The 72,089-nt window shown below is 35.5% G+C and overlaps 4 protein-coding genes across 6 annotated transcripts; 1 reads left to right on the forward strand and 3 right to left on the reverse strand.

The window, feature by feature from the left end:
- Nucleotides 1–5,647: 5,647 nt before the first annotated feature.
- On the forward strand, nucleotides 5,648–37,895 carry LOC114173632 (importin-9). 3 transcript variants are annotated; one of them, XR_003602532.1, is made up of 33 exons: nucleotides 5,651–5,905; nucleotides 6,609–6,670; nucleotides 7,266–7,358; nucleotides 10,103–10,274; nucleotides 10,602–10,717; nucleotides 11,167–11,253; nucleotides 11,352–11,468; nucleotides 11,582–11,645; nucleotides 11,729–11,871; nucleotides 12,515–12,562; nucleotides 12,651–12,719; nucleotides 14,961–15,036; nucleotides 23,718–23,848; nucleotides 29,121–29,180; nucleotides 29,312–29,381; nucleotides 29,492–29,556; nucleotides 29,638–29,699; nucleotides 29,765–29,888; nucleotides 29,966–30,023; nucleotides 30,347–30,459; nucleotides 31,796–31,873; nucleotides 31,958–32,020; nucleotides 32,109–32,204; nucleotides 32,305–32,414; nucleotides 33,499–33,688; nucleotides 33,873–33,987; nucleotides 34,371–34,483; nucleotides 34,579–34,656; nucleotides 36,821–36,886; nucleotides 36,966–37,094; nucleotides 37,217–37,273; nucleotides 37,360–37,446; nucleotides 37,537–37,895. XR_003602532.1 is itself a non-coding variant. In XM_028058123.1 (33 exons), the coding sequence occupies exons 1-33, from the start codon at nucleotides 5,794–5,796 to the stop codon at nucleotides 37,585–37,587; spliced, it is 3,069 nt and encodes a 1,022-aa protein (XP_027913924.1). In that variant the 5' UTR covers nucleotides 5,655–5,793; the 3' UTR covers nucleotides 37,588–37,895. The 3 variants fall into 3 exon arrangements, 1 of the variants encoding a protein (XP_027913924.1); XM_028058123.1 differs by having other exon boundaries at nucleotides 5,655–5,905; nucleotides 37,366–37,446; XR_003602533.1 differs by lacking the exons at nucleotides 37,217–37,273; nucleotides 37,360–37,446; nucleotides 37,537–37,895 and adding an exon at nucleotides 35,820–35,903 and having other exon boundaries at nucleotides 5,648–5,905; nucleotides 36,966–36,983.
- Nucleotides 37,896–50,361: 12,466 nt separating this feature from the next.
- Nucleotides 50,362–50,754, reverse strand: LOC114174480. The gene has a single exon (XM_028059320.1). It carries the CDS (start codon nucleotides 50,752–50,754, stop codon nucleotides 50,362–50,364), a length of 393 nt encoding a protein of 130 aa, XP_027915121.1.
- Nucleotides 50,755–51,075: 321 nt separating this feature from the next.
- LOC114174481 (uncharacterized mitochondrial protein AtMg00860-like) lies at nucleotides 51,076–51,979 on the reverse strand. The gene is made up of 3 exons (XM_028059321.1): nucleotides 51,856–51,979; nucleotides 51,683–51,744; nucleotides 51,076–51,552 (listed from the first exon to the last, which is right to left on the reverse strand). The coding sequence occupies exons 1-3, from the start codon at nucleotides 51,977–51,979 to the stop codon at nucleotides 51,076–51,078; spliced, it is 663 nt and encodes a 220-aa protein (XP_027915122.1).
- A 56-nt stretch (nucleotides 51,980–52,035) lies between these two features.
- LOC114174482 lies at nucleotides 52,036–52,596 on the reverse strand. Its single transcript, XM_028059322.1, has one exon. It carries the CDS (start codon nucleotides 52,594–52,596, stop codon nucleotides 52,036–52,038), a length of 561 nt encoding a protein of 186 aa, XP_027915123.1.
- Nucleotides 52,597–72,089: the final 19,493 nt, after the last annotated feature.

Here is a 72,089-nt window from a genome sequence, read left to right on the forward strand (position 1 = left end):
TGCTATTTATCTTGCTAAAAATCCTATTCTTCATTTTAGATGCAAGCACATTGAATTGAAGTATCATTTTATCATAAACCTGATAAATGATGGAGACTTGTCTTTATTGAAGATTCCAGGTGGAGAGAATCTAATTGATATTTTGACCAAGACTGTCACAACAAATAAGTTGAGGCTTTGTATTACCTCAACTGACCTTCAAAAAAATTGATCATGAAGGCACAGCACTAGGTGGTAATGTAAATAAAACTTCCAATGAGAGAATTATTAGTATTATGGTACTTGATTTAGTCTCACGTCACTTAGTATTGTGATATGTGATTCTCTATTTTGCTATATAAGCAACCCTGTGTAAAGCTTGAGATACACACATAAATAAAAATACTTCCTAGTATAGTCGTGGACATAGACATACACATTGTACACTGAAGCATGTTAAATTCTTGTGTTGTTTATTTTTTTCTCCTTTATTTTTTTCTTTATTGTCATGTTCATAACACTACATCATCAAATAAGCATCACACTAGTTAACAAATTTTTTTAACAAGAACCAAATTGAAAAATTTTAAATTTTTAAGACTCAATAAATCATACAATTTTATTAAAGACTTAATTGAAATTTTTCAAATTTATTAAAAACTCTTCATTAAATTTTATTATTATTATTATTATTATTATTATTATTATAAGGTTATTAATATTTTATTACTATCATAACTTTTTATTATCTCTATTATTATTATTATTATTATTATTATTATTATTATTATTATTATTTCTTCGTTATGATATAGGTTGAAAACTTATTTTACATTTACGGTATCATTTTCTTATGTAAATTGGTATTTACCATATCTTATTTTTAAGAAAGCTAAATCTCGCCTACCAAACCCTGAATTTGATGTATATTCCACCTACCTATATAAGGGTGGTAAAATGCCATCTGGATAAATTTGACATGTCAGTGAAAATTTACTTTTAACAGTACAAATTATGTTAATTCCCATGTCATAAAAGGAGTGGAAAACTATTTATCAATATATTATTATTAAACTATTAATGTAATTTATTGAATGTTAAAAATTAGATAAAAAGAGAAGCAGATGAAATACATCAAAAAACATAAAAAACACTAAAGAAGAAAAACAGATGAAATCCGCTTACCCATCAGCTTCAGTAAGGATGACATTCATTTTGGTTTTCTTACCAGCTTTCTCTAGCTCCCTCTTTGTTCCAACACCAGTAAACATTCCAATGACATCTACAGAAAAAGGAAAAAGAAAGAAAGAAAAATTAACAAAAAGTTATACGAAAAAAGAAAGAAAAATAACAAAAATATACTTACTAACTAAGTAATCTGTGTCAAAACCAACAATTATGATTGTTGAAAAAGGGGTGTATGAAGTTGTAGTTTTTGGAACTAAGGTACTTTCAACCATATTGACCTTGGTTCCAAATTGGAAGTTGATCTTATAGGCGTTATTTGTAGTTCTATAAGAACCACCATTACATGAAACACTAAAAGATTGAATGGTGTAAACCTTATCCTCTTTGATTTCAGACTGGAATTTGTATATCAATGTGCGTCTAATAGATGCATGGATTAGGACACCCTGCAAAAACAGTTTCATGAATGAAAAAATAAAAGCATATTTAAACTTATGGGTAAAAATAAAAAATTTAGGAAAAGTAAAAAAATAAAAGGCGTTTATAGTTTTAGGAAGGTACCTCTTTGTCTTGAAGAACAATTTCCATGGAAAATGGAGTTTTTCCTTTTGTGTAATCTTCAACAAACCATAACCTTACAACTCTTGCAACGATATTCCAACTTTCCTTCTCAGGGTTGAGTTCTTGTAAGGAGTGAATGTGTTTTTGGATAACAAACCTGGTTTAAGGGATGAGGGAAATTAGAGTATAGTAAGGAATGAAGAAAGGTCTGCAGACATGTATTTGTACAAAACAAAAACACATAATAAAAAAATATTGGAAGATCATAAATAAAAAACAACACTATACACATGCTCTGGTTTTCATTTCACAAATTTAGAAACAATCGGGAAAAGCAGAAGCAGATTTTGACATGAGTAAAGATATTTACTAAAACAATACGCAGACTGTGGTTTAGGTTAACCAAATGGAGTAAAAATTGGGAAAAGTGACTGACAAAAATAAGAAGACCACAAAAAAAAGTTGTTTTTCACATGGCTCAATGTTGTGCAAGAAAAGGAAATATGGCAGAGAGTAGTACAAAAAGACAACATAAAGTCACTTTAAATGTTGGAAAAGGTTGACAAATAAACGAAAATAGGAAATAAAGATCTGATTTAAAATAAAGATGTAGTTTGAACATTTGAAAATTTAAAACACAAAGAAGAAAAAGGAAAGAAGTAAAGTAATGCAAACAGTAACATAAATGTTGTAACGTAGATGAAAAAGGAAAGAACTGACTTGATGTATGCATATCAAAAGACATAAGAATTAAGTAAACATGAAATGTTGAGGATTCCTGAAAGTTGAGGTACAATCAGATCAAATTTCAGCAAACATTAAGAATAAAAGGTCAAATTACATCCTGCTAATATTAAGAAGCAACTTTCTCAGGTAATAGAAACCAATAAAACATGCAATAGGCCACAAAAAATAATTTTCAAACAGTAGTATGGAAGACCTTTGAATCAACAATACAAAAAAAAAATCAATACAACATATTAAAGGGATTCCATTATATCAATATTCTTGACTTACATTTAAAAGTTGGTTACCATTACCAACTACTCCTTGGTCTCTGCTTACCTCAATGCCATATTCATAACTAATCAACAACAAATTTGCTTATGACTTAAGATGACAACAGTTTCTGCATTTAAATAAAATTATACCTGAAATCTTGGCGTCTCTTGAAAGTTAAGGTGAATGGAAAGTAAGAGAAAATATAAAAATAACATAAGAATGAAATAAACCTCAAATGTTGGGGTTTGAATTAAGTAAACCTGAAATGTTGGGGTTTCTTGAAAGTTGAGGTACAATCAGATCAAATTTCAGCAAACATTAAGAATAAAAGGCCAAATTACATCCTTCTAATATTAAGAAGAAACTTTCTTGGGTAATAGAAACCAATAAAACATGCAATAGGCCACAAAAAAATAATTTTCAAACGGTAGTATGAAAGATCTTTGAATCAACAATACAAAAAAAAATCAATACAACATATTAAAGAGATTCCATTATATCAATATTCTTGACTTACATTTAAAAGTTGGTTACCATTACCAACCACTCCTTGGTCTCTGCTTACCTCAATACCATATTCATAACTAATCAACAACAAATTTGCTTATGACTTAAGATGGCAACAATTTCTGCATTTAAACAAAATTATACCTGAAATCTTGGCGTCTCTTGAAAGTTAAGGTGAATGGAAAGTAAGAGAAAATATAAAAATAACATAAGAATGAAATAAACCTCAAATGTTGGGGTTTGAATTAAGTAAACCTGAAATGTTGGGTTTCTTGAAAGTTGAGGTACAATCAGATCAAATTTCAACAAACATTAAGAATAAAAGGTCAAATTACATCTTGCCAATATTAAGAAGCAACTTTCTCGGGTAATAGAAACCAATAAAACATGCAATAGGCCACAAAAATATAATTTTCAAACGGTAGTATGGAAGATCTTTGAATCAACAATACAAAAAAAAAATCAATACAACATATTAAAGGGATTCCATTATATCAATATTCTTGACTTACATTTAAAAGTTGGTTACCATTACCAACTATTCCTTGGTCTCTGCTTACCTCAATGCCATATTCATAACTAATCAACAACAAATTTGCTTATGACTTAAGATGGCAACAATTTCTGCATTTAAACAAAATTATACTTGAAATCTTGGCGTCTCTTGAAAGTTAAGGTGAATAGAAAGTAAGAGAAAATATAAAAATAACATAAGAATGAAATAAACCTCAAATGTTGAGGTTTGAATTAAGTAAACCTGAGGGACAATAAGATCAAGCTTCAACAGACATTAAGAATAAAAGCTCAAATTACATACGGGATGGAGAAAATTGAATTAATCAGAAATCGGAAAATCAATAACAATGAAAGACATGTTTAATCAAAACATATGAATTAAACAATACAACATATTAAAGGGATTACATTATAAATTTAATTATAATGGAGAAAAGAAATTTGATCAGAAACTGGAATCTGTAGTGCTCGTCAGGATGAAGTTATCTTCTTAGAGTTAGTGAAGGAATAACCCCAAAAACAATCTACATAAACAAAAAAAAAAACAAAAACATGAGTTAGATTTCTAAAAAATAAAATGTAAACGAAGTTGGAATCAATGAAATTAAGAAAAAATTAATTAGGGTTTCAAAATGAGAAGTGAAGAGATGAAAATAGAACGTATGATTAGAAGAACATATCAGATTGAAATGGTAGGGTTTGAGGCGGCAAAGAAGTGGAGAGGGTTTGATTCAGCAGAGACGTCGAGAGGGTTTGAAGCGGTACAAAACCATAAAAACAATCTACACAAACAAAACAAACATAAACATGAGTAAGAAATAACAAATTAGGGTTTCAAAATGAAAAGTGAAGAGATCAAAGGTATTAGCCAAGAGCGATGGAGAGCGTTTGAGGCGGCGTCAGAGAGATGGCGGCACAGAAGCACGAAAACAATCCACACAAACAAAACAAACCAAAAAATGAGTTAGAAGCCAAAAAAATTAATGTTAATGAAGTTGGAATCACTGAGAGTAAGAAAAAAAAAGGGTTTGAGGAGAGCGTTTGAAGCGGCGTCAGAGAGGTGGCTAGGGTTTGAGGAGGCAGAAAGGGGGAGAGTGCGATTCGAATGGAGAGGGTTTCATGCGACACAAAAGTGGAGATGGTTTGAGTCGAGAGAATCATGGAGATGGTTTGACGCGACAGAAATGTCGAATGCGTTTGAGAAGGAAGAGAGGTGGAGAGCGTTTGTGGAGGAAGAGCGAGAGAGAGCATCTGAGGCGGCGGTAGAGAGGTGGCTAGGGTTTGAAGAGGCAGAGAAGTGGAGAGTGTGTAAAACATGGTAGGGTTCGAGAGAGGGAAAGTGAAGAGAGGTGGAGAGCGTTAGAGGTGGAAGAGAGGTGGATCGCGTTTGTGGAGGAAGAGCGAAAGAGAGCGACTGAGGCGGCATCAGAGAGATGGCTAAGGTTTGAGGAGGCAGAGAAGTGGAGAGTGCGTAAGAGGGCCTGAGAGGAAAAGTGAAGAGAGAGGGAAAGTGAAGAGAGAGGAAAAATGTGAGTGTGGTGGAAAGTGAGAAAGAGGACCTGAAAATTGATACGATGACACGTGTCCAAATTATCTTAAGAGGTAAAAAAATTTTGAATTTTGAAATTGTTGAAATTCTAAGAAAATGACACGGGTAACTTTTTGCTTTTTGTGATTCTTTGAATTGTATTATAAATAGATTTAATATTTTATATTATTTTCACTTATTAAGAGAATATAATACATAGACAAAAATAATAGTTAATATACAAAAAATTTAAGTCATAAATTTTCACCTTAAATTAAGAGCTAACTAGAGATGAAATGGAGGAACAGAGATGCATAAAACAGCAACTAACAAAATTTCATTTCTGCCACTGCTCAATAGTCTTCTTTACTAATACTTGAAAACGCCTCTCCTCTCCCTATATATATATACCCATCCTTCTTCAGCAGAGCGGGAAAAAGCAGCCCAGTGAAGTGGCAAGCAGCGCAAACCACTAACGTCGCCGTTCCATCGTGCTTTAGGGTTTTCCGTTGATGGATCAAGATCAACAATGGCTACTCAATTGTTTGTCTGCCACACTCGACCCCAACCCAGAGGTTCGATGTTTCGCCGAGGCATCCCTCGATCAGGCCTCTCGCCAACCAGGTTTTGTTCATCATTTCAATTTTCATCGCCTGCAACCTAATTGAATGTGGATTTTGCTCTGTGGTGTGAAAACCTTATTGAGTGTCTGTGTTGGACTGTTTTTATTTTATTTTCTTTTCGAAGACAAGAGCGATTGTGGTGGGTGGTTTGTTAGATGTTGTGCTTGCTGCTTATGTGGTGTGGTGGTAGCGTGGGAGTAATTGTTTTTTAGTTGAGGACTTGAGGGGATAATGAGTTTGGCAAATTGAGTTTTTTTGACAATGCTGTTGTTTTTTGTTTTTAGTGTGTGACTAAAATGATGAGAGGAGGAGTGGTTTATGGTATTTAGGGGGTGGAGGCATCTGCATAAGCATGTAACAAGGAAATGAAGATGTTCACTGGGGTGGTAGCTTGTTGAGCGTGAACTTATGACAGCGATGTTATGCCATCAATCTAGTGTTGGCTTGAAAGTTGTCATTCGTAAATGGAAGTTGTATTTTCATACTTAAATGTGACTTATATACTTCATTGATTTTAGTGAAACATGTTTTCTGTTTGGCTTTATCTAGTTTTGTAATGTGTATATATTCCTTTAGCTTGGCCATGGAGATCAAGAACATAACTTGGGGTGCTCATTCACTACTGTTTTTATTTGACAAAAATTCTCAATACTGCTCAATCATGATTTTTCTATGTTAATTTCGAATGTTAAATTGCCCTGAAGGTTTTGGCAGTGCATTATCAAAAGTTACTGCAAACAAGGAGCTCGCGGTGGGACTGCGTCAAATATCCTATATCATAATGATCACATGTTCTGCATTTTTATTCAGAGCCAAAATGTTTCCTTTTATCTTTCATTATTTTTCTTAAAGAAGTTAGTATTTTGTGACATTTGCTGTTGTATGCAGTGCTAGAGTTGAATTTTTCCTTGTCATCAAATTATATAATCTTTCGAGTAATCTGAAGAGGACTCTTGCGCTGTGTTTCTTCCATCCTATAGATATTTTTTGGGACATTTGGTTAAAGAAAATGTTTTCAGTTTTCTATTTGTTTCCTGATATAAAATATTTGTATATGAAATAGTGACAACAATGTTTTATCATTTTCGTGTTTCGTGTTCAAACTTTTTTGAAAACAGGAGACAAAGTGTAGTTATTGACATTTTTTTGTTAGTAAAAGTAAAAATAGAAAAGTTTTCTCTTACTAAGTGCCCCCTTTTTCCTTTAGGATAAAACACGTTTTATGCTTTCTTATCTGTTCCTTTTTTCCATTCACATTTGAAAAACTATAGTAGGATTACAACTCCAATATTTGTACCAGTAAATTATTTATCTTCCTTCTTCCGTTTATTGGGAACTTGGATAACTTAACCTTGTTGTACTTAGCTGCTGTCCTTATTAAGCAGTTAGTTAAAAAGCATTGGCAGGAGGGTGAGGACACTTTTGAACCCCCTGTTATCTCTACTGATGAAAAGGTAAATATGCATTTATTTCTATAGAGTATTATTGTTAAGTGGATTTCTAAAAGGCATTTTTGAAAAATATTCTGAGCTTGTTTTTAGTTGAGATTTAAATATATAGAAATTGATGACATCTTTGAACCCAATATAATGGGCCAGTAGTGTGGCAGTTAGGCCATGGTCCTGAAATATGAAAGGTGTATTCCATAAAAGGTACAAGAGGGATATGTGAAGAAGAAGCAGGAGGAGAGGTTGTTATGCCATGTGGAAGTGTGAGTGAGGTCCTGAAGTAGGTCTGCAAAGCTGGAGGTGGTTATAAGCTACAGACTAGAAAGCTTGGATTGGGCTTGAGCAGGATATAGCATTTCATAGCTACTCTGCATTTTCCTTTCTATTTTCTACAATCCATACTTTCTTTGTTTATTGTTTATTGAACAGTCTAACTCAATCATTTTTTATTGTTTTAATAAAATTTAATTATTGTACACCAGTGCCAGAAGGCTTCTCACTCTCTAATGGTTATGCAGTCTTACCCTTGCATGTTGCAAATAGGCTGTTTGCAGATTCAAACACACGACTAGTTTGGTCAAGGCACAATTCACCATTGTTCTAGGACTAGTCCATAGTCGTCAATTGCATGTGGTCATGGGGTAGCAGAGCAGAGCTTGCTGCTCCTAAGACGCATAGAGCCTTCCTGTCTCAGTAGTTGTGGCACCATTCAGGGTCAGGTTGTATTAGAAAAACAGAGTAGAAGAAGAAACTGCTTTCATTATATTGAGAGAGCACAAAGACTTACATTTCTATAGTAAGACTCAACTATTTACAACAATACAAGGATAAAAAATAAACTTGCAGTTATAACAACTGTAACTAGCTTACAGTTGTACCCATGGTTATCATTTAGTTCATATGAAAAAATATTTAGTAAACAAATAGCAATACCAATTGAATAGTTCAACCCTATGATTAAGCAAACTAGTAAAACAATAATTCCACTATACTACAATAGTTAAGTTTAATGGTGCATAACTACTATATAAGTTCAAACTATACCAAATAATAAGTTCATACAATTACAAAACATAAGTTGTTAAAGTGATAAAAATTAGAGGTCATTGGAGGAAATGCGTTAAGTTTTGTAGTGGTATTCATTTGAAGGTGTCACATATTTTTCGGCGAGTTTAGACCTGTCTTCTAGAGAAATTTTTTGATGGTATGGGTTATGCCAGCTTTTATAAGTTTGGACTTTTATGATAAGGTTTCTTTTTCCTATGTATAGGGCTTCTTAGCTTGTGTATAGCTTTATAGCTGGCCTGTTTTTTGTTCATGGGTTTTGGTTGGGTCCCCCCATGAGTTCTTTGTATCTTTCTTTTTGTTTTTAATGAAATTTTCATGTGATGGCATATGATAGATGTTCCTGAGGATGTCAGCTTAGTTGAGATGCCAAGGATCATAGTGATGTCTCACATGAGTTTTCATAAAAAAAAAGTGATAACAATTAAATAGCTAAAAAGTTTCTATTTCAGTACTCTAATGATATCATCTCCACTACCATTATCATCATCTTTATCACCATCCCACTTCCAGACATTTTAAAATTTTAGGAACTAAACATGTTATAGATACAAACACAAAATTTTAGAAGTAAAATGGACAGAAACCAAGTCCAACTTGTGGCATTGGAAACGAAATAACAGATCCAACCCATGTCCAACTTGAAGTATCGAAAGTGGTATCAGAGCCTTATTAGTCTTAGTGATTGACTTAGATGAGTATGACATATAGTACGTGGAGAATTCTAAGTTTGTGGATTTCTTTTATTGAAAGTCTTTTGTTTCAAGAAAGTGTGCCCCATTGTGGTGAATGGTAATACAAAGAAAGGCCAACATTGAGTTACTCTTGAAAAGATGCTTTTTCTCAAGAGGGAGGCATATCAATGTGAAAGGGAGATACACTTGAGGGGAAGATTGTTAGGAATTCAAGTTAGTTGAAAGTTCCACATCAGATAGAACCAAGTTACATGATCAATATATAATTAAAAGACCAACAAACCTTTTTGCTTTAATGTTTTTGGTCGAATGTGCTATCTTGGTCTCCTATATGGGTTTATTCACGACACAACAATGCCAACTCCCTTTGGTATCTCCCCTCGAAGAACCTGCAAAGAGCTTACCTTCTTTTAGGGATCTAGATTGCTGCTGTCTTAGCATTTTGCTCATGAATTGCTCAATGGTGTTTATTTATAGAAAATATATTTTTAAATAATAATGTAGAAGATTAAGATAATTGGACAATTTTTTAAAACATGAAAAGCAACAAAAAACAAATTTTTATTAAAGAGTAGTATAAATAAGCTCTAAAAACTATCATAAAAACATCTGTTGTCAAAGCTGTCCACCTGCTGCTTTGTCTTCCTTCCATTGAGCTTCAGGTCTGATGGATTTCTCTTTTATTGGATAAGGATGGAGGGTAATAGCTAGGTTTCTATGCCTTTTGACTGTCCTTTTGACTTATTTACAATGGGTTCAAAGTCTTGCTCGTGGATCTTATATATGGCACTCCAAATAATATTAGTTTTCTGAACCGGAATTTCTGGAATGTTAAATGATAGGTTTATACATCACTGATTAGCCTTTTGTAGTTCCCTGCCAATCTTAATTGTTTTTTTTTTTTTTTTTTATGTAATAGGTCATTTAATTAAATTAAACTGGTTACTTGGTTACATTTTTGATGCTAACTAATGTATGGTACATTGCCAGGAAATCATCCGAAGAATGCTTCTATTGGCATTGGATGACCCTCATAGAAAAATTTGTACGGCCATTGGTATGGCTGTTGCATCTATTGCAGTGCATGACTGGCCGGAGTTATGGCCAGATTTGTTACCATTTCTTCTAAATTTGATCAATAACCAAGCCAACTTGAATGGAGGTAAGCAATTTTTTTTTTGAGTTGATGTTTTTTGGGATTTTGTATGTGTAAATGATTGGGAAAAAGCCTTCGCTGTACCAAGCTCTCCATTTTGTATAGTAGAGACCAAACGTTTATGGTATGAGCAGTTTATATCCCTGAATTGTAAATGGTTTGCTTGCTGATTTTCTTTCATGCTGGCTACTAGTTGATTCATTTACTTTCTCTATTAGGTTTTCTGGAAATAATTTTATGATCAATAATTGTACCATATTTGGGTTACAATGTTTATGGAATTTCAATATGTTAATTAGATTTATTATTTGTCTTTTAATAATTTTATTCTAGTGCATGGCGCCATGAGATGCTTGACTCTTCTCTGTTCGGACTTGGATGATCAAATGGTTCCAACATTAATACCTTCTCTGTTCCCGAGTTTGCTGACAATTGTATCATCTCCCCAGGTTGTATTTTGTATATCTTTCTGAACTAAATTGGCTATGCAAAAAGTCTGGAAAGAAGTTATTCATTATCAAAAGTTTACGTTATATCTTTACACTACATTATCTCCATTATGGCGTTGTCTTAACTTTCAACATCAAAAAGGAAGAGGGCATATTATAGGAATTAAGAAGTCCTTTCCTTTTACCTATATTTTGCATATTAGTTGTCAATTTTTATTTGTAAAAATATTTTTCCATTTTGTTAGTGGATGTTTTTGAGGTAAAATTGAAGTACTTTCCTTTTGTTAATTTTTTGATAACTCATTTAAATACTTTTCCAAATCTTTGAATTCTTCAATTTAAAAAATGAAGAAAATGAAGGAAAATACTACTTCTTTTGTTTATATGGTGTACTGATGTCTCTTTTGTCTCACCAAAAACATATTTCTTATTTTCTTGTTGCCATTCAGAAATATGACAAATACATTCGATCAAAGGCCCTTTCTATAATCTATTCTTGTACATCTATGCTGGGGACAATGAGTGGTGTCTACAAGGTATTTTGTCACTTATGTGACTGTGAACTCATTGAGTGGATTATTGGGTTAGTATGTTTTACTTTTAAATTATTAACAGATAAATATATTCTGTTTAGGCAGAAACAAGTTCTCTGATAGCTCCTTTGCTTAAACCATGGATGGGCCAATTCTCTTCTATTCTAGAAATTCCAGTTCAATCTGAAAATCCCGATGATTGGAGTATCAGAATGGAGGTTAATCTATCTATATGTGTTTATATGTGTCATGTGTGTATGTATAGTATACAAGCACACATACATGCATATCTTTCCTATATAGTAACATGATGTTGCATTTTTCTGTCAAGGTTTTGAAGTGCTTGAATCAGTTCATTCAAAATTTTTCAAGTCTCTTTAAAAGTGAATTTGAGGGTATGTTTTTCCCCAAGTTGAGTTTCTAGGCATTTGTTTTTAGTTCTTTGACTTATTTGTTTACGAAAGGCTTTTCACTGTAGTTATACTAGGACCTCTGTGGAATACATTTGTCTCTTCTTTGAGAGTTTATGAGAAAGCTGCTATTGAAGGAACTGAAGATTCATATGATGGAAGATATGATTCTGATGGTTCGGAGAAAAGTCTTGATTCATTTGTTATCCAGGTGATGATAGCAGCCAGCAGTTTCTCATGTTGATTATTTTATATTGCATAAAGTGACAATATTCTGCTTAATATATTTTTATGTCAAAGGTAACTGACTGACTTTTGACGGTCTCCTTTAGCTTGTTATTTGGCAAGGAGAATCCCTATATTAAACTGGTCAAACCTGAATCCAAGGGAGATACAGCAGCCACGGCAATGAAAATAAGCCTTTTTTCATTAATTAGTATTGTGCTTCATCAGTTTATTCATGAAAAGGAACCTCTTTGTTGGATTTATACCTTTTATGAGTGTTTTATAGCTGTTTTTGCTGAATTGTAAGGAAAATGTTGAAAGTTATAATTATAGACTTCTAAGTAATCAGCTGGCTGCGGTTTGCATTGTTAGTCAGTTACAACCATCATTATGGTTGTATTCTTTTAGAGTAGTTAATTGCAGCTGTCACTGTGAGGTTGTGATAACTGATCTAGTCAACTGGAAGACCTTCTGTAGTCTCTATATAGCTCATAACTTGTATACCTCAGAATAATAAAATTTCTTTTCCCATAGTTTGTTTTCAAAATACATGGTGTTTTTCTTTCATTTCCATGATGTTTTATAATAACTTATGAATTACCATTTTTCATCTATTTTTTTATTTGCAGCTCTTTGAACTCATGCTGACCATTGTGGGTAATACAAGACTGAAAAAGGTTTGGTTCAGAGTATTCTTGCTATATTTTTTTGCTGATTGTGTTCTATTGTACCATTTGCTTTGATCAGTGGTTTTCACTTCTATAGGTGGTTGGGGCTAATATCAGAGAATTGGTGTACTATACTATTGCTTTTCTTCAGATGACAGAACAGCAGGTATACCATTTTTTAATCTTCTCGTTGCTCTTGTTCATATTTTCCATCATTTTGCTTAGTAGCCTCTGACTGGCTTTTTGCAGATTCGGTTTCTACTTTCTTGTGCTATTTTAAATGCTGTGGTTGTCATTTGAATAGAAAACTGTAGCTTCCTTGAGATGAATGCAGATGGATCTTTCTTGACCCATTATTTATTTTAATTTTGTTATTTCACCATAAAATGAATGCCAACCTCTTACTGCTTCGTATATCACTTTACAGCACATGTGCATGTTTTATGTTAGATAGAGAGGAAGCAAATGGTGTATTGGAGTCTTCTCATGGATTGCATCCTGCATATGGATGGTAACGGGCTAGATGAGTGCTGTTTGACTATACTGGCCCTCGTCCCTATCGTCTCTTAAAGTAAAAGGCCATACTTATCCCACCTCTTAATGAACCTACAAAACAAGTTAATTTTGAATTAGCATGTTGGTTTTAGGTTAAGCTAATCCTTTGAGTCAACAAGTCAATCCAAAGTCAATGTCAACAAGTCAACCCAAAGTCAAGGTCAACAAGTGAACTTAAAAATAGTCAACCAAGCCAACTTAATGGAATTTTAAACTAAGGAAAATAAAAGCAAAGGAAGGGATCAAGGAACTCTCTTTCTTCTAAGCATGTGACAATCAGACTGCTCTTCACATTAGTTCCAATCCTGTCTTTCATGAGAGGACCAAACACATTGAAATTGATTGTCATTTCATTTGAGAAAAAAAATCCTATCTTGGGACATCAAGACCGAGTTTATCAACTCGAGTGATTAGTTAGAAGATTTTTTCACTAAGTCTCTTCGAGGACCTAGAATTGACTATCTTCGTAACAAGTTTGGTACATACGTTTTTATGCACCAACTTTAGGAGGAGTGTTAGATGATGTAGTATTTTGCTTAGTAGTTGGGCTCAACCCATTCTGTATTTCTGGGCTTGGCCCAATATCATTATAAATAAACTATCATTTGTGTATTACACAAGGGAGATTAATCGCTAAACCTCTTTTTCATATTATTCAACACTCTTCAATGCCAAATAACAATTAGTAAACTATAATTTGCATAATTTTTAAAATAGAGTGCTAAATAAACTAAGGGTGTCTTAGTAATTTAAAATGAGAATGGGTATAAACACAACGACAAAGGTGGGGCAAATTCATACACATCGTTGTTCTTGTATCTAGTTTAAAAAGTTGCGTGTTACTCATAATACGCAACCCATGCCTTCTCAATTTGGGTTTTCCTCGTCAGTATTGGCACTAGTTCAGACAATACTCCTGAGCACAATTTTATTTGCCAACCTAATCTTGCTTGGTGTTGCAGCAATGGATTTTGAACTTTTGCATCTTTTGCAAATATTATCACTACTCTTTACTCACTTGAACCCATTTTACCAAGTCATCGAGTGATTCACTAGTTAATCTCCTCTAGCTTAAGCTATCTACCGGAGGCTCATGCATGTTGTATATTATGGAAGTGATATGACAACCTGTGATTGAAATTTCGAGATATTTATGACATAATGATTGAAATCTTCTTCGTTTACTTCATTCTTTTCTTAATTTTTAAAATATTTTGCAGTGTTGCTGGTGGTTCATGCTTTGGGTTTTTCATCGGTGTGACCCATTCTAATTGTGTATTTATATTTTGTTCTTGAAATGCTTTGTTTTGTTAAAATTTTTTGTAAATTTTTGAAGGTTTGTGTCAGAATGGCAAACATTTTTTTATTCGACATTACAAGTCTAAAAAGCAAATAACAATATTGTTTGATATTAGCCTTTTTTTTATCAGCAAATACCTTAATTCCATAATATGAGAAAAGGATTACTTAGTGGATGAGGTTTCCATCACTGTGGACCTGCAAAGTATCATATATATGCAGCCATAACTCAATTGTTAGAGGCCGTTTGCATGATTAGAACTAGTGTCAATCAGGTCCCAATGTAGCAACCATGATATTTACTCTAAGGATTTTTTTTTTTTTATTCTACCTAAAATATGACAGCTGTAAAATATCGGCTAATGTTATATGCTGTCAATTGTTTTTATTGTGGTTTGGTCTAGAAGATGTATTTGGCTGTATTTTGTAATAGTGCAAACAGGACAATATATAGCTATGGCTTCAATGTTCTATCTGTCTTTTTCTTTATAACTTCCTGCAATTGAATTCTTTTACTACTTTTTTACCAAAGAATAGTGCATTCTATTTTTAGGTTCATACATGGTCTGCGGATGCTAACCAGTTCATTGCTGATGAAGAGGATGCCACTTATAGCTGCCGCATCTCTGGTCAGTATCTCCCTTGAAGAAACTAAAACTAAGCTGAAAGAGAAGGGATTACGTACACTGAAAATGATTTTGCATTACTAATGTTGAAGTGCTAGGACAGGAATTTATATAGACTAAGTATCTTGTACAGGAGCTATGCTGAGTAGACTGCAGCTCAGTGTAACTAACTAGCAGAATAGCTTGCACAGCAAGTTGTGCTGACTAGACTACACTTCATCTAACTAACTGACAGCGCAGAGTGTTGATGACTACTGTTAGTTACAACAAATTCTAAAGTGATTGCAACTGTGAACCTTATAGTTCACGCCTTGTGACTTTATTTCCTAGTTTAACTTTGTGGCTGCTAATTTATTTTACATTGGCTGCTAGTTTCCTATTTTGAATTACTTTCCTTCATCTTACTTATTTTGGTGCTTGTTATGATAATGATTTTAACTCTTGTCCTTATAATTAAACTTTTAAATTTTTATGCGTTTTATCATTCAAGGATACTAACGATCCAATTCCCACCCTTGCTATTGTATGGTTTTCTCAAATATTAGGTATTTCTCAAACAATAAATAAATATAAAAGGTTGGAAAACCAATTTAGGAAACATAATGACAACACTTAATGTAATCAGATGCCTATGATTCAATACATAATCAAATCCTTATTATTCAAGGATATAATCAGATCCCTATGATTCAAGGATATAATCAAATCCTTATTATTTAGAGATATAGTCAAAACCTTATTATTCAAGGCTATAATTCGATCCCTATGGGGATATTTTTGTCATATACTTTAACTATAATATGCCAACTATGAAATAATAAAATATGATTGTTGACACTCCCCTCAAAGTTGGTGGATGCATATCCCATTCCTGGTTTGGAAACTGTTAGATATAGTTTGATATTATTAAGATATTGTTAGATATTGATAACCACAATATCAAACAATATCTTCTATTTAATCTTTTTATTTTCAGTTACTCTTTTTACTTGTACCTCTCTCTATTATAAATAGATTACCCTATGTGTGGTTTATACACAAGGGAGATTAATCTCAATCTCTATCTTCTTTATTCTCAACATGGTATCAGAGCCGATGGTTAAAACCGGCTTAGACGATTGCAGGTCCCTGTATCGAAAGTCTTCCTGGAAAGAGTTCCAGGTAAGCGTGTCCTGTTAAGATGAACGGCGGTCCACTGCATCTGTTGCTCACACAGGTACATCTTTTGTTGGTCTGACTCAATCTTCTTCTCCTGGTCCTTGGGTTTTTGATTCAGGAGCCACTGATCATATTACTGGTAACAAATCTTTGTTCTCTTCTTTATCCTCTACTAATCCTTTACCTTCTGTTACACTCGCTGATGGTTCTAGAGTCTCATCTCATGGTGTTGGTACTGTTAAACTTTTTCCTTCTTTAACCATTGATAATGTTCTTTATGTCCCTGGGTCTCCTTTTAACTTGTTGTCCATCAGTCGCCTAACTCGTTCTCTTGATTGTGTTGTTTCTTTTACCAACAATTCTGTCTGTTTACAGGATCGGAGTTCGAAACAGGTGATTGGCACAGGATATGAGTCTCATGGTCTTTATCATCTTCGTCCCTCTACACACATTGGTGCAGTTATGGAGTCTCCCTCTCTTATTCATGCTCAGTTTGGTCATCCAAGCCTTGCCAAGTTACAACAGCTTGTCCCTGTCTTGTCCAAGTTGTCTCGTTTGGATTGTGAGTCGTGTCAATTAGGCAAGCATACTCGTACTTCTTTTCCTCGTAGTGTCACACGTGATGCTTCGTCCCCTTTTGCCTTGGTTCACTCTGACATTTGGGGTCCTAGCCGCGTTAAGTCTACTTTAGGTTTTCAATACTTTGTTACTTTCATTGATGATTACTCCAGATGCACTTGGTTATTTCTAATGAAACATCGTTCGGAATTATTTCATATCTTTCAATCTTTTTTTAATGAAATTAAAACTCAGTTCGGTGTTTCTATTAGAGTTTTGCGTAGTGATAATGGTCGTGAATATCTTTCTCATTCTTTCAAACAATTTATGGCTTCTCACGGCATTCTGCATCAAACTTCTTGTGCTTATACCCCTCAACAAAATGGTGTAGCTGAACGTAAAAATAGACATCTTATGGAAACCACTCGCACTCTTTTAATTCATGGCGAGGTTCCTGAACATTTCTGGGGTGATGCCATTCTTACTGCCTGTTATCTCATTAATCGTATGCCTTCTTCGGTTTTAAAGAATAACATACCTCACTCCATTTTATTCCCTCATGAACCTCTTCATCCCTTACCTTTAAGAGTTTTCGGGTCTACATGTTTTGTTCATAATTTTAGTCCTGGTCTTGACAAACTTTCTCCTAGATCACATAAGTGTGTTTTCTTAGGGTTTACAAGATCACAAAGAGGATACAAATGTTTTTCTCCTTTTCTTAACCGTTATTTTGTGTCTGCAGATGTCACCTTTAATGAGTTCTCCCTTTATTTTAAGAGTCAATCTTCACCTCTGACTCCATCCAATCCTGACAACTCTTCTAATACCTTTAACGTTCCTATTGTTTGTGACCCTCTTACTGTGTCTTCTTCACCCTCGGTTCCTGCTCCACAGTCACCTGCTCCTCCACCACCTCTTCAGGTTTATACTCGCCGTAATCGATCACAACCACCACCATGTGACTCCACTCCAGTGCCAACTACTCTGTCTCCTCCGGCTCTGACACCTGAGTCTGACCTTCCCATTGCCCTCCGAAAAGGTATGCGTTCTACCCGTAATCCCTCTCCCCATTATATTGCTTTGAGTTATCATCGCTTGTCATTACCTTTTTTATACATGTCTTTCCTCTCTTTCTTCTGTGACCATTCCAAAAACTGTCCGTGACGCTTTAGCCCATCCTGGTTGGCGTCAGGCCATGGCAGATGAATTAAGTGCTCTTCATAATAGTGGAACTTGGGAACTGGTCCCGTTGCCGTCTGGGAAATCTGTTGTTGGTTGCAGGTGGGTGTTTGCTATCAAAGTTGGACCTGATGGTACTATTGATCGCCTCAAAGCTCGTCTTGTAGCCAAAGGTTATACTCAAATTTTGGGTTGGATTATGGAGATACTTTTTCCCCCGTGGCAAAGATGGCTTCTGTTCGTTTATTTATCGCCATGGCCGCTCTTAAACAATGGCCTCTTTATCAACTGGATGTTAAGAATGCTTTCCTCAATGGTGATTTGCAAGAGGAAATTTATATGGAGCAACCTCCTGGGTTTGTTGCTCAGGGGGAGTCTTCTGGGATGGTATGTCGTCTTCCTAAATCACTATATGACCTAAAACAATCTCCTAGGGCCTGGTTTGGAAAGTTTAGCAATGTTGTTCAACAATTTGGTATGACTCAGTGTGAAACAGATCATTCTGTTTTTTATCAACACTTGAGTGTTGGATGTGTTTACTTGATAGTATATGTTGATGACATCGTTCTTACAGGGAGTAACAACCATGGCATCTCTCAGTTGAAACAACATATCTGTCACCATTTTCAGACCAAAGATCTTGGCAAACTCAGATATTTCTTGGGTATTGAGGTGGCACAGTCCAATGATGGTATTGTTATATCTCAAAGAAAGTATGCCATGGATATTCTGGAGGAAACTGGATTGATGAGTTCAAAGTCTGTTGATACACCCATGGATCCCAATACTAAACTTCTACCAAATCAGGGGGAGCCTATATCTGATCCTGAGCAATATAGACGATTGGTTGGGAAATTGAATTATCTTACCGTTACTCGTCCTGACATTTCCTTTGCAGTCAGTGTGGTAAGCCAATTTCTTAATTCTCCATGTGAAGATCATTGGAATGCAGTCATTCGCATCTTGAAGTATATTAAAAAATCTTCTGGAAAAGGATTGTTATATGGTTCTAATAACCATACAAGAGTTGTTTGCTATTCAGATGCTGATTGGGCAGGATCTCCTTCTGATAGAAGATCTACATCTGGGTATTGTGTCTCCATTGGTGGTAACTTGATCTCGTGGAAAAGTAAGAAACAGAGTGTTGTAGCAAGATCTAGTGCAGAAGCAGAATATAGAGCTATGGCCTCAGCTGCCTGTGAACTTGTTTGGCTCAAGCAATTGCTTCAAGAGTTACAATTTGGAGATATTACTCAAATGACACTTGTATGTGACAATCAGGCTGCCCTTCATATTAGCTCTAATCCTGTCTTTCATGAGAGGACTAAACACATTGAGATTGATTGTCATTTCGTTCGGGAAAAGGTTATGTCTGGAGACATCAAGACTGAGTTTGTTAACTCAAGTGATCAGTTAGCAGATATTTTTACGAAGTCTTTACGGGGGCCTAGAATTGATTATATTTGTAACAAGCTTGTCACATACGATTTGTATGCTCCAGCTTGAGGGGGAGTGTTAGATATAGTTTGATATTATTAAGATATTGTTAGATGTTGATAACCACAATATCAAACAATATCTTCTATTTAATCTTTTTATTTTCAGTTACTCTTTTTACTTGTACCTCTCTCTATTATAAATAGATTACCCTATGTGTGGTTTATACACAAGGGAGATTAATCTCAATCCCTATCTTCTTTATTCTCAACAGAAACAATCCTTTCAAAGCTTTTGCTATTTAGCCCGTTTGTTGATAGGACAAATGGGTTGAAAGTTGAGCTAATTGATTAGATGCAATAGAGTCTTAAGATTGAATTGGGGAAGGTGTTCAAGTTTTGGTTTGAGAATTTTGATGTGAGGTGTAGGGCATGTTTAAGGTTGTTGCATCAGAGGTGGTTGTTTGGTAGGTGGTGGAAAATATTGGTTTTTTGATTGTTTTGGTGAAGTGGAAGGCTCGTGTGTTACCATATCCAGAGGAGTTGCCTCAAGTGGAGCATCAAATGTTGATGAAAGGATTGTCGTCTTTTCTTCCTTAAGAAAGAAAACACTATATCATCTGATATTGTTGAATGTTCTTCAATAGTGATAGTTGTTTGAGGTTGTTGAGAGGTGGTTTCCTCGGTACGTTTTATCCCATGAGATGGAATGGTCTTGGTTTTCTTAGGAGTTGGCTCAAAGGTTTTTCTATAGTAGGAACATTAGACTGAGTCTATCTAGTAGCATTGTTTGATTTGCCACTGACAAATAGTTCTGATGAAGGTGACGAAACTACAAGATTCTCCTTTTTCTTGTGGTTTGCTTCTCTTCTATTTTGAGCATTCACCAACATGTGCATTTTTTCTTCCACCAAAGCCAAACATTCAAAAGCTCTTATGTGTGGAGGCTCAAGATTGGCTAGACAATATTTTCTGATATTGTTTATGTTGAGTTGGGGAACAACAACCTTGTCTAGATATATCCCCGTATGCATCATGTTCAAATTGGTCAAGGTGAACATGGGTTGCTTCCCTGTGCATCCAACCTTCTCTTTTACCTCGTTTTTAGTAGACTTCTTAATCATGTAGAATTTTTGGTACACACCTTGATTAATGGAGCATTGGTGATCTCATCTCCCGGTCAATGTTATCAAAACTCGGTTATGGCGGTGCCATGGGGAAATTAGTGGCAGTTTTGCAACCTTCCGCCACAATAAGGAGGTTGCGAATCAGGTTTCTCGTGGTGGCCCATGGTGGTTGCATTTTCTATAATGGCTAGTGTAAGTGGAACATGTATGGTGGAAAATGCGGGGAAGCGACATGGAGAAGTAAGAAAGGCAACGATATGGAGAAGAACACGGAGAAGAAACCCTATTTATGAATGCAGCACCTTAAATGAAAGGTTGTTGTGTTATTTTTGCCTTTTGTTGGGTTAACCCAATTAATACATACCTAAAAATTGGGCCAGGCCCAATAAAAACATTCAACTTATTACTTGAACCAAACACCCGCGCCTCTCCTTCAACTCACTATCCTTTGTCTCACCTTGCTACTTTCCACCATCGCTGTTGCCACCACTGCCAACAGCCCTCATCGTTGGTCAATTAAAGCCGTTGCATATTGCATGGCTATTTTTTTTTTCAAATTATTTTTGTCAAATACTGCCTGCATTTTTAATTTTTTTTCTTCTCCACTTCTATATTTTCTGAAAAATTATACTTATTTTCAGCAATAATAATGCCTAATGATCAGTACTGATTAGGGATGACAATGGGTCGAGTCGGGTACAGATAGTGCCTACCCACAACCTGACCTACAACAGAAAAGTCCACCTGGTACCCATCCCGCTACCTGTGTGGATACCCATTTAAAAAATACCCGCGGGTATTTTAAAACCCACGGGTACCCATGTATACCCGTAAATATTTAAAAAAATATATTTTATAAATATTTAAAATTAAATTTAAATAAAATTACAGAAAAAACTGTAATATTAAGTATAAATTAAATTAAACATAAATTAAATTAAATTTTATAAAATATAAATTTAATTTAATTTTAATTAAATTTAACTTAATAAAATATAAATATAAATTTAATTTTAATTTTTTATGTGTAACGGGTACTCACAGGATGGATAGTATGATATCTGCACCCGACCCGTTTATAAATGGGTATTAAAATACCTGCTATCTGTTACCTGCGGGTAACAAATATTCACATATACTAACTATCCGTCACGGATTTTATCCACGAATACTTACGGGTATGGATATTTTTGCCATCCCTAATACTGATTAAGAACATCCCACAAAGTATACATATTTTGCATCATAATTATACTTTTGTACTCTTTTTAAAAATGCATGTAGTATATTTCTTTTGGCAACAATGTTTCCGCCATAACCCGATGTAGTTTCTGTTATAACTTTATTAAGGATTTTTGGAGTTTCTGATATTTTCCGTTATAACACTGCTCCCGGCTTCTTTATAATCCTTATCATATTGAGAAATAAAAGATGAGGCAATTAAAGGGAATACTTGCATCAAATGATATATAACATGTCTCCCATATTCCGCAATGTGATCTTTCGAAACCATGTTTTGGTAGCAGTTCCTTGTTGCACACTTGCTGCCAGATTTTGGCTCTAGGACACATCTTCCTATATTCAACATTTTGGCCAACAAGATCTTTTGAGAAATTTTCTTCATACAAGAGCTTCTTTAACACACTAGTATCAACATAAATGAACTCCCAAGCCGAATAAAAACAAATGTTTACGCTGTTCCAACCAATAGACTTAAGAAAGATACACAAGAATATTAGAACGAATTTGAGAGCGACTTCCCCTCTCTTAGGAATTCATATTTATAATAACTTGGGATACACCACATACAATGTATGAGAGGGAAAATAAGGGACATTCATCGATGAGACCAGATTTCCACCTATGAGTGTCATTGGGGGATTTTCTTTCTACTTTATCACTAGCGTTGTCTACATCACAATATCCTTGTAATCTAAAGCTTATCAATAAGTCCATTTTAAATATTGAAAATTCATTTAAGAACAATTAAGATTACTTCCCTCGGGTCAGATTGAGGAGGCCTCACTGGATATCATAGCTAAGTTTTCCTCATTTGGAGTTTCTAGCATTAATCCCCTTCTACATTCTTCACTTCTAACCATAGCCATAACTTTATTAATTCCTAGAACTTTTTCTTTTTTTCCAGGGCTCTGAACTCTCGCGTAATGAAAATACCCATAAAAAAAATCATAAACTCTATTATGCTCATTATAGTACTTTAGCATTGCTAAATCTATTGGGCATTTAGCTTTTATTAGCCTGTAATGGTCTAAGTCCATCTACATTGATTTTAGTTGATTGTCATACTTTGTTACAGTCTTGTTTCCTTGTTTTGCAGCCATAGTCTTCACCTTCACCTCATATATTTGGAAAACATCTTCAACTCTCGAGTATGTCTGCTCTATAGCATTCTAGATTTCTTTAGCAGAATTTAGAAACATGCAAGTATCACTTATCTCTAAGAACATTGAGTTCCATGATAATAGAATCCTCTTTTTTCCATTTTGTAAATTTGGCATCTTCCTTGTCCAGGGCATCACCTCAAGTGGCTAGCTTTCCTTTTAACTTTTAAAGTCTTATAAACAAGCTAAGAACATTTCAAGTAATTTTTTCCATTCAAACTGTTTGTAGTGTTAAGATTATGAAGCTCTTCATAAGTCTGTGATTTATTGTCCACTATTTCTGTTGTTTGTCAACTGAATCCGCCATTGCGGTATCACGACAAAGGTAATGAATGACAAGATAAATCATGATAACAATTAAGGCTTCCTTTATAGAGATGATTGACAACAATGAAGGTTGTTGTCTAGGATTTTGAATTATTGACAGCAATGATAGTTGTCATCTAGGATGTTTGGATGCACATTCAAAGGCAGCTTTTAAGAATTTTAAAATAGATCATTTTATTGCTACGAGTACATCACATATATATGCAAGATTGGAAAACAAATTTAGGAAATACAATAGCAACACTTAATTCTTATTATTCAGTGCTATAATCCGATTCCTATTATTCAGTGATATAATTAGATCCCTATGATTTAGGGATATCGATTATACATTTTAATTATAATGTGCTTATGGAATAATAAATATGATTGCTAAGAAATTTCAAGTCTTCAAATGAGTTTGTTTTATTCTCTCTCTCTCTCTCTCTCTCTCTCTATATATATATATATATATATATATATTTTCATAATCTTCCTAAGAAAACGCTTTTTTTTAGGTGTGCTTTTACTGGAAGAGGTTGTGAATTCTTATGACGATGAAGGAATTTGTGCTATCATAGACAGTACAAAACAATGGTTTAACGAGTCTCAAATCAGAAAAGCAGCTGGCAATGCAAGTTGGTGGAGGGTAAATACATAATGTCTATTCTTTTGTATCTAGAAACTAGCTTATGTTTGGTAAATTTGATTTGCCGGCTGACAGACTGTTTTTAAAATAATGCTGATTCTGAATCCTGTTTATTTTGTTGGCTTGCAACTCTTCCCTATTAGGTATCTTACTTGGTAAGTAAATTGCCCCATAACCTGCACTCAAATTTCTAGATTATTGAACTAGGAAAAATTATCAATCTCATTGGGAAATGTTCACTTGTACGGCTAATCTCTTTTAAGACAATTTCTTTTATACATTTTAGCACCCTTAGACACTATTAACTGCTTATTGAAAATATTTAACCCTTGGTGCTACATTTACGAATTACCGGACTACCCAAAAATATCTATCTCACATTCAAGGTGTACATGTCTCGGTGTAAGTAGTGTGTGTTGGAGACTTTACATCGATTGGACATAAGATCAATTTACATATTAGTGAATGCAAACTTTATATTAAAAATTGGTTTTGTACGATTGACTTATGCTTAAAGTCGACTTCTTAATATAATATCACAACCATCCTTATAGTCACTTATTTAATTAATAAATTATCTTCTACTATTTTGTCAATAAAAAGTCCAATGGAAGTTTTCCACTCATTCTATTCACATACAACTTAACAACCCCATCTTTAGGGGGAGCGTTTAAGAGAGGAAAATAATGAGCCTTTATATTCCTAAATTTGTCTTTTGAATCATAAAATGAAAAAAATGAAATTCAAAAGAGTAATACAATTGAAATTGAAGCAGAGAGGGAAAGAGTAAAGGTAAATCAAAATCTTGAATCTAGAGCAGTGTAGTAAGTATCGTACGATTCACGATACGAATCGTATGATACGAAACGATTCAGGTCCCTAGCGATACGAATCGTGAGTTGTATCGTTTTTACTCTCGTATCGTACTTGTATCGTACGATACGAGTTCGAATCGTGCGAATCATGATTCGATTCACGATACGAATTTACCCCAATTTGAAAACCTAGTTTTTCCCTCTACATTTTTACTCCCTAATTGAAACCCTAATTTTTTCCCCCTTTATTTTTTGCACATTGAAACTTATTAACGTTAGTGTGCTCGAAAACATGTTCTCCTCCTTGCCTCTCGTGATCACGTCATCTCTCTTTGTTGTGGTGGTTGTGTCATCTCGTGCATGCCTTTGTTCTTTTGTTCAGTGGGTTTGAACTTTTGCGTTTGTAGTATAGTGGTCACATGGTGGTAAATCTCAGAGAGGATGAGGATGAACTATGAATGATTAGAATATAATTTTTTTTGAGGTTGTTTAGGATACAAGGAGCAAACACTTATTTTTTGGATGACTATAATGCATAATTTGTTTAGTAGCATATAACTATAGTTGAAGGAATCTTATGCAGCAACCACATTGTTTTTTGAAGTCATGTTGCTGAAATTGTGAAACTTTGTGGTAGATATACATAGATACAACCACTCTATTTGATTATGGGATTGTTTTATTATTAATTTTCTCTTTATATATCTATTTATCTTATATATTTAACTATGAACTGCATTCTTTTAATGTTTTTAAAATGTTTATGAATCATACGATTCACGATACGATTCACGATTCAACTACCATGATCTAGAGGTCAAAATCTGAATTTGCTTAATGAATTCTTAGACCACATGATGATACAAAATTTGGGAAAAATCTGGTGTACACTTGAAGACAAAAGGCTATGCCAAGATTTACTCATGTTCAAGAGTTCTATCATTTATCATTACATGAGGTAAATGTGTCTAACCCTATGAATCCTGATTCTACTAATTGACGAACTTCCTTTGGTAGAACTTGTTGTGTAGGTAGACCAGAATTTAGATCTCCCAATTGCTCTTGGAAAAGGAACTAGAGCTTATACTAAACCTTACCCTTTAGGAAACTATCTATCCTTTAAAAGTTCTAATTTTCCCATAGTACCTTTCTTAAAAGCCTAAATACCACAAGTATACCTTCGTTTGTACCTGAGGCATTAATTGACAAAAAATTGAAATAAGTCTTGGATTTGGAAATGGAGGCATTGAAGAAGAACAATACTTTGAAACTAGAGTTGTCAAAACTAGTTAAAAACCGTGAGCCAACTCAACCCAACATGGGTTTGAGCCAGCTTGGGTTAAAAAAATTTGCAAATTTAAGTACGGGCGAAAAATGGACCCAGAGCCTAAGGAATTACACTTTATTTATCAAGCATTCTGATTCAAGGAGAGTAACAATTCTAATTATCTGTGTGGATAATGTCATTGTTACTGAAAATGATGAAAATAAGGAACAAAGGTTGAGTCAATGCCTTGCCAAAGAGTTTTTATTCAAGACTTTAGGGAAGTTAAAATATTTGTTGATATTTAGATCGTTCTAAGAAAGGGATCTTCATATCGCAACAAAAATACATCATTGATGTAAAATAACTTGGAAACCAACAAGTACATTTGTTGATGTAAATACAAAGTTGAGAAGTGTAGAGGATGATGTTGCTATGGGTAAAGAAATGCACCAGATTCTTGTCGGGAGAGTTATTTATCTCTCACACTCAACCAAAGGAAGCACATTTAGAAGTTGCTCTTAAAATTGTCTAGTATTTGAAAGTACCAGGAAGAGAACTTTTGTTCAAAAGACACAAGAATGCACTCTGGATGGATATACTAATGTTGATTATGTATTTTTAGTTATGGATAGGAGGTCAACTATTTGATATTGCATCTTCCTTGGTGGAAACCTAGTAGTCACTTGGAAGAGTAAACAAAAGTGTGTTAAATAAATTTGGTGCCAAAGAAGAATTTCGAGCAATGGCTCAAGAAATATGTGAACTGTTATTGTTGAATATTGGATTGGAAGACTTAAAGATAAAGTGAGATGTATCTTTGAGGTTATATCGTGACAATAAATATTCAGTCATCATAGCTCACAACTTAGTCCTACATGATAAAACTAAACACATTGAAGTGGACAAACCTTTTATCAAAGAAAAGCTTGACAGTGGCTTGAATTACACTGCATATGTGTCTCTACGTAAGGATGGCTTGCAAACATTCTCACTAAGGTGTTGAACTATATCCAGGCTGGGAATGGAGGGCACTTATTCACCAGCTTGAGGGGGAGTATTGAAATATTCTAGGAAGTTTCAGATTCTATTCCTATTGGTTTTAATTATGTATATTGGTTGTATCTTGGTTTTATTACTAGCATATTAATCTCACAATCTCAGGGGTTTGTTCCTAAGAATAGGTTGTGCTTGTTTCCTAAATCAGCTCCAAGTCCATTTGGGTTTCATTTCTATTGGCTGTACGTAATGAGACTGAATAAGAGATAAATTGTTTTGTTCTAATTATGCAATAACAATATATTATTTTAGTTGGACAATACCTTTCTTATCACCGTCAATGATAACAATGGCATCCACATATACAATAAGGTAGATAATACCTTGGGGAGAATGATGATAAAATAGAGAATGATCAACATCACTTCGCGTTATTCCAAGCTATTTGGATGATAGTTTGAAATGCCTAAACGATGCATGGGGTGATTCCTTGAGACTATACAGGGACCTTTGCTTGGAACAAAGTTTTTTTAGTGATGAATAGCTACAAAGGAGAAAAGAAGTCAATTAATGTCATTTTGGCCACAGAACAAAGTGTTATTATAATCTTGTCCATAATTTGTGTGTACCTTTTTGGAAATAGATGAGCTCTATAGCCACTAATTTTACCATTAGGTATCTTTTTAGGAGTGTACAACTATCGACACCTGATAATTGATTTGCCAATCAGAAGAGGAACCAACTCCTAAGTATCACACAAATCTCATCAATGCTTTTGCAAAATCTTTTGTTAATGTGTCATGAGATTTCTGCTTTTGAGACTTGTGGGGTTTGGTTGTGCTAAAGGATGCCACCCAAATTATGAAGGTTGTTGCCACCTTTAAGAATGGTCATTGACAAGCAGCAGTGGCTGGTGACGACATGACTGGAGACAATAAAGTGGGGTTAAACCCATTCTACCAAGTTCAAAAACTAAGCATTAGGATTCTAAAAGCTTGAATGACTTGAGCTCACTCAATTGCAATGCATATGAACAAAATGAGTACTAGATAAAAAGAAAGAAAGGACATGTTCAAACTGGTAGAACCTGCACTTATATAGGCTGAAAGTATATATACACAAAAGCAACCTTTCTCTGATATGTCAATTATTTCAAAGAGTTTTAATCAATTATTTTGTAAGTTTTAATTTCTTTTTTTTTTCATTTTGTTTCTCTTGTTCTGAGGGCTATACTATTTTTATTTTTCTTACAAGAAACAAAACAAGAAGTTTGAATTTCTGTTTTGAAAAATATTTGCAATTTTTAGTGTGGATATTCTGTCAAACCATTCGAATATGACAATTAGATAATCTAACAAACATTTTAGCAAGATGAGTTTTAAAGGTTCCTCCTTTTAGTTAATTTGACCCATATAACCTGTAATGTAAAAAATTAAGGAAAGAAGAAATACTCACTAATTTTATACTAGTTTGTCTCATAATACAGTCTACAACTGGTTCTTAATAGACCAATCAAGTTTCACTAAGCAGATTATTGCTGTATTCTTTCGGCTCCTGGCCACTTTTGGCCGACTCTGATAAAGTATTCTTTTCATATGCCACATTTGGCTGCTCTTTCCACTAGCCACTCTTGGCTCAACCCAAGTATTGTTTCATTGAGCCATTCTTGGCTCAATCCAAGTGTTCTTTCAACAAGCCATTCTTTGCTCAAGGCGAGTATTCTCTGAACAAGAAGCCAATCTTGGCTGAAGACAAATATAATTTCTTTGTGATCAAAAGATCGTGATTTCTGCACAGGATAGTTGTTGGTCAATGCATCTTTAGCTTGAATTCCCATAGATGTTTGAATGTAGTTTGTATTTGGCATGGAACTATTTGATGACAAATGGTGAAGACATTCCTTGGATCACAAACTTAAGCTTTAGGAATATTTTTAGTTAATGTCAACTTAAAGTTTGATTGTACTTATCTAATTATCATCAATCACTTATCAAACTAGTGGTAAGATCTTCATGGTGCTTTATCGTCTGTCAGATGAAGCACTTGTGCTCGGAATTTGTACAGGGTCTATGAGATGTATCTTCTTGATGTTTTAAGCTTTGGTGTATTTAGGCGCTTTATAAAAATTATACAAAAATTATACGGTGTTGGACTTTTGATATAACATTATTTTATACATGTTAATTTTTGGCAGATAAGAGAAGCTACTTTGTATGCCCTATCATCTCTTTCAGAACAACTATTTGAGACAGAGGTTTGAGATTCCTATTTCACTTGTGAATTCTGATATGTAGTATTAGATTTAAGTTTTCATTTCCAGCCTCAATAACTTGTGTTTTTATTTTGAACTTGGTTAGACTGTCATGTATCTTGTTATTGGTACAGGAAACCAGGGTTTATTCAAGTGACTTGAAGCACCTGCTTGAGCAGATTTTTGCAGTAGACTCTCTAATAGGTTGATTTCAACTCTTCCCTTGCCCTCTTTTAAGGTTCCATTCTGATTCAATGAATGCAGCTGTATCCGTGATAATGTTTTTTAATCTTATTTTTTCACTTTTGTTCCAGGTCCTCTTGAATGCCCATTTTTATATGCACGCATTTTTACTTCAGTTGCTAAATTTTCTTCTTTGGTAAATGGTCCTGTGCAAACTTTTAAGGTTCTCAATATCTCTCTCTGTTATGACTTGTAATTGATCTTTAATATTTTACAGATAAGCAGTGGCTTAGTAGAGCACTATCTCTATTTAGGAATGAAGGCAGTTACAATTGATGTGTAAGAAAACTTGTCTCAGTTTGTAATCTTTCTGTAATATACTCTTCTAACTTTGAATATAACAGGCCCCCACCTGTAAAAGTAGGTGCCTGTAGAGCCCTTTCTAACCTCCTTCCTGAAGCAACAAATGAAGTTATCCAATCGCAGTTGTTGGGTTTATTTTCATCCCTCATTGATCTTCTTAATCATGTACCCACAATATAAAAGCTTTTGTTATTTATCTTTACTATTGTTGCATGTATTAATTACCAAAATATGATTTCCAGGCATCAGAGGAAACCTTGCACATGGTACTTGATACATTACTTGCTGCAGTAAAAGCAGGTTAGGCTGTATACTGCTCAGATATTGACACAGGCGCACTCACGTGTGTATATGATTTAAAAATATCTCAGCTAGCAATTTGTTTAAATTAGGTGTAATATTGAATGTATTTCCGGATGCTAGCTTGATTATATATTCATACTTTTATTCGGTAAATATGCTGTACTCTTGTTTTTACCTGAAAGCTATTAGATTTGCTTGTGCAGAATGTGTTATAATTTATAAATCGTTGGGCTGAGAAGTTTTTCAAAATTGTTATTACTAAAATTTATCTCTTGTTTCCATTTCAACTGTATTTATTCCCTCATCATTACTTATTATAGGTCGTGAATCATCAACGGTAGTTGAAAACATGATTTCTCCTGTAATCCTTAATGTGTGGGCATCGCATGTTTCGGATCCTTTTATCAGTATTGATGCACTTGAAATTCTTGAGGTAATGATTTTATTTGTTAATATTATTATCTCCAAAGTTACTTGGTTGTTTTGCTTGGCATCTTAGATTAGTCATGACTGATGTTGTTAAACGTTACCCTGAGGTAGGTCTGTAAAACATGAGATTCTAACGTGGAATGTTCCATCGAACCAATCACAAGCAAAAGTTGATGTCAATAGTCAGTGCTGTTTTAAGAAACCAATCTTAGAATGGAGTCTGTAGTGGTCAACCCCAAAATCGCTAAAGAGGGATAGCTTAGCAGACTCAGCCATTATTCTATTTTCTTTTACAATTATTTATTTATTATTATATTATGTGTTATGCTTTATTCAACGTTATTATTATAATAGTAATAATAATACTTATTATTATTAATAATAATTATAATTAGTAAAAGGACGAAACCCCGTATTAACTAGTGATAAAGTCAAATTACAATATCTAATGGATGCAAACTTTACTTTACAAATCGGTTTTTTGGAGTTGAGTTTTACTTAAAGTCTTAATTTACCATATCATAAAATTTTGTTTAAATAATTTATTATGTCTCCCTTTTATTATTTAGATTATTTTATCTTATATATGCTTTAAATAAGAATAGGGTTTAATTTTTATGTTAGTCCTTGAAATTTTGACATATCTGTTTTTGGTCCCAAAAAAAAAAAATCAGCATAGTCCTTCGTATGTGAAAAAGAAAATATGACTTTTAGGTCCTAAATACTAAAAAATAGTTATCTTAATTTTCTTTGAAGCCCATTAGTATTTGTTTCATTCAATTTTGTCTCATTATTGCTAAAATGTTCAATGAAGTAGCAGTGTGATCACTGTTCATCCAATTAGCAGTAAAATCGTTAACAAACAGAAACATTGAAATTTTAATTTATGCATAATACAGTTTATATGAAATGCGTAGTGATGATTTAAAATGAGGCTCATTGTTGGCTTTTTAAAAGTCGAGTGATTTTTTTGAACTTTAAGAAGGTCACATTGTTGCGTTTTTAAAATTGAGGGACTTGATTGAATCTTTTATTAATAGAGAGACGAAATCGAGCATTTGCAGTTGTAAACACACGTATGAAGTTAATTGTGTGCTGGTTGTTATGTGACATGTACTGAGAGCTTTGTTGTGTGTGTATGTATGCTCGAAATACACACATATGTTCGTACTTTAACTTATGTGCTATTCTCTAAGATGTTATTTTGAAGCTATCATTCATCGAGCTCTATATATAGATTCCTTGGTTCATAACTGCTGCATAGTTTGGAAAGAGTTATTATAATGCTTGCTTATAAATAATTTCTTTTGTCATCTGATTATGTTTATTCTTTTTTCCAGACTATAAAAAGCATTCCTGGATGCATACATCCATTGGTTTCCAGAATTTTGCCGTATGTTGGACCAATTTTGAATAAAGTATGAGTATTCAAAGTTAACCAAGTGTCAATGGTTAGTGATTTTAGAATATTACCTGTTACTTACACACCTATGTTCTTGTAGCCCCAAGAGCAAACTGAAGGCTTGGTTGCTGGATCACTAGATCTGGTAACAATGTTACTGAAGGCAAGTATACTTAGAAACATGTCACCCTTGACCTTTGAGCACTTTATCTTTTGACTTTCTCATCTCAGTTCGTTGTAGCTATATACAGAATGCCCCTGCTGATGTAGTGAAAGCAATATATGATGTCTCTTTTAACGCTGTTATCAAAATAACCCTTCAAAGTGATGACCATAGTGAAATTCAGGTATATTTTAGATACACAGATCCTATTTTGTTATTTATATTTTAAACTATTTCTGATTGGAGCATAGAATTAAATATATGTATTCACTTGATATGAGCAGAATGCTACAGAGTGTTTATCTGCATTTATATCTGGGGGAAGACAAGAAATTCTTGCGTGGGGATCTGATTCTGGATCAATTATGAGAAGTTTACTTGATATAGCTTCAAGGTAGTTGGCTATTATTTTACATGTCTAAGTACATTCACTACCATTATTGCTTCAAGCTTCTTTCAATATTAGTTCAAACAATTTACAATTCATTTTGTTATTTCTTTAAGTTTTAGCTTTTAAACCTTCCTCTAGGATATGGAAAATGAGAAAACCAGCATGGGAAATGGATAACTTCTAACAGTAACTGTTGTTTCTATATTTTCTGCAAAATCAACCTGTTTATACATAGATTTATACAAAACCTCGAGTTTATTGTATTGTTACATACTATTAGATATTCCCAGTTTAGTTTATTATTTTCTGTTATTAAAAGTGGTAGATGGAACAGGCTTAGGTCCATCTTTTTGCCTTACACAAAGCACACATTAGAATGCTCAAGAAATACTTATGCAATTATATAACATCATCAAAACTCAGCTCATAAATGATTTATCAAGTCATCTAGGAAAATTCAATAGACTAAACTTTCTAATTAGACTCATCTAGCTAGATCGTCTGCTGCATTTTGTCTACCGAGAACACTTATCATTTAAAATGGCTTTAAAAAGCTGATTTTAGTGCATAATTTCATTTAAAGCTCATTTTATCCCATTTGGACGAATCCCAGATTAAAGAATGGATTTAAAGACAATTATTCTTTAAGAAAGATAAGATTAAGCAATGTATGAGTGCATAAAAACGCACTCATCACCTTCTCTTTGTATCCGGTAAGTACATCAATAAAGTCCAACAATGTAGGTTGAATACACTGTGTTTAGTCCTCTCGTTTTTGCTAGTGATCATATCTCTTAAATCAGCAACATATAACAGAAATGTGCTATATCACAATAAATAGAACATACAAATCTTGGGTAATTCTCACCGTAAAAGTTTTATGGTATCAAGTTACGTTCCAAGTCTAAACTCTAAGATATTCTCTTTAATACATCTTGTTCATTTAAACTTCCAACCTCCTTTATAGTAACAGTCACAAACATTTTATTCTTTTGTTTTATTTTAGGTTTCCTGCTTATGTCACATGTGGATGTATCTGTTAATCTCTGTTTCCAATTTGTTGTCTGATTTCATTTATTTTGAACAGATTACTAAACCCGGAACTGGAAAGCTCCGGGTCTCTCTTTGTTGGGAGTTACATTCTTCAACTTATTTTGCATTTGCCATCACATATGGCAGTACATATACGAGACTTGGTTGCTGCACTTGTCAAACGTATGCAATCTGCTCAAAATGCCGTCCTGCGAAGCTCATTGCTAATTGTTTTTGCTAGACTGGTAATATAGCCAAATTTTCAGATTGATTTATAATGATTCTATTCTCAGTTTTTTGTTGGGAATGGTTAACAGTCAAATATCTCTTTTTTGTAAAGAATCTTTGGAGGTTGAAAACAGTTAATTGAATGATTCTAATGTCTGCTTTCCCTCTGTCCACATTGATAATTTACAAAATATTATTCAGGTACACATGAGCGTTCCTAATGTTGGAGATTTTATTGATTTGATGATCTCAATTCCTGCGGATGGACATGACAATTCGTTTGCTTATGTGATTTCAGAATGGACCAAGCTGCAGGGTGAGCATCCTTCTACTATTTTGTTGTTAGGATATTTTGCTGTGTGATCTATTTGGTATTTTCCATTTTTTGAAATTATGAGTTTGTCGCAATGTAGTTTGTCCATAGAACTGAAAGATGTGTGTGTAACTGCTCTTTGGTATGGAGTTATCCTCATGTATGGATAGCTGAAAGATTTTACGTCACTAAGTACTAAAAAATTCTAATACCTAACTATTATAGTAACTTCTCCCTTCAGTGCGTGTGATTAGTCTATCTATCCTTTTTTGCAAAACTCCTGTTTATGTCACTTTTACCTCTGTGAAACATGAGAATGATCAATAAGGTATGCTTAGATATGCATAAACAAGATCAATTTTCTTCGATGTGATATATGATTGCAGGTGATATACAGGGAGCATATCAAATAAAAGTAACTACAAGTGCCCTGGCCTTGTTGCTAACCAGCAGGCACAATGAATTGGGAAAAATACATGTCCAAGGCCATCTAATTAAGGTATTACTATTATATGATACTCTTCGTTCCCTTTTGTCGTCACCTGGGGGTTGGGATTACTTTTGCTGATTTCCCAAGCTTATTGCCTCGTGAAGTCTGGTGAGGGAGTGACCACAAGATCAAAAGCTAAGTCAGCTCCGAATCAATGGGTAATATTACCACTTCCCACCAAGGTAATTCTTTTTATTATGCATAGTTGTTTGAACATGTTATGTTGACGTCAAATTATATTAATAATTGACTGGAGAGAATACTGAACCAAAGTTGTATTGATCAATATCTGAACAAAAATTGTGATCATGCTACAACTGATCTATGTATAGTTCAAAGGATTATTACTGACAGATGTCAATTATAAATGTCTAATTTTTATAACTGTTCAATAGTTATAACTGGCTTTGAGAAATAATAAACAAAATATTGTTGCAAGGTTTAGTTCAGAGGTTGAATTTCAAGCTATGGCATAAGGGGTGTGTGAATTATTATGGATGAGGATTATTCTAAATGATCTTAAGGTGACATGTGAAGAACCTATTATCCTTTATGGTGATAATAAGTGAGCTATTAGCATTTCTCACAATCCAGTTCAGCATGATAAGACCAAACACATAGAGATAGATCGACACTTCATTAAAGAGAAATTGGATAGTGGCCTTATCACTACTTTCTACGTCCCATCTAGACTTCAGTTAGCAGATTTGTTTACAAAGGGTCTTTCCACCAATTTCATGATCTCACATGCGAGCTGGGATAGAACCATAGAAAACCAAATATGAAGGAATGAACCAAGAATCAAACCAGAAAATTAACCCTCAAAATTTAGAAAGCCATAATAAGATTCAATAGAAAATTAAATTGCATTTTTGAAATGTAAAGAGTAACGAAGAATGAACCCAATAGAAGAACGTAATGGGAAACTGAATTTAACTTGCCGAAGATTCTGAATAGTTGATTAAAACAGAACTACTATAAGAAAGTAAAGTGCAAGAAAGTCAACTAATTTGCTAAAGTCTGAAAACGGACTTAAAAGCTTACAAAGTAATTGTACAAAGTCGTATGTAGTGTATAATGATATTGAAGTTGTTCTTAGTGTGTGGGTTTGTGCGAAACTCAACCTCACAAAATTAGATATTTATGGATGATCTAATAGGAGCCCAATAATGGTGGCGTAATAGTCCCAAGTAACTTGACTAGGATAGGTTCTAAATGACTCTAATATCATTTGAACAAGTGAGTTTATGTTTAACTCAATCTCACAAAACTAGCTTATAAAGTGAATATTTCAACTCAATTATATATTTTTATACAACGTTATTCCTACTTGATGTGGTACAAGGCCCATGGAAGAAAGCTGTTAACATAGAAGACAACAAAGAAAAAGAAGAGTGCTGAAAATGTATGAGGCACAGTAAAGCACCACGTAAGATGGCATTCTGGACTTCCATTTCTATTTCCAAATTCTCCATAAAATCTCTCCCATTTTCCCTTTTCCCTTTTCCCATAAAACAGAAATATTCTTGTATTCCCTTTCTCCATCCTCTAACAAACTTCCACTACCACATTCCTATCTAGCCTCTAGTGTTTGTTGGTTTGGGCCTATGGGAGTACACCTTAAGGGATCTATCAAATTCCTTGCTAAAGTTGGGGTTTTGTTCACAAGAGCATTACTTGTTGCATATATCATACTCCCAACCGTAATGGATTATCCCTCAGAAATATTGGACAAAGAACTGCTTACTAATTTGATGATGGGGTCAACCTGCAAACAATCTTTTAAACCTTTCCCAATACGCACAAAGAGTCTCTGTATCAAGTCATCTACTGCCACAAATTTGTGTTCTTATGGAAGTGGCTTTTTGAGGCTGAAGAATAGTACAATCCTTTTCTCTCACGTAGAGCAAATGAAAATGCTTTGAGCTTTATGTGTTTTTCAGGCACACCTTGAGTTGTCATAGTAGTAGTGTACACTATATTGAACTCTTTTAAGTGCTTCTGCCTAGATTTATCTAAACAGACCATTATTCAATATTATTTGGTCAACTATCCCAAAGTTTATTCAACAACCTCACTTCCCATAACGCAGCCGGGTCAACTACCCCATTGCATTTTGTTAGGTAAAGTTACAGGAATGGTTTCATATTACATTTCTTTCACTTGTATCAACGATATTTTTTAAAGCTCAAAGTGCAGTTTCTACGATGAATTGCAACAATGTTACTGTGTTAACATCCTCATTAAAATTTGCAGTTATCTTTAAAATAAGACTATGAATAAGTTGAATGTTTTGATATTGTATCATAAGCTGAGTATGTTTTCTCTTTTTTGAATATCTTGCAGATAGTGGCTTTGTTGGCGGATGCATTAACTGAAATACAAGAACAAGTTTTGGAAGCTGATGTTGTGGTATTTAATGCATATTGTTATGTACGCCAATTGTATACTATTTAGTAAAGTTGCTACCTAATATATAAACTGTGTTCAGGATAGTGACTGGGAAGAAGTTGAAGCAGATGGCATTGAAAATGATAGAGATTTTCTTTATTCGGTGTCTTCACCTTTGGGAAAAGCCACTGATGAACATCTTCAAGCAATGGCTAAAGTATTTAATGAGGTTTGGTTGAGTTACAGTTGTTCTAACCTATCTTAATTTCGGTACCATGCAATTATATCATAGTTTTATACTGAAATTTAATTTATTATTTTATTTTGCTAAACTTGTTTCAAAATTAAAAGGATCGAGATGATCAGTATGACGATAACCTTTTTAGTGTTGCCGATCCCCTCAATCAGGTCTGTGATCTGGAGTCTGTTTTCTTTATTAATGTAATGCTCTAACTTGCATGTGTTTGTTAACAATTTACAATTATGGTTGCAAGTGACAGATAAATCTGGCAAATTACCTTGTTGATTTCTTTGTTAGCTTTTCGCAATCTGACAGACAGCTCTTAGATCACATTTGCCAGGTTATCAGAGTAATATTTTTCATTTAGTTCACGTTATAGTATCGACGATTGTTGCTTAACTTCTGCTATTTACCATGGCTTGCACTGCAGAGTTTGACTCAGTCTCAACGAAATGCCATTCAAATGGTACTGAAGAGATGACAATTTAGTGTGTAATCATCGAGTGCTGTCTCAAGGATGGGTTGATAATACTATTAAGAATCCAACAAAGATATGGTTGGAAACCAATATTTTTCCAATATTCAGGTTGGGGAGGTCTGCAATTCTGAAAGGTGTTTATGTCTATTGAGTTTTTTATTGGATGTGTTATTGTATGTATTGGCGATGTTTTGTTTTTAGTTGGTTTCTGCCCATCTATAATTGACCAAATATTTTTTGTATACCAATTGTATTTTGATTATTCAAGAAAAGGAAGAAATCTCAGTTGGTAGCATAATGGTGCATAAAAATTTCAATTGTATTGGTTCTGCTTGTCACTATTCCCCGTTAGAAAACTGTTTATATTTCATGTTGGAATGTTAGAGTCTATAGTTAAGCATTGGTTGCAGTAATGATTTCTCTCTTTCCCTCCCATTGTAATGATCCCTTTCTTTTCTGGAGAATCAATACTCAAGAAGCATATAACTGTTGTTCCTTTGGGTTTGAGTGAATTTTCTCAAATGGGTATATCTGTTACCTATAAAGAAGAACACTGCTCGATTAAAAATGAACTGAACAATCGTTACCACAAATTATTAAATATTATCATTTCTAAAGTTTAAATGCGATCATAATGGATCATTTTACTTTTAGAATTTTTTTATTAATGTTGCTGTTATTTAATAATAGATCATATCACTTAGCATTGTAACTAACGTTGCTGTCATTTAATAAGTCCTATGTTATGTTTTGGTTGAGAGGTTGTATTTTAAAATGCCCGTTAGAGATAAAACGCAAGTGATTTTAGGCTTACAGAAGCGCTTTACACTAACCTGTTTGTGCAATGTCGTGCCTTCGTTAAATAAATCACTCAAAGTTCAAAAAAGAATCAACCATTGATAATTCAGGCTGCTGGTCGGAGGAATTGTTATGGCCTTAGTTGAGGTACTCTGGACCAAGTTCAGATTGCTCATTAGTCTTATTTTGACTTGTACGATCAAAACCATTTTTGGGTTAACTGGGCTCTCATTCACTACTAATTCATAATCCATCATTTATGGTATAAGATGACTTATCAATATTGTTGGTATTCATGTACAATATTGTTGGTATTCATGTAGAAACGAATTTTGGTAATCTTAGGATAATTACGTTACCAATTAAAATTAGGAGCTAAAAGATCGGTAATAATAGTTCTTATGAGTTCTATAATAAAATTTTCTATAAATATTAGTGTAACTTAAGATCATGTAAACTTCAATTTTTTTGACGTCATCTCATTATAATTTTAAACTAGCACAGCGTTATACAGAGTGTAATATGAAGTCATATAAGAGTGATCAATGTTGATTTATGAAGATGAATATCTTGGTTTAAAGAAAGTTTTTTATGATAATGGTTTATGAAAAAAAAAAAAGTGTCACTGGGGTGGTCGCTTGTTGAGCGTGAACTTATGACAGCGATGTTATGCCATCAATCTAGTGTTGGCTTGAAAGTTGTCATTCGTAAATGGAAGTTGTATTTTCATACTTAAATGTGACTTATATACTTCATTGATTTTAGTGAAACATGTTTTCTGTTTGGCTTTATCTAGTTTTGTAATGTGTATATATTCCTTTAGCTTGGCCATGGAAGTCATGAAGATAGCTTGAAAATAAACATTATATTGAACACTTGTGAAAATTCTTTTCAAGTAATGTGAATGAAATTTCTAAGTTTTTAGAGTAATAAAAAGGTTAAATGGTAAGTGAAAGACTATAGTAGTGCAAAAACTTCTTTATCACCTTGGAGACGGTTGAATGTATTGCAAAACGATTTTCTCAGTGTAATAATCGTTTAGCATTCTTGATAATTGTTTTAATATTCTTTTATTGAGATAATTGATTAGCTCTAAAATAATTGATTATCCCATTTAAACTCAATTTTCAAAATCTTTCTAGAATAATCAATTATCATAAGTAAAAATCGATTATTTTGAATGTTATATGGAATGAATTATTTTTTTAAATAGGTCAAAACATGATTTTTCTCTACACACTGAGTAGAACACCGAATTTCAATTATAGAAAGAGTTCAATTTGAAATTGCTCTATTTAAGCATTGGCTTAACCTAATTTTTGAACCCAATTTAAGTTCACTTAAGTTAAGCCCAAGTAAAGTAAAGTTAACTCAGGATAGAGCAAGCTAAAATGGCCTAAACCCATGTATAGTAGACCTAATAGCTAATTCTATTAGGTCGATCTTACTGGATTTAATCTAATTGACAATGCCTTTTAAAAAATTACCTTTAAACCTTTATTGCATACCTAGCTAATAATTTTGAGTAGATTTCAATTAATAAGACATATTTGATGATAACTGATTATGTGTGCATATTTCTCATGTGACAAGACTCTTTCCTTTGTTTTTGTTACCATTATTAACTCCATACGATACAAAGCATTAAGACTAATGCTTTAAGTAGTTTTGCTAAGTCTAGATGATACAAAGCATCATTTTCAACTAACATGTTTAGTCTTGCAAATAAAAGACATCAAACTAAAAAACTATTGTTTATCAAATGATAACAAAGAACTAAACGAATGTTGTTATTTATCGCCTGACGCTTATATAAGAAATGTCTTATAATGGAATTGAGTTATGTTTGGTTGCTCAAATAATTAAATGTGCCTATCTCTCATGTGGCAAGAATCCTTCCTTTGTTGTTGTCACCATAGTTAAGTCCATACGATACAAAGCATTAAGACTAAAGGTGCTTAAAACTGATGGAGGTGGACAACACCCCTTAAAAGAATTTAGTGATTTCTGTGAAGCTATTGGAATTGAGCACGAGATCACACCCCAAATACAACTCAACACAATGGTGTAGTTGAGAGAAGGAACAAAACAGTATTGAACAATGGTCTACCAAATTATCTATGAGGAGAGACTGCACTAACAACCTCATATGTGTTGAATAGGTTTCTTACAAAGAGACTTGAAGGTATAACACTTGAGGAGGCTTGGAGCAAGTCAAAGTCAAATGTTGCACACCTAAGAGTCTCTATCTCTCTTTGTTTCAAACATGTTCCTAAAAAGCAATGAAGAATGCTTAACGACAAAGGAGTTCAATTGGTTTCCAACAGAGGGATACAAATTACTAGATCCAAAAACCAATCAAGTGCATGTCAACATGATGTTGTAACTGATGAAACTTGTGGCTGAACGTGGAAAGACAACAATCAAGAGACACCTCAGTCAATAATTATGATGGAAGAGAAGTGTGTTGCTAGTGATATAATATCTGTAAAATAAGATGTTCATATGAAGAGATCATCATGAACAGTTCAGAGACCATCAAGGTTTAATGATTATGAACTGTTGCATGATGCATATATCATAGTAGAAGGTAATCTTCTCCATTTTGCATTAATTGCTTAAGCTGAGCTTGCTAATTTTGATGAAGCTACAACTGATGAAAATTGGTAGAGAGCAATGAAGGAACAGATAGCCTCCATAGAGAAGAATCAAACTTGGGATTTGGTTTATCCTCCTTATGGCAAGAGACCTATTACTCTAAAATAGGCTTACAAGGTGAAAGTAAATCCAAAAGGTGAGGTAGTGAGATACAAGGCCAAAGTTGTAGCCAAGGGGTTTCTATAAAAAGACAAGATTGATTTTGGAGAGGTGTTTGTGTGATGCCCCGACTACTATATTAAATAATTATTATTTGATAAAAAGATATGGAATTAATTTTTTTTTACCATAAGATTTTCCTTGAGAGAACATTAATAATAACATAACTTCGTATTCATATATATATATATATATATATATATATATATATATATATATATATATATATATATATATAGTTTACATCTCTGTAATTGTTCATGAAATATTATAAAAATATATATTTGTATATTATTAAGAGTCCTACATCAGAATAGAAGATTATCTATATTTTTAATATCTCCTAAAAATATTAATAGAAATTATCCATGAGTCAATCTTCAGAAGATCCACCAATAATATCCCGAACAACTCTCATTTAGCAGGTTCCTCTTCTGCTCTTGCAACAGGTACATATGAAAGAAAAATATGAAAGGAGTGAGGTCTTTATAAGCCTTAAATATCAATCTTAATAAACTCAACAAACAATACAGACACTAGGGACCTAGATTTGGACCTACAACCACAAAACTTGATCTTGTTTTACCATACATATGGATCCATATTCCACTTCTGACGATCCATTATGAACATCAGAAGTTACTTTGTGAAGTGATTAGGTAGCTGAGTATTTCTCATAAAATATTGGTACCATCATAATTATTTCTTTCTCGGGAATATTAGCCATTTATAGGCCCATAAAGAGATATATACTCACTACCTAACCTTGGCGATGCCGAGCAGGTATCGAATAGTCCCAAGTTTGGCCTATGAATATCCTAGTCCAGTGCGTTATTCTGAACTATCTAAATATTCACCTACTTGGTAAAACTTCCTTAGACCCTACCATGGTCCCTACCTTTCATCCCGCAGTGTACCAAACTGTGACTTCCCAATTACAAACACTTTGACACTGGTTTAATCTCAACTTATTGAAACCAGACTTAATTGACATACTCTTGAATATTTTCAAAGGTCATAAAATGTGATGACTATAAACTATACATAAAGAATATAAAATAAAATAAAATGTACATGTAATTTTCTTCTATCCAAGCTCACTGAATAAACTAATACTTATTTTACTTTACATTTATTTATTTATTAATTATAAAAGAATGATAAAATAAGAATCAAAGCGAGAACTTTAAATAAATAACAAGATAAAGATTAAAATGTTATAAATAAATATAATAATAAAAATATAAATTAATCAGAACTAGTGCATAACTGGAGATATATTAAATGAAATAAATAAAAAGGATTAGTTCATAACTAGAGATAAATTAAATAAAATAAATAAAGAGGATCAGTGCATAACTAAAGATAAATAAAATAAATAAAGTAAGCAAGACCAGTGCATAACTGGAGATTAAATAAACTAAATAAATAGGACCAGTGCACAACTAGAGATAAATAAAATAAATAAACAGGACCAATGCATAACTGGAGATAAATTAAATAAATTAAATAAAATAAATAAACAGGACTAATGCATAACTGGACATAAATAAAATAAATAAACAAGACCAGTGCAGAACTGGAGATTAAATAAAATAAATAAATAGGACTAGTGCATAATTGAAGATAAATAAAATAAAATAAATAAATAGGATCAGTACACAACTGAAGATAAATTAAATAAATATAAGATGATAGTAAATGAAAATAAGTTAAATGGAAGTAAATAAAATAATATATGATTAAAAATAAATAAGAGATTAATATAACACCCATGAGTTTATCAAGATTAATATAAAAAGAGCTTACCCTCACTCCCCCTTACCTTATTGATCGAAAGGCATACTAATAATAATTGAAGAGGACTAAGATCTCTTTGAATCTTTACTCTAAACTTTCTTTCCCTATTTTCTCTTTCCCTCTCTTCTTTCTTTTTCTCTTTCTCTCTCTCTCTCTCCTTTCTTTCTCTTTCTCCTTCTTTCTCCTTTCTTTCTCTCTCTCTCTCCTTTCTTTCTTTCTTTCCTTTCTTTCTTTCCTTTCTTTCACTTTCACGTAACTTCTTATTCCTGACTTGATTTCATCTCCAAATATATGTATTTATAAGCCACACATGTGCTTATCCTTTTGAAATCATCATCACTTTAATTAATGAAGAGATAATGTTTATCTCTTCTTATCTCATTTTTTTTACACACACCTATTTAATAATATTTAAATTAATAATTTTTTTACCTAATATTTTTTTAATATATATATACATACATATTTTATTAGTTTTTTTTCTTCTTATGGTTATTCTTAATAAGTAAAAACTACATCATGATAAAATATATTTTTAATGTTTAAACTACATCATAATAAAATACGAAACATTAGTAAAAATAGAAAATTTCATAAGTGTTTTAAATAATACAACTTATTAAAAATAGGGATGTTACAGTTTGCACTTGTTGCAAGCTTAGAGGTTGTGCGTGTAGTTGTCTCACTAGTTGTACATTCAAATTGGTCTATGCACCAACTAGATGTAAAATTAGCCTTCCTCAATGGTGTTAGTTTTGAAATGGTTGAAAAGCCAAGAAGGAGGGGGGTTGAATTGGCTAGTTAAAAATTTAGGCTATCTTTGCAAGCTAAAAACCACCTTTAATTGAATCAAATAGATCATCAAGTTAGGATGCAAACAGTACTGAACTGTACACTTTTAATCGATCAAAAACAGAGTTAATCGATTGATTTTACTAAACAAATTCTGTTATGGTATAATCAACCGATTGAAACAAGAAAACAGTCGACTGAAATACTGGGAAAATTGCAGAAATGTGAATTTGAATTTTAAACCATGAACAATGCACAAGAATGATCAAGATAGGTTCCAAATGATTATGTAAACTTGCTCAATGTTGCAAATGCTATGAAAACATGCAAGAACATGAAAAAGATGATTAAAACACAAGTTCTTTAAACTTTAAAATGAAAAAGCAAGAGAGAAAGGTTAGAGAAGAGAGGACACCACGAGATTTTTATACTGGTTCACTCAAACCTGAGCTACATCCAGTTTGTCTAGGCAACCTGAGCTTGACTTTACACTATTTCAAAAGATTTACAAAGTATCCACCCTAACACTTCCAAAATATGCAAAAACACCACAAAAGACTCTTGAATCACACAAGAATCACACCAGCACAACAAGAACTGGAAAACCACCAGGCACACACACAAAGCTTGAGAAAGATCAAACCTCAGTGGTAGCACAACCCATCCTACCACAAACCACTTTCTCCAAGCTTCAAACCAAGCCAAAAGCTCCAAGAATTGATCCAAGATCAATCTTGATTAGCTGCAACACGTATGATCACGAAGGAGAGAGTTTCCACAAGTTTCCAGAACAAATTCGTGCTCTAAAATGATCAACTTACCTCTCTTTAGAAAATCACAGCTTTTATAGTCAAACTGTTACGAAATTCAACAGGTTGATTTTACTTGACTTAAGTGAAATCAGTCGATTAAAAACTAAATCAACTGATTGAATTTGCTGCAGTTTAAGACTACTACATCTAACCTTTTAACCTGTTAAAAAGTCATTCAACATATTAAAAGAGACATTTTAACCTGTTGAGAAACCGTTCAACAGATTAAAAACACAATAAAGACCAAACTACATCTAATTAATGCTATAAGGTCTACAACATGAATTACAAACTACAAATACACTTTCTTAATGATGTAACTACATGGAAAGCATATGTTCCAGCCTTGATCAACATGGTTATTATCAAATCTCCTTTCATTCATCAATGTAGGCTTCATTTCAATGGTAATGGCTTCAAGATAGTTCAAAAGAGCTTCATTCAAGCTTCATCAAATCTTCAAGAGGCAAACCACCTTGGCTTCTCATGTCAACAAATGGTTCAGTCGAGGAAGAAGTATATATGCAACAACCACTTGGATTTTTGTAAAAGGCTAGGAGGAGAAAGTGTACAGGCTCAAGAAGGCTTTATATTGTTTGAAGCAAGCTCCAAGGTGTAACGTCCTAGCCGGAAATTACTTATTAAATAAAAAACAAAATAAATATAATAAAATAACCTCATTTATTCTCAAAAACTTTCCCAAAACGTGGGAAAATTTAAACTTAAAAACATCGCTTCATTAATAAATAAAACTACAATGTTTAGTTATTACAAAACCAAACCATCCATAAAAGTGTTACAAAAGAAAAATCCATAATAAAACTTAGTAAACAATCTCATAGTGATCCCCACTCTGTCTCTATGCATCCGCATGCTCACCTGCATCAACATCTGCTCCCATGTAACAAGTTACATGATCATCACCAAACACACACAGATAGGGTGAGCTCATTTAAATAAACCAACCAAAATATGACAATAAATATAACATCTCAAAATTATAACGTTTGTTAGAATTCCCCTTTTTCTTAGCTCCTCAACTTTAAATACTTGCATTAGACGTCTATTATTTCTATACCCTTTAGGTGAGATCAATGATTGATCTTTGCTGCACGAGTGTCTACTCGCCCCTCCGACTACAGGCCACCACCTGTTAGTCAACATGTGGGAATAACTTTGCCACGACCTCTCACCGCAGCACCAAGTGAAGTTCCCAAAAACGAACATAAGTTCGTAGTTGTTCCTAGACTACAAAAACTCTATCAGATGCACTGAAGAGGGCAATCATCCGAAACCTCACCGTACGAGCCACGATCTCGCACACTCCACTAGACTTCCTAAACCACCAGGCTACAGCCTAGAGTGGCCACGTGTTACCCTAATACAAGATGCACTCGTAATTGGGCCCCCAGCCAAAGCATCGTATCATGAACATCACCTAAAGTTGTGTAGAAATCCTCCTCACGCACCAACACTGCACCAAAACCGCCTAGCGCGCCTCTCACGTCGCTAGGCGAAATGTAACATCCCTAAGGAATATTACTTAATTAAATAAATAATACGGAAAATGAATTTAAAACATCGCAATATTATTATTCCCAAAACGTGGGAAAATTTAAATTAATATTCAATGCGACAGAAAAACCAAATGAAATTAACCATAAGTTATTACAAGTTCCAATATTCCAAATGAAATGATAAAAACATAGTAAAAATATCCCTAGCTCTAATTCCAGCCAGTCCTCACTGTGTCGCCTGAACATCCTCAGCATCACATGTATCATCATCTGCTCTCGTGTAACGAATCACACGATCATCGCCAAACACAAACAGAAAGGGTGAGCTGATAAAATTAGAAAAATAATATATACAATAACACAAGATAAGTAATACACCCATCTTAATCATTCTAATTAGTTCTTGGCCAAGACCCTAAACCCCAAGGCCTTTCAGCCTTCAAATCCCACCAATGGTTAGCCTTGGACTCAGAAATATGATGCTCACACGAACCTGCCCGCTCATGGTCCTGCCTCTACGAACCTCCCCGCTCGTAGTCCTGCCTCTACGAACCTTCCTGCTCGTAGTGCTACTCTATGAACCTCTCCGCTCGTAGTGCTGCTCTACGAACCTGCCCGCCCATAGTCCAACACATGTGATCCACCAGCCACGTACCTCCCCGCACGCAGCATCTCTCAAGTGTGAGCACGGAACATACGAACCTATCTCGCTCGTATCCCTACATGAGAGTAACTGGATATGAACCTCCCCGCTGATATCATCACATGTTAACCACCATCCATGAACCTACCCGCTTATGGCACAACATCTCCTAGTGCAAGTATAGCATTATTGCGTAAAACAATACACAAACAAGCCATTGACAGCAGCGTTAATGCCTGGCGTAGCCTAACCGCTGCCAGGCAAAATCTGCCCAGACCGTCGGGTGGTAGACCCCTTGCTACCAGGCGCCAGCCTCTCGCAGACCCACTATTGTGAGGTCTATCGCATGGCGGATCACACCTTGCCGCTAGGCACCACGCAGTGCAGGGCTCCCCCTAGAGATCCTACCGCTTGTCGTAGCTTACTCATGCCGCCAGGTGCTATATCAGTAACGCACTATACTGGTTTTAGCAACCAAATTAGTTTGACTTGTAGTCTAAAACTCCTAAAATCCAAGCATTCACTCACTAATCAAAATCATTGATTTGCGCTCTGTAACCTCCATGCGATTCACGAGTCTCACCTTAATAAGTGTAATTCCCTTTCTCAATACTTATGATTTTACCCAATACTCTATTATTGCCCAATGTCTCTGCCAATCTTAGGGGATCAACCACCAATCCAGTACCTAACTTCGATCGCATGCTACTGTACTACCGAATTAAGGTCAAACCACTTATTCACTATTTATCCCCTCAACGCTACACCCAATTTGGGGGTTACTTTACCTTTATAATCATGCGCATAGGAAAATCATCCAAATCAACATACAAAATTCAACCATTCAGATCAACCACCATATTGGCTCCTAACTATTTATCCCAATACCATTGTAAATTTAGCATTTAATATTACTTCTCCCTTATATATATTAGAATAACCACCATCCTCATTTCCTTGTTAACCCTTCTATATCCAAACTCTCATAACCCCTCCTCGTTATTGAAATCCATAATCATGGCCTTGAGATTCAATTCACTCGCACACCCCCTCACAGTCGCTACCCAAAATTCTCAACGGTGTTGTTTTCCCTGGCGGCCAATACGATTCTGTCAGGCGGCACACCAGTTCCTGGTTAAAAAACCTGGTTTTCTGCACCTACGAGGAGTTTAGTTCGCTTTAATTTGACGCACAATCCCATTAAACCAAACCACACCAATTCACATAGATTTTATAAGCACAACATAGTGCAATATCCTACCTTTTGCATCATATAATTACTGATTCAGAAACATTTATTCAGCCCTTTTTCCTTTCAAGGATCCCTCTCTACTCATGAACCAATGTTTATCCTCACATAATTCCCACACCCATTTATCATACAATTAAATCATAGAAATTTACATTATTAAGCATCGTACATGATGGATAGTAACCAATTCTAAAAGTCGCAATGACTCCTGCATCAAAACACACAAAAATAGCACAAAACACGTCGTACCGCCTAGCGATAGTTCATCGCCGCCAGGCGGTTCATCGCAGAACCCAAAAAATTGGGTCATTTCTTATGTGTTGCCTGGCGGCACCTTAATGCCCGATAGGCGGTTTTTGGGCAAAAACCCAGAATTTGCGAGAAACAATGTAATTGGGGATAGGATTCATGCAATAGGGTTCATACAAGTCACAATGCATAATACACGAATAAAACCATTATAAACAACTCCCCTTACTTGGATTCCTTGCTAAACTCGAATTGGTATGTATATCCTTCCACCAAAACCTTCCTAGCCTTTGCTTTCCACTCCAAACCACGTTCTTTCAACCTTACCACTCCTTTCAATCATTACCACTTCCCTGGAAAACCCTTGCCTAACCTTGACACGAAAATGCAACACTCTCTTTCTCCTCTAATTACCTTCTATCTCTCACTTACTACCTTAATTAAGTGTAATTAACACTAAAACAAAAATTGCTATTAAGTTTCATGTTAATGGCTAATCATGAACCATTATTTGGTTGTCTCCTATCCATTAGACTGCCCCTCTTGGCAACTAGGGTTTTTAGCCTCTTCAATCCCCTGCCAAAATAAAATTAAGCAAAAGAGAAAGTTCTAGTTTATTTCCTTACAAGATTTGAACCCACAACCCTTTAATCACAAAGCAAGTGCACAACTAATTCAACCAAATAATGTTTCGTGATAATTCCTATAATTCTAGGATTATATTATCACGTCTAGCATTCAAATATATCAACAAAATAATGCACAAATTAAAATAACACACAATTGGCATACATAGGATTTGAACCCAAGTCCTCTCACACAATCAAGTACTCTCAACCACTTGAACTAGTACTTTTCCACGTCATATCACTCCGCATTAAATGCCTTAAAGGCTCCTATTACCCGCATTTATTAAATAATTATTTACTTAACTATTTAATTTTCCCGGGTCTTACACTCCCCCTACCTTTAAAGATTTTCGTCCTCGAAAATAGGACTTACCAGGAAACAAGTGTGGGTAGGATTGCCTCATGCGATCCTCCATCTCCCAGGTCATCTCCTGAGTAGCCTCATCCCAAAGCACTTTTACAGTCCTGATCTCCTTCCCTCACAGCTTCTTCACTTGAGAGTCAAGAATCCGCACTGATCTGGTGTTCACCGTCAAGTCATCCCTAATCTGAATGTCGTCTGACTCTAATACATGAGATGGATTTGCTACGTATTTCCTCAACTGGGAAACATGAAACACATTGTGCAGATTCACCAAGTGCGGTGGCAAGGCGATCTCATAAGCTGCAGCATCAATCCTTCTCAATATTTGATAGGGCCCAATAAACCTCGGAGTTAACTTCCTTGATTTGATAGCCCTTCCAATACCCGCAGTCAGTGTAACTCTGAGGAACACATGATCCCCGACCTCAAACTCCAAAGGTTGCCTCCTCTTATCTGCATATGACTTCTGTCTACTTTGAGTAGCTCTCATTCGCTCCTGAATCGCCTTGACCTTCTCAGAAGTCTGCTGCAAAAATTCTGGACCTAATACCAGGGATTCACCATCCTGGTTCTATCATAGGGGTGTCCTGCATCATCGACACACAAGGCCTCATATGATGACATGCCTATACTGGAGTGGTAGCTGTTGTTGTACGTGAACTCTACGAATGGAAGCATCTCACTCCAACCTCTTATATGATCCAGCACGCAAGCTCATAGCATATATTCCAACGACTGGATCGTCCTCTCCGACTGCCCATTAGTGTGGGAATGATATGCAGAACTCATCCTCAACTCAGTCCCCAATGCTGCCTGTAAAGAGTGCCAAAAGCGAGATGTGAATCTCGGGTCTCTATCTGATACTATACTAGCTGGCACACCATGTAACCTAACCACTTCTCGAATATATAACTCGGCCAACTTATCCAAAGACCATTTTTGATTAATGGCGAGAAAATGGGCACACTTAGTCAACCTGTCCACTATTACCCAGATTGAATCATGCCCTCTAACAAACCTCAACAAGTGAGTCACGAAGTCCATGGCAATATTATCCCATTTCCACTGCAGGATGTCTAACGGCTCTAGTGTACCCCCTGGTCGCTAGTGTTCAATCTTGGCCTTCTGACATACCAAGCATGATGCCACGAAGTCGGCAACATCAGTTTTCATCCCATTCCACCAAAAGGATTGTTTCAGATCTTGGTACATCTTAGTCATACTTGAGTGTTTGCTAAGACGACTTTTGTGTTCCTCCTTTAGAATTTGCTTCCTCAATCTCCAGTTTCCCAGCACACAAACTCTATCTCTGAAACGCAATATACCATCTGATCCCATCCTGTAGTCCTTCCCTTTCTCAGTACCCAACCAACTCACAAATTGTTGCAGCTCAACATCATTCTTTTGTTGATCTCGGATAGTCTCTAAGATATCACTGGTCAATGTTAGAGCACTGCACTTGATAGAGTCTTCCCCCAATTGTATGCCTAGGTTCATATCCCTGAGCTTCTCGATCAATTATAGCTCCTTCACCATCATTGTTGATATATGCATCCTTTTCCGACTCAAGGCATCTACAACTACATTTGCTTTACCAAGATGGTAAAGCAACTCAAAATCATAGTCCTTGAGGTACTCCATCCATCATTGCTGTCTCATATTCAACTTCTTCTGATCAAACAAGTATTTCAGGCTTTTGTAGTCACTGAAAACCTGAAACTAGGAGCCATACAAGTAGTGTCTCCATGTCTTGAGAGCAAACACTACAGCAGCCAACTCTAAGTCATGGGTAGGGTAGTTCTTTTCATGCACCTTTAACTATCTAGATGCATAGGCTACTGGCCTCTTCTCCTGCATCAGTACACAACCCAAACCCTGATAAAATGCATCACAATATACCTCAAACTTCTTACTGGTATCTGGAATAGCTAGTACTGGAGTTGTTGTCAACCTCCTTTTCATCTCTTCAAAAAACTGTTCGCAGGAGAGGGGTTGGTTTTTTCTAGTGAGCCAAGTTAAAGGACTCACCATTTTAGAGAACCCCTCTACAAACCTACAGTAGTATCCTGCCAGCCCCAAGAAGCTTCTGACTTCAGCTACCGTCTGAGTTCTTTTCAACTTCAACACTGTCTCGATTTTGCTCGGGTCCACTACAATGCCTTGTGAAGAGATAACATGCCCCAGAAATTGTACCTCTTCTAACCAGAACTCACATTTAGACAGTTTGTCGTACAACTGGTGTTCTCTCAATACCTCCAGCACAATCCTCAGATGATCTGCGTGCTCCTCCTTATTCTGAGAATAGATGAGAATATCATTTATGAACACCACCACAAACTTATCCAGATAGGGGCGGAAGATTCAGTTCATATAATCCATGAAGACTGCAGGAGCATTAGTCACTCCAAATGGCATCACTACATACTCGTAATGCCCATATCTCGATCAAAATGCGGTCTTCTGGACATCCTCGGGTTTGACTAAGATCTGATGATATCCAAACCTTAAATCAATCTTAGAAAACACACCTCGGCAGTGGGTACTTGTTCTTAATCGTCAATTTATTCAACTACTGGTAATCTACACACAACCGATAACTCCCATCCTTCTTCTTCACTAGTAACACCGGAGCTCCCCACAGTGAGGCACTAGGTTTGATGAATTTCTTCTCTAGAAAATCCTCGATCTGCTTTTTCAACTCTGCTAGTTCTTCCGGTGCCATTTTGTACGGTGTTGTCGACATTGGACCTGCCCCAGGGATTAGATCAATTGAGAAATCTATATCCCTCCTAGGTGGTAACTCGGGTATCTCATCTGGGAATACATCGGCGATTCATCTACTACCAGTATTCTACTGATATGCTCTCTTGTGATATTCTTTTTCTCTTGAGCCACTATCACAAAACAAGTAGCTCCTCCCTTCACATCTTTCACTGCCTCTTGTGATGATACCAAGTCTATCCCTTTAGTTTCTAGAAATATAATTTTGCGCTGTCCATAATCAATCACCACATGGTTGATAGACAGCCAGTCCATTCCCAATATAACCTTTGGTCCCTCCAAAGGCAAGCAAATGAGGTTCCCCTTGAATCGTATACCCTCTACTTCCACCGAGCATCCAACACAGGCTGAATTTGTTGAAACTTTTCCAGATGCTAGTGTCGAGACTATCAACTCGCATCCCAGGTCACGAGTCGACAATCCCAATTTCTTCACACAGTCATGGGATATGAATGAGTGTGAACCTCTTGATTCAAATAACACTAACACACTGTTACCAAATAACAAACAATAGTCTAGGATGAGGTTACTTGATCGGGTTGCCTCAATGCTGGTCATGGCGAACACCCGGCCTGCTGCTCTTTGTCTATCTGATGAAGGTGGCTGAGATTTTGATCCAAGGGTTGTCTTCTTATTAGGACACTTGGTAGAAAAGCACCTCGGCTGATCACATGCATAGCACTTGCGAATGCTAACACTGCTCCCTCAACTACTAGCTGGTTTCGTGCAATCCCATCTCAGATGCTCTTCTGTGCAGTTATAGCATCTCAACTTCTGCGAGGATGATGCATGTCTACTGTAGGGCTTATTTTGATATCTGCCCTCTACACTGCTCTTCTACAGTCGGCTGACCCGACTGGGCCCCATCTCCAGCTCCTCCACGTTTTTGGCCTGCTCGACCAAAACGGGAAATTCCCTGACTCTCAAGGGTACTATAAAACGTCACAACTCATGCTTTAAGCCGCCCTCAAACTTCCTACAATGCCACTCATCAATGACGGTCTATGAGTAAAACCTCGATAGATATTCAAACCTCTCCACATATGCTTGCACCGACAAGTGTAAGACCCATGAAAATTAATTAACTAAATAATTAATTAATTAATAAATGCGGTTAGTAGGAGCCTTTATGGCATTAAATATTGTTTGATGTGACATGGAAAAGTACTAGCTTATGTGGTTGAGAGTAATTTATATGTATGAGAGGACTTGGGTTCGAGTCCTATGTATACCATTTTGTGTTGTTTGATTTTTATTAATTTTAACAATAAGCATAATCGTGTTGAGTGATAACATGATTGTAGAATTATGTAAATTTCACAAAAAGATAAATTGCTTGAGTGGTTGTGCCTTGATTTGATGATGAGCATTGTATGGGTTCAAACCTTGGTAACCCAAATTTGACTCTCTTTTTGCTAACTATTAGTTGTGGTTGAATGTGAAGAGGTAAAGAAAACCTAGCAAAAGGGCAGCCAATAGGGGCTGAAAAACCACCAAATGAAGGCTCTTGAATAGCAATTAACACCTCATTAAGGGTATTTTCGTTTTTTTGCACTTAAACCTCTATTAAAACACATATAAAAGACAAATTATAGGTGGAAAGAATGGTTTCTGCAATTGTTTTGTTTTGGCTTGAGAGGAGAACCAAAATTGGAGAGGGAGTGGTGAGTCTTGGGTGCACAAGAGGTTGAATTGGGAGAAGGCTTGAGGAGAAGCACTCTTTTCTTCCCAATTGTTTATCAAGAATTCCAGGTTAGGAGAGCTGTCTTTTGTGCGTGTGAATTACGTGATATGTGTATGGTTCCATGTCATGACTTTCTCAAAAGATTTGTGTATGCTCTGGAATTGTGATACATTTGATGTGTATGAAAGGGTTAAGGGTTTTGGTTCAGAATGCAGGATCATGGATGAGTCCCGTGATTGTGGTTCAAGCATGACTATAACATGTCTATTTTGGGTTGTTGGTGCTTATATGGTTGTTTAGTACGAATTGCACTGTGTTGGCATGGTTAGTTGGTTGATTTCACGCATGAACAGGGGGAAATACTGCAATTCTCGCCCAAGCGAGTCACTCTCGCCTAAGCGAGAGTTGCAGAAATTTGTACTGGTTTAAGGGTCGAGCATCTCGCCCAAGCGACCTGCCTAGTGTTGAGCGACCTGCTCTCTCGCTCAGGCGAGAATGGTTCGCCCAAGCAAGGCTGCGACGAAAAGGGGGGGATTTTTACGTTAAATCCTCGTTCAAGCGAGGAGCTGAGTGTTTGAGAGAACTAGGGTCTCGCTCGGGCAAGAAGGTCTCGCCTAAGCGAGCAATTGTGATAAATATTGGTGTGTTGCTTGCATTGTAGCTCAGGCGAGAAAGAATTGTGAGTTTGGGTGAGAGATGACCTCGCCTAGGTGGGCAGACCTCGCCTAAGCGAGATAGCATGGTGAGGTGTTTCACGCTCGCTCAAGCGAGGTGATTCAGCTTAGGCGAGACAAATGCACTTGCTTGGGCGAAGGCATATAGCTTAAGCGAGAATGGCGAGAAGCCAAGTTGTACGCATTGTTTGGACTGGTTGTTTGGTATATTCTAGACTATAGGAAGTTATGTGCATGTGTTGTGGTGTTGGGACTTGAAGGACTAAGTCCTTAGGATTTGGGATGTGCTTGGTTTGAGTCGCGAGCGAGGAGTTCGTGATGGGTGGACCGCATGCGGAATGTGAAGGGATTAGTTCACTGAAGGTACTCTTGTTGGGATGAATGAGCGAGGGAGTTCGTTTCATGCTCAACTTGAGAATGCTATGAGCGTGGGAGTTCATAGTAGGAAAGGCGGGTATGCGTGTCCGGGTCCGAGCGAGGAGTTCGGATGAACGGGCGTGAGAGTCTGTGAAACAGGACTACAAGCGGGATAAGCTTGTAGGTTGGACCACGAGCGAGGAGGGTCATGGAAGCACATGAAATCCCAGATTTAGAGTACATGCATGAACTCATATTGGTTATGAGTGTTTTTTGTAAACAAATAAATAATTATGAATGGGCTGGGGGTTATTTCATATTTATTTACTTATATGTGCATAACTCACCCTATCTGTTTGTGTATGGCGATGATCGGGTAATCTTTATCCGGGAACAAATGATGTTTCAGGTGGGCCAGGAGATGCATAGTGGCGGAGAGTGGGCTCAGAGTACGAGGGGAATTTATAAATGTTTTACTTAATTTCTATGTAATCTGATTACAACTTTCATGGATTTGGATTTAATTCTAAAGGCAAATTTGGTGTTATCTTGAAAATTAATATTTTTATTTTTAATTTTAAAGTTTAAAAATTTCCCGCATTTTTGGGGAATGCTTTAATAAATAAATGAGGAAATTATGTTACTTCATTTTATTCTATTGTATTTTATTTTTTTCTTTAAGTAATATCCTACCGGGATGTTACAACAAGCTCCCCTGCTGTAGAGTGAGAAATTCCGCCTTGCACTCATGTTTAGCGCTATTAGGAAAGTACTTCTCCAGGAATCTCCTATTGAAGCTGGTCCAAGTCACCTCCTCCTCCCGGGTCTGCTTCTGCTACATCCTCCTCCCGGGTCTACTTTTGTGCCTCGGTGCACTCTATTACCCTGAATATTTTCTCGCATTCTCGAAGCCATGCGTCTGCCTCGTCTGGGGTGGCTTTCCCAGTGAACTTCGCTGGCTTATGGCACATAAAGTCTTCCATCGTCACAGGTCTGACAGGTGGAATCATGGCTCTCGGTTGCGCTGCCATAGGCTGCATCGCATCTACCATCTTGTGGGTTGCATTCGTAATCTCATCAGCTCCAACAATATTCCTACATCTCCCGTTTGCCATAGCTTGTGCACGCCACATAGTTCAGTTGTTAACATTGAACAACTCAAAATTCTAACAGGATCTATTAGTTGCTAACAATCAATAACATACCACACAATTTTACAAACAATAAGCGGTCAGCTCACTCCCCGAGTTTTCCCAAAAATCAAAACATTTGCCCTGATACCAAATGTAACATCCCTAAGGAATATTACTTAATTAAATAAATAATATGGAAAATGAATTTAAAACGTCGCAATATTATTATTCCCAAAACGTGGGAAAAATTAAATTAATATTCAATGCGACAAAAAAACCAAATGAAATTAACCAAAAGTTATTACAAGTTCCAATGTTCCAAATGAAATGATAAAAACATAGTAAAAATATCCCTAGCTCTAATCCCAGCTAGCCCTCACTCTGTCGCCTGAACATCGTCAGCATCACCTGTATCATCATCTGCTCTTGTGTAACGAATCACACAATCATCGCCAAACACAAACAGAAAGGGTGAGCTGATAAAATTAGAAAAATAATATATACAATAACACAAGATAAGTAATAAACTCATCTTAATCATTCTAATTAGTTCTTGGCTAAGACCCTAAACCTCAAGGCCTTTCAACCTTCAAATCCCACCAATGGTTAGCCTTGGACACAAGAATATGATGCTCACACGAACCTGCCCGCTCGTGGTCCTGCCTCTACGAACCTCCCTGCTCGTAGTCCTGCTCTACGGACCTGACTGCCCGTTGTCCAACACATGTGATCCACCAGCCACGTACCTCCTAACATGCAGCATCTCTCAAGCGTGAGCACGAAACATATACCTACCTCGCTCGTATCCCCACACGAGAGTAACCGGATATGAACCTCCCCGCTCATATCATCACATGTTAACCACCATCCATGAACCTACCCGCTCATGGCAAGACATATCCCGATCCAAGTATAGCATTATTGCATAAAGCAATACACAAACAAGCCATTAACAGTAGCGTTAACGCCTGGCGTAGCCTAAGCGCCACCAGGCGAAATCTGCCCAGACCGCAGGGCGGTACACCCCTTGCCGCCAAGCGCCAGCCTCTCGCAGACCCATTATTGTGGGGTCTATTGCCTGGCGAATCACACCTTGCCGTCAAGCACCACAAAGTGCAGGGATCCCCCCTGGAGATCCTACCGCCTGGCGCACCTTACCTGTGCCACCAGGCGCTATATCAGTAACGAACTGTACTGGTTTTAACAACCAAATTAGTTTGACTTGCAGTCTAAAACTCCTAAAATCCAAGCATTCACTCACTAATCAAATTCAATGATTTGTGCTCTACAACCTCCATGCGATTCACGAGTCTCACCTTAACAAGTGTAATTCCCTTTCTTAATACTTATGATTTTACCTAATACTCTATTATTGCCCAATGTCTCTGTCAATCTTAGGGGATCAGCCCTTTTTCCTTTCAAGGATCCCTCTCTACTCATGAACCAATGGTTATCCTCACATAATTCCCACACCCATTTATCATACAATTAAATCATAGAAATTTACATTATTAAGCATCGTACACGATGGATAGCAACTAATTCCAAAAGTCACAATGACTCCTGCATCAAAACACACAAAAACAACATAAAACACGTTGTGCCGCCTAGCGGTAGTTCATCGTCGCCAAGCGGTTCATGGCAGAACCCAGAAAATTGGGTCATTTCTTATGTGTCGCCTGGCGGAACCTTCATGCTTGCCAGGCGGTTTCTGGGCAAAAACCTAGATTTGCGAGAAACAACGTAATTGGGGATGTGATTCATGCAATAGGGTTCATACAAGTCACAGTGCATAATACACGAATCAAAACCATTATAAACAGCTCCCCTTACTTGGATTCCTTGCTAAACTAGAATTGGTATGTGTATCCTTCCACCAAAACACTCCTAGCCTCTGCTTTCCACTCCAAACCACGTTCTTTCAGCCTCACCACTCCTTTCAATCAGCACCACTTCTCTAGAAAACCGTTGCCTAACCTTGACACAAAAATACAACATTTTCTTTCTCCTCTAATTGCCTTCTCTCTCTCTCACTTACTACCTTAATTAAGTGTAATTAACACTAAAACGAAAATTGCTATTAAGTTTCATGTTAATGGCTAATCATGAACCCTTATTTGGTTGTTTCATGTTCATTAGGCTGCCCCTCTTGGCAACTAGGGTTTTCATGCCTCTTCATTCCCCTGCCAAAATAAAATTAAGCAAAAAAGAAAGTTCTAGTTTCTTTCCCAACAAGATTTGAACACACAACCCTTTAATCACAAAACAGGTGCACAACCAATTTAACCAAATCATGTTTCATGATAATTCTTATAATTCTAGGATTATATTATCATGTCTAGCATTCAAATATATCAAGAAAATGATGCACAGATTAAAATAACACACAATTGGCATACATAGGACTTGAACCCAAGTCCTCTCACACAATCAAGCACTTTCAACCACTTGAGCTAGTACTTTTCCACATCATATCACTCCGCATTAAATGCCTTAAAGGCTCCTATTACCCACATTTAATAAATAATTATTTAATTAACTATTTAATTTTCCCGGGTCTTACACGAAACCTGGTTCCAAACCGCTTAACGGGCCTCTCACACCGCCTAGCGCCAAGTGCCATACAGGAGCCCTGTCACTCCGTCACCGCCTGGCGGAACGCACCCTGCCGCTAGGTGTCACGTATAAACAGTGGCCACTACCACTAATCTGAGTATCAATCGCCTGGCGGCTCGCCCCACGCCGCCAGGTGCCATACCAGTAGCACAATGCTACTAGCTTTTTGGCATCACAACAGGCCCTAAGGGACCCCAATTCACACATTACACAAAAGCATATCACAAGTATGATCATCCAGTTATACTATGATGACTCAATTCCAATACACACATTTAATCATATCTTAATGCAAGTGTTATTAAGTTCTCTTTATTTACTATTTCCACTTGCTACATCATTATCAATATTTTACACCTTAACACAGTACCACCATTACACCTACCAATGACCCAAATAGGTATTTACACAGAAAACATAGCACAATATGGTTCTCTTGTCACAGTCCTATAACTATATTACCATGTACACCTTTACTCATGCCATCAAGTCAACTATTATCATACCCACATATTATTCCTCCTTTATTACTTTAAACATGCCACACACACACTCCACATACTCCAAGTCTTATAATCATACAGTCTTATATATATATATATATATATATATATATATATATATATATATATATATATATATATATATATATATATATATATATATATATATATATATATATATATATATAGCTCATGCCCCAATATAGAATCATACTTCCATATGTTCACAGTTTTACAATTTCAAACACACCTTTACACGATTATAATATTTTATACTACTCAATCCATATGTTACTAATTTAGCATTTCTCAATCATTTAATCCAATCACAAATGGTTCACGTAATTACAGTTTTCCACTAGCTTCAGTTCATATCAGCAAAAGACTTTATTTAATGTAACACATATATCTCAATTGTCACATACTCATACACACTTCATATGATATCTAATACCTGAATTTCTTTCACCTCACTACCCTATTAATGACTATCAGGCATACAAGCTATCCAGCAAAACAATCTATACACTCAATCACAGCAGAACATCAAATTGATCAGAAAACTGACGTGTCGCTTAGCGGCAGCCCAAGCGCAACCAGGCGGTGCTTGACAAATCTGGTTCTGCCCAAATTTATGTCGATGCAGTCCTGATTCACAAGCACTACAATCATAGTACCCTCTTCTCACGCTATGATATTTTCACATGCACACAAATAACAAAGTTCAAACTTTACTCATCTTACATCAATTTCATCAAATAGTGCATTAGTCATGTATATAGATCATGCATAAGAACATCACCACGACATCATTGATAACCTAAAACATCCAAAACAATCAAAACTAGGAAACCCAGTCCACGCCGCCAGGCGGTTCATGAAGAAAAACCCAAAAACTGGGTTTGGAGCATGTGTCGCTCGACGAGTCGCGCGTGACCGTCAGGCGGTTTCTGGAAAATTCCAGAAACCTGAACCAAACGTAGTTAAAATGGAACAATGGCATTCTCAGATACACAAACACATCACGAATACATTCAATTAAAATTACACATCAAGTAGGAACTCCCCTAACCTGGATTCCTTGCTTTAAGATTGATAATTGTAAAGCTTTCCTTTGACCAAGAATGGCTTGCTACCGCAATAGCCCTCCATCACTCTAATTGTGATTATTATGCTCTCCAAAACATCTGTTTTCTAGTTCCTCCCTTGGTTGCTCCCTTGACCAGCTAAGGTTTCTATGCCCTTTCACATTCATGACAAAAATAACATTAACAAAAAGAACTTAATTTAGCTTTACCAAGGTTTGAACCCATGACTATTGAATTGCAATCCAAGTACACAACCAATTCAACCAATCATGTTTCGTGATGAATAACATAATTTTATGATTATATTACCACTCCACATTACCAAGCATATTATCGAAAATAATAATAAATAATTAACATACAATTTGCATACATAGAACTTGAACCTAAGTTCTTTCATACACTCAAGTACTCTTGATGAAGGATTAACTTGTTCCTTTTTAAGATTATTGAATATGGTGTGAGTTGATTAAGAAAGCTAAGTGAAATCTCCACTGGACATTAAGTAGCAAGCTATCTAGATGTGAAGGTTCCTTTCACAAAGCTCAAGAGAAGAAGATGATGGATTGATTCAAAACAAAAAGGAAATGGAAAGCACATAAACCATAGAAAACCAAGAATAATTAAAGGAAGAAGAAAACATAAAATGGAAAGGAAAGAAATGGTAAAAAATGTGAGAAGCACACCACTACAAGGCTAGGCTAGAAGCCATGGCAACCTTGAAGATGAGTGGATGTGTGCCGCCACTTGCTATGCAAGATAAGACTTAAAAGTATTCACTCCCAAGGGAGGAAACTCTCACAAATGGTTGAGACACAAGAGTGTTTTTACTTCAAAATGTTCAGGAGCATCCCTTATATAGAAGAGTTTAGGGGCCTCTAAGCAAATAAAAGATACCTAAGGATGTCTCTACAAAATCCTAACCCTAGCTTCTAGAAACTAGGTCAAATAAGGTTACAAAAAATGAGAGACAAAAGAGCTAATTATGGTGTGTGCAAGGCTAATTTCGTTCTAGCACAAAAGGAGACAAAGAATGTGTCTCATATGTCTCCAAAAAGTGGCCAAAGTGTGCTAAAAACAAAGGAGACCAAAAGTACATAGGTACACTTGCTTCATGCCTTTTACTTTATGTTTTATGCCTTTGCTTTACTCTCTCCTCCACATCATTTATGCTCCCCAATCACCATGCGCCACCTAGCATTGCTTTCTTACTCCTAATTAACCTACAAAGAAAATAAACATAGATTAGCATGTTGGCTTAAGTCAAGTCAACTATAGTCAACAAGTCAAACCTAGTCAAAGGTCAACAAGTCAACTAAATTTGATTCAACTAAGTAAACTTTGGGAATCAAAAATAACAAACACAAATGAAAGGGATGAAGGATTAGTGAACTTCCTTTCTAAACATGCTTAGTCTTCTTAAGCATGTGCCTCCATCCTTGGTTGGGGTCAATCCTTCATCATCTCTCAACCATTTGAGCTAGTACTTTTCCACGTCCGGAAGGTTAGCATTAATTGCCATAAAGGCTTCCACTACCCGCATTTAATTAAATTCTTATTTATTTAATTATTTAAAATTAGTGGGTCTTACACAAGGGCTTGGAATCAAATAATAGATTAGTTTCTGAGGTAGATTGGTTTAAACGGTGCATTTTTGAATATGGATTATATGCTAAGTGCTAGAATGATGATTCTAAATCAGATAAGCTAATTGTTTGCTTATATATGGACAATTTGCTGGTGATCAGGAGCAATGGTGAAGCTATTATTCAATTAAAAAATCAGATGTTAAATGAGTTTGAAATGAGCAATTTGGGAGAGCTCAGTTATTTTTTTGGAATTGAGTTTACTAAGACAAGGCACAATATTATAATGCATTAAACCAAATATACTCAAGACTTGTTGAAAAGATTCAGAATGGAGAAAAACAACTTTGTGTTGACAAAAAGAAGAAAATGGAAATCTTCCTTCAATAAAGAATTTTGATGATGATGATAATGACTTATGAAGAAGTATGAAAGACTTAATGATGATGCATGGAAAAATGTTGAAGACTTAAAAGAATGCTTCGATTCAATAGATGCATGGAAGACTTAGGGGTTTAGTTGTTTAGGTCTTGTAATCTATGTATGCTATTTAAAATAGTTAAATTAGTATGTCAAGAGTCAAAAAGGCAAAACCCAAGCAGTAGAGCCTCAAGAGAATTTTATTTATTTGCAAAACTCATTGGAATAATCGATTATTCTTAGTGATAATCGATTACCTCAGTTAAAACTGATTTTTGAGAAAAGCCTCTATGATAATCGATTATCTCTGGTGATAATCGATTATCACCTACTGATAATAGATTATCCTAGCTTATAATAGATTATCACAGCGAGAAAAATGTTTTTATAAAAGTTTCTGTGATAATCGATTATCAATTATGATAATCAATAATCTATGACAGTTATGACTTATCTTTTCATATTCTTAACCTAATTTCTAAATAGGCTTCTATAAATGGAAGTGAGAGTTCACTTTACAATAGGTTCACTCACCACTCCACCTTGTTTATTGAGAAGGCTTATGAATTCACTCACCACTCCACCTTCAAGAAGAGGCTTCACCTACAAGGGCTGCCAAACAAAGTGAGTTTCCAGAGCAAAGAAATCTAGAAAAGAAGCGATGCCACTTAAGAATAGCCAAGACAGAAAATCAAGAAAAGCTCAAATGAAATAATTGGACAACATCAAGTGAAAGATTTAATAGACAAACTTAAAGGATAGCCAATAAAGACAAGCAAGAAAACAAGCTAACCAATAAAGAAGGCACACAAAAGGAACCTAAAGAGTAGGTCTAGAATAAACAAAAACTCAAAAATAAGTTGAATCAAGAATGATAACATATGCAAACATAGTTGAAATGGGCAGTACAAATATTTTGTGGTGACTAGGCCACTTTTACACAAACACTCAGTTCATTCCATAACATTTCGTGGCAGATTTGTCTAAGCAGATTTGCTTCTGTTTTATTTTCAAGGATTCTTTTCTTTTCTTTCAACTCTCAAATTGGTTTGGACTTATTAACGTTTGAAGCCATAGCTCATAGCAAATTCAGTTTTCCAATTCCAATTCAACTAGCAAGTGCATATAGCAGAGTAGAAGCAATTAATTCAACTCAAAAACAATTTGAAAGAAACGCACAAGAAAAAAAACAAAGAAATAGATTTTTGCATGGTAGTGCAGTAACCAACAAATTTGTTTCACACAATCAAAACTGATTTGGTGAAGCACACAAATGACACAACTGTAGTTAAACAAAGTCAACAATGTAACAACACAGACAGATGCAACAAATTTTGAAATAGTGATGCTAGCCAAAGTAGTCATAACAACGAGAATCAGTGCACAAATGAGTGGTTACTGCAGCAAAGAAAATGAAGCTGTAAAACTCACAAGTAAGCCCACAGGCAATGCACACAAATGTGAACCAAACCAAGAAATTGGCCAACCAATCAAGGCAAGAATGAAGCTGAAGATATATGAAAAGATGCAGTCTAGCCTAATCACAAAGTAACAAAATGTGATTAAGCAGACACACAAATAAAGCAAATGCAGTTTCTATGCATATTCAAATAGGTAGAGACCAATTAATATTCTCAAAATCTAGATATGATGCAATCATATAAAAGTAACCAAACTATGAACACAACCAAATCACTTTCAACCAAAGCATCAAACTCAATCAGATAGACTAGTCCGGAGGCAACAATTTGGCACAGAACGAAAATTTAATCATTTGTGAAGGCATAGAATACTGCAATAAACAAGGTACTAAAAGTGCCTATGCTGTTTGGTCAGATTTCAATAACTGAGATACTGTTTGGTCAGCAACAATCATTGGCCATAAATTGAATTTCCAGAACAACAAGAGATGCAAGTAGAAAAAAGACCGATGCAAGTGCAAAAAGGAACACCAAAACTCAAAATATCAAAGACGAAGCAATGAAAAACATGACAAATGAAACTGGAACAGCATTGGAAAACATCAATAAAACATGAAGAGCACGAATCAAAAATGAATCAGTGAAAATGTGCACTGTAGATAGTTGCTAAAAATCTAATAGCAACTCTCGAACATTCAAAACAGACACAAGAACCTAATTACATGAATGAAAACGGAACATTGACTGAATCAGATTCGTAAACATTGAACATAGCACAAATCAGGCACAACGTCTATGGAATCAATAACAGATAAAAGAAATTACACAAAACCTAAGACAAAACATGAGATCAGAAAATTTGAAAGCTAAGTAAAAAAACAAAATTAAACCTAATGGACATGCATCGGAGCGGCAGATTCAAAGATCTATGACAGTTGTACTCATTCAGTATTGATTCAAGCAAAATAAAACAAATTTAATGAATCAATTTCAGCACAAAAACATTTTCAGCACGCACAGATTCGGCAGAAGTGAGCAACGATCAAATAGAACGCAAACGAATCATCAAGAAGACAGGAACAAACATAATAAGAAGGAAAACAAGAGATAAAGAAGAAACATATCTCAACACGGTCCAAGCACGAGTGGCTCTAAATACCACTTGATGAGGCTCCTCCGTCGTAGTACTCGCCGAATTTGTTGAGGTAACCCTATTGAGGTAAGAACCTAATCTAGGGTTTAAGGTGAGCTGATGAATGGGGGAGTGATCTCTACCGAAAATATCATTCATCAAAAGCTAACTTGATACAAAGGTTTGGCCTGCCTTTGATAGGTGAAGGCAGCCTAACACAAAACAGACGGAACTAACGGTAACACTGCCGTGTATAATTAACGCTAAGGGAGAAAACATACAGAAACTAGAAGAGAGATGAAGAAACGTGTGAGGTCTGTGAAGGCGAACCCTAACAGATAGGGAGAAACATGGGAGGCAACCCTAACGACGCACCAAAAGAAAGAGCATGTGTATTGATTGATCAGTAGAAGGACCAAGTGATGAAGCTGGGGCTAGTTTCAATTGGGCTGCTGCAGAAGGCAACATCTCGACCCAATAAGTGTTGGTGATGGAATGAAGAACCGGTCCCTGATGGATCGCGTGAAGAGGAACCCTAAAGAAGTGGCTCTCGTGAAAAAGGAAGCTCGCGTGATCCAGAAATGAGTGTTGGTGGATTGGCTATTTCAGACCCATTCATGTGCGGTTGGAATGAGGCATGGAACGCTGAAGAGTGAGGTGCTGACAGATTGGCGTACTGAATGAGCTGCTCGAGGCCCAATCAAGGAAATGTGTAAATCTGGGGTGTGCAGGAAGCATGGAGGAGAATTGGGCCGCAGGCCCAATGCCAACACTTCTATAATTGGTAGCTTGGAAATAAAAGGCTACAATAAGCAAAACAAGTTCAATTAAAACAATATTTTTTTAATTGAAAATAAATAAATTAAAAGGAATGGGCCTAAACGTTGGCCCAATGGTATAAGCCTTATTGGAGTCACATCACCACCTTTTATGATTAGAATAGAAATCAAGGTAGATAAGAATTGGGCCTTAGTAGAACACATACAATATGACCTTAACCTGAACATAATGAGTGCGTATTTTTGCCCTCATCTAATGTTTAATTTTGGGTATTTAATTGAATTTGTGTGCTTAAAGATTGATTTAATTGGGTTTAATGAGCATGAGATACATAAACATGTTAAAAATAGCTTTTTAGTTGCAGAAATGTTCTTTGGATATTTTGAGGTGTGTTAGTGCAACTGCAACTAAGTTGAGCTCATGGAGGTGTGGAAATAAATTGATTAAAGTTTCATGACACCTTAAAGATAAATCCAAGAATAAGAAATTATCAAAAGCACAAAAATCCAAGCCAAGCATTGCATAAAGAAGGCAAGAAAAGCTTGAAAAAGTGAAGAAGTTTTGCTAAACCAAGAAGAGAGGAACAAAAAAATTGGACCTTGCGGTTTTTTTTTATCTTTATGATAGAAGATAATTTGGGAAAAGTATATCTTTAGATATTTTATTTGATTATATCATAAAATATTAAAAGATAATAACTACCAAATCTTTTTAAATATGACAAGATCTTCTTGAATCTTTTTAGTTCCACAACAAACAAATATATCTTGAAGATATTGGATTATTTAGAAGATAATTTAAGGAGATTGCAAAGGGTTGATTTGGAAAATTAATACAAATACTAATTGGTGATAATTTATCATATATCTTTAATTAATTAATTTATTTAATTATATTAGATATTGATATTATCAACCAATTATATTTGTCAAATAGTCTATATCTCTCCAAATATTTTTAAATATTTGTCTTTATCTTTATTTTAAAAGATATTTGAGAGATTTTAGCAACAGAAAAGCCCTGTCCAATTCCTATATAAAGAGACCAAGGGAGAAGCAGAAAAAAACAAGCTCGGGACTTCAGAGTTTTGGAACCCTTAGGGGGGCCTAATTTCGTTTCCTTTATCTCTCTCCATTCTTCTATTTTTATTTTGCATTCATGGAGTTCTAAACTTCTTGGGTGATTGGATTGTAATTTCTTAATTGGATTCTGAGGTTAGATCAATTAATTTCTTTGTTCTTTTTATTATTGTTGAGGTTTTAATTCATCTATGTCTTTTATCTTTGAATCACGTATAAAGTAATGATTTTAAATCTATATGCATGTTGATCATATGAGTTCAAGGGATTTTAAATCTAATTGAGACTTTACTTTGATTTTATTTAGAAACTTTCATGTGATTAAATGAGTTTTTACCAATAATTGAGACTTTACTTTGGTTAAAGTATTTACTCTAACGAAAATTAATCAAGACTTTACTTTGATTAATTAAGCTTTTTATTTGGTGCGGAGATAAAAGAATAGACATGATTAGGCATAGTAAAATTTGATTGAGACTGTACTTTGGTTGAATTTACTGTGGATAATCTAAAAGTTCTCACCTTTAATTGAGACTGTACTTTGGTTAAAAGTAAGAACGCCAACAAATTAATTGAGACTTTACATTGATTAATTTGCAAATCTACAACAATAATTAATTGAGCAATAATCTTTAGATAACCGATGATGAATCTATTTTGAAAAAGCAATGGAATCAATCTATTTTCTTTACTATTGTTTTTATTTCTTTTCCCATTTTTATTGCTTTCTTTCAAATACTATTTTATTTGACTAACCGTTTTATATAGATTTTATAAGAAATAACTTGTTAAAAATTAATTTCGTGTTCGTTGGGGACGACTTAGGGTTTCTTTACCCTTTCTATTTTCTTAACTACTATCTTAGCAATACTGAAGTTGCTATAGTTTAGTAGTATTAATTTGACCGCGTCAACGACAACGTTATCACTTAACCTAAACATATTCGATTATGAATCATATGGCGTGAAAATTTTGATAGTTAGTTGAAAAAACGAACTATTAATCAATTAGGTCATTAATCTAATTAATTAAAAACATAAGAAATTAGGAAATTATTATAATCGATTAATTTTATCAGCACAACCCTTTAAACTTGAAAACTAGCATTTATGATATAGTTTTTGTACTATACTAGGTGGTTAGGACCGGTATGGCTAACTACATGGTCCCAACTGCCAACTTATAGTCCTAACATAAAAGGAATATTGGTCAACTGTATAAAAAGAGTATGCATACATAGCGGCCAAGGCCGCATATGAGCAAAGGTCGCCTACTCTCAACTTAGGAAATAATAGTTAAACTCCCAAAATCAAATCATAGGTCTGATACTTGGACCTTAGTCAAGCCTATACAAGCCCAAAAGAGGCCCAGCGAGCCTACTAAAGGCCCAGCCCACGAATAAGGTAAAATGTGATTAATGCTCTATAAATATAGGTCGACCCCAACAATTAAAGGTACGCAATTCATTAATTCCCTAATTTGTGATTTGACTTTTGAGAGTTTTTGCTGACTTGGTCGTCAGAGTCTTTTCCGCAGGTAACCCCAAAATGTCCAATTCGCCTATACTACAAGAAAACACCCAAGCCGAGGAGTAGAGGAGTATCCATCTCAAGGAGTCAAGGATTGGATAAGATTTGATTTTGCTCCCTGATACTTTATTATTATTTTCGCATGAACGAAATATATTGACACTAATAACCAATTAGCTAACATCTTCACTAAACATTTGGCTAGAGAAAGATTTTATGTGCTTCAAAATGAATTAGGCATACTTGATTTTGCATGTACTGCATAAAAATTTGCATCAGAATTCAAAATTTTGTATAAAGTAACTGATCATCTAATCAATTATCTCTATGTTTCTATGTTTTAAATCTAGTAATAATCAACTAGATTACTAACCTGATTGATTACGTTTTCCTAATGCAAAATCAAAGTCCTTTTCATTTTTTTTAAATGCTTGGGTCAATCCCTATTTGCTCTCAAAATTCCCAAATCTATTTAAAACCCTAATCTTGGTATAAATCAATTACCGATTTCACTTTTCTTTTTACCACTTGAATTGTGTTACTCGAGCTGTTGTTCATTTTCTCCACAAACTTTCTCATCGTTGCTCTGCTACTGCAAGTACTTATAATGAGGAAGATTATACATCAACTACGATGTATGATTAATTGGGGTTAAATCCTAGATGTTTTTTTGTTGTTTCTCTTTCATTTTGGCCTTAGTTGGTTTTAATCTGAACAATGCCTAATCTAATTTGATAGTTGATATAGGGTATATATTTTGCTTATTTGTTGCCTGAGTTGCTATTGCATACATGTGTTGTATGCTACATTTTGTATGACCATTATATGTGGAATTATGTTGCATTTACTGTTATATTTTATTCCTTTATTTTGCTAATGTCGAAAAAAGGGGAGAAGTATGTGTTGATCTACGTCATAATAGTGCTAAGGTGTGTGTTGTTACATGTGTGCATAATGCTATCAATATTCTGATCTAATACTGATATGTTGATATGCTACTAAGGTAATGACATAAGTATGTGTGTATTATGTGAAGTCTCTACTGGATTTTTTGTCCATCATAAAAAAGAAGGAGATTGTTGCACCTAGAGTGTAACATCCCGTCAGGATATTACAGATTTATAAATAAAATAAAAGAAATAATTAAATACAGCGCATTTAATAATACCTCATTTTTCCAAAACGCGGGAAAATTTAAAATTTATTAAATGAACAAGTAAAGTTCATAATCATCCGTTCCAAAAACTAAAAGAACAATGTTATAAAATCACCCATCAGAGTTTACAACTGTTTCCAAAAGCAATAAAGAAACATAAGAAATTCTCCAAGTCGAACCCCTCTCCGCGACTAAGCTTCACTTGAGCCACCTGCATCAACAACATCTGCTCTCGTGTACCGCGTACACGATCATCGCCAAACACACGCAGATAGGGTGAGCTTAACAGATAAAACATATACATAAAGTTACAGATATATATATATATATATATATATATATATATATATATATATATATAAGCATATATAACTATACACAACTTGGATCTCTCACATAGTTCCATTCTTTAATTCCTACCATCTGACCCCCAATCAGATTATTCATGTTCTACATTGTCTAATGAATTACTCCAAGGTGACTTGCTGCCATACCTATCGGCCACAACCGATAGAGCACGTGCGGGAAAACATGCTATGGATCATACACCGTAACGCCAGGTAGAGTTCCCATATACGAACATAGTCCGTATCATCCCAAGACTACCAAACTCGTCAGCCAACAACTGAGGAGGGCAATCTAACTGGACCCATCCATACTGGCCACAACCAGCACACTCACACCGGAAACACTCGCCAACCCGAGCCACAACTCAAGGGTTCCTCGTGTTCATCCACCATCCTGAGCCACAACTCAAGAGATGTTATTCCGAGCCACAACTCAAGGAATACCACGTGCTTATCCCCTATCCCAAGCCACAACTCAAGGGATACGTTCCGAGCCACAACTCAAGGAACACCAGCAATCCCACCTTTAAAGCACCACTAGTCGCGTTGTAGATCACACGTACAAAACCACAATTCCCAGCTGCAGCAGTACAAATCGCCTGGTGGGGGACACGTGCCGCCAGGTGCTGCCAGCTCCCAGACCGCCTGGCGGGTGTCGTGTACCGCCAGGCACACAACGCCTTTAAATTTCTCCCGCAATAGCGACCGCCTGGTGGGACTGCCCCCGCCGCCAGGCACACCAAACCTTAAGACTCCACTGTGATCCCGCTACCGCTTGGCGGTTCATGTCCCACCGCCAGGCGCCATGACAGTACAACGCGTACTGGTTTTTCTGCTCATATCTAGTACAGTTTCTTACCTCATTTCCATATGCCCGATCCCCAGTATCATCTAACTTAAATTGTTACTAATAATGGTGAGGTCAAATCCTCCACTCCCTAACTAGATAACAGAACCCACTCAATCATAACATTAATCTTATTCCTTCGTAACCTATTAGTACTCTTATATCCTTTACCAATAAGAGGTTGCCAAGCCTAATACACTATTTGATCTCTCATTCGCAATATTTGGTTAATTCTCTAAACCCCCTTACACCCAACTTACTCAGTACTCAGAGTCTCTACTATGCCATAATATAGGGAGACCTCTACTGTCTGATATCACTACCTCCTAAGGTAATTCTCACCCTTATGGTTCATACACAACTCCATCATCAAACCTTCCCAAATATCACAACATTCCATCTACTGATCCTAACCCAATGGAGACAGAATTCAACCTCAGCGCACGACAAATTCAACATGCAACAGCACTGTCACTGCGCTGGCGCCTGACGGCCAGCCCCCGTGCCGCCAGGCGGTGCTTATCTTTTAGACTTTTTCCCAGATTTTCTCGCACCCAATGCCCGACCATTTTTTTTTCCATATTCGTGAATTCCCATTACATGCAAATCTAATCCAAGTACAATCATAACAATTCAATATATACTTTATTGATCACCTATTCCTATGTCCAATTCACAGTAACACATTCCAAATTGTAATTTCAGATAACACACATTCAACCCTAACTCATATACATTGTTCCATTCATTTAAGCCTTTGATTAGGTGGTTATACCCACTGTTGGTCAACATTACCACTCCATAGAATCACCACGGACTTTTGCCCCGATCAGATTTCACCCAGAAACCCAGAAGACCTAAAAACGAGCCAGATTGCCCCGTGCCGCCTGGCGGATCAACAAGTCCTGCCAGGCGCTTCATCAGCAAACCCAAAAAGTGGCTAAGACGCCTTGGGTCGCCTGGCGGCCGGGAGTATGCCGCCAAGCGGTTCCTCTTCCAGGAACCCAGAATACATGAATTTGCATGAGTCGCCTGGCGGTGGTTCGTCACCCGCCAGGCGGTTTCTGGCAAATTCCAGAAACGTAGAATTTCACAGAATTAACAATGCACAGACAATCCAATATACCACATCACACATTATTTAATAATAAGCATAAGATTACGGAGTCCAGCTCCCCTAACCTGGATCCCTTAGCTTAAACTTTGACAATTTGGGAAGTTCTCCTATGCTCACCCACCTTCCTTGATTCCTCACAATTCAGCACCTCAACTCTCCCTCAAGCCTCATAAACTCTCAGATTTTCGTGCTCTCCCTCTGGGTATATTTTCCAGCTTGCCAAACCTTAGTTATTAACCTAATTTAGCCTTTTAAAAGGTACCTAAAACTAGGTGACAAATCCCAAAACGAAAATGGCATTGAATAGGATGTAATGTCCCATTAAACTCCTCTACGGCTGCCTTTCCAGCCTCCTTTGGTTGCCCACTCACTTAGGGTTTTCTTTCAACCTTTCCATATTCAAGCTAAAGCCAAAAATACCAAAAATATAAAGTTTAATGTAAGTTATCCAAGGCTTGAACCCATAACCATGCAATTGTTAACTCACTATCAAACCATCATGCCAATTCATATTTCATACTAACAATCATAATTCAATTATCATATTACACCAGAACATGATTACATAGATTTAAATAATAA

The sequence above is a fragment of the Vigna unguiculata genome, chromosome 2 (genome assembly GCF_004118075.2).
Source record: "Vigna unguiculata cultivar IT97K-499-35 chromosome 2, ASM411807v1, whole genome shotgun sequence".
NCBI classification, from domain to species: Eukaryota; Viridiplantae; Streptophyta; class Magnoliopsida; order Fabales; family Fabaceae; genus Vigna; species Vigna unguiculata.

Coding starts and splice junctions, on each gene's coding strand:
- LOC114174482 (XM_028059322.1), bottom strand. CDS start 52,596: ATGACCAGCATTGAGGCAACCCGATCAAGTAACCTCATCCTAGACTAT.
- LOC114174480 (XM_028059320.1), bottom strand. CDS start 50,754: ATGAACCTAGGCATACAATTGGGGGAAGACTCTATCAAGTGCAGTGCT.
- LOC114174481 (XM_028059321.1), bottom strand. CDS start 51,979: ATGGCACCGGAAGAACTAGCAGAGTTGAAAAAGCAGATCGAGGATTTT. Junction 51,745..51,855: donor AGTGAAGAAGAAGGATGGGA/GTTATCGGTTGT, acceptor GGATATCATCAG/ATCTTAGTCAAACCCGAGGA. Junction 51,553..51,682: donor TCGAGATATGGGCATTACGA/GTATGTAGTGAT, acceptor ATCTATTCTCAG/AATAAGGAGGAGCACGCAGA.
- LOC114173632 (XM_028058123.1), top strand. CDS start 5,794: ATGGATCAAGATCAACAATGGCTACTCAATTGTTTGTCTGCCACACTC. Junction 33,689..33,872: donor TAATTGTTTTTGCTAGACTG/GTAATATAGCCA, acceptor AATATTATTCAG/GTACACATGAGCGTTCCTAA. Junction 37,447..37,536: donor TCTTAGATCACATTTGCCAG/GTTATCAGAGTA, acceptor CTTGCACTGCAG/AGTTTGACTCAGTCTCAACG.